General features: G+C 32.4%; 3 protein-coding genes across 4 annotated transcripts; 2 read left to right on the forward strand and 1 right to left on the reverse strand.

Annotated features, from left to right (window-relative positions):
- Positions 1-7,684: 7,684 nt before the first annotated feature.
- On the forward strand, positions 7,685-16,186 carry LOC127735707 (neuropeptides capa receptor-like). Of its 2 annotated transcripts, XM_052245967.1 has the most exons (3): positions 7,685-7,799; positions 8,983-11,067; positions 12,809-16,186. In XM_052245967.1, the coding sequence occupies exon 2, from the start codon at positions 9,056-9,058 to the stop codon at positions 11,048-11,050; it is 1,995 nt and encodes a 664-aa protein (XP_052101927.1). In that variant the 5' UTR covers positions 7,685-7,799; positions 8,983-9,055; the 3' UTR covers positions 11,051-11,067; positions 12,809-16,186. The 2 variants fall into 2 exon arrangements, with proteins under 2 accessions (XP_052101927.1, XP_052101926.1); XM_052245966.1 differs by lacking the exon at positions 7,685-7,799 and having other exon boundaries at positions 8,821-11,057.
- An 18,657-nt stretch (positions 16,187-34,843) lies between these two features.
- LOC127733709 (inactive rhomboid protein 1-like) lies at positions 34,844-49,135 on the reverse strand. The gene is made up of 7 exons (XM_052243022.1): positions 49,120-49,135; positions 48,057-48,214; positions 44,988-45,159; positions 43,514-43,678; positions 38,825-39,006; positions 38,124-38,366; positions 34,844-36,448 (listed from the first exon to the last, which is right to left on the reverse strand). The coding sequence occupies exons 1-7, from the start codon at positions 49,133-49,135 to the stop codon at positions 36,002-36,004; spliced, it is 1,383 nt and encodes a 460-aa protein (XP_052098982.1). The 3' UTR covers positions 34,844-36,001.
- A 232-nt stretch (positions 49,136-49,367) lies between these two features.
- Positions 49,368-55,746, forward strand: LOC127735712 (complement C1q-like protein 3). The gene is made up of 3 exons (XM_052245984.1): positions 49,368-49,467; positions 49,954-50,004; positions 55,315-55,746. The coding sequence occupies exons 1-3, from the start codon at positions 49,386-49,388 to the stop codon at positions 55,728-55,730; spliced, it is 549 nt and encodes a 182-aa protein (XP_052101944.1). The 5' UTR covers positions 49,368-49,385; the 3' UTR covers positions 55,731-55,746.
- Positions 55,747-72,089: the final 16,343 nt, after the last annotated feature.

Here is a 72,089-nt window from a genome sequence, read left to right on the forward strand (position 1 = left end):
TTTCTTTCCAGCAGACTAAGGGCTATATGACCTGTTTAAAAAAACAGCAACTTTATCAGTAGGTCGATTAGACTGACGCCTATTAATTCTTGCGTAGATTTTTATGAATGTTAATAATGTTTATACTAGTATTAAAACGATCGAGTAACTTTAGGTCAAAATATTTATTTTAAAAATATGATCAATCGTTATACCTTTAAATGATGGTCACCTTGTAATACATTTTGTATAATTTAAGTATATAATATACAGTTTTGTTCTTAATTGATTTAAAATTGCTTTGAAAAGGTTATATAGATAATGTGTACATGAATCTTTTTAAACAGAATTATAATTACAAGACGTCTAGGGTTAATGAGAAATTTAATAGAATTGAGACCCTAAGTCAGTAGAAAAAGGCATGATTGGGTATGACCAGGTCTGGTAAGAGATCCTTATAGTTCATGAAAGTTCCGAAAAGTCATATTATGAGTAAAACCTACTATCACATGAAAAGTCCAAAAAGTCCTATTACATGAATAAAAGGATATGCAAGGTTTACGTCTATGATTTCCAACCCACCGACATGAAAAAAACCAAGACATATAGAAGTCAACATACAGTTATCGACAATAGACATGTGTCTATCAAGTGTTTCATCTAATGGGAACTATTTCATGAATATTCAGGACGAGAACATCTGAACAATATATCTAATAGAAAGGTTCTGTAAATTAGGACGACCGGTATGCAAGGCGCGAATTTTGACTGCTACTGGAAAATTGTGGTATGTTTGATGTGTATTTCTTTGCAATAGACTACCAACGGACTTCTAGAAAGAGTTTTTGCAAGGGTTCTTAAACGTACAGAGAGCGTGGCACTCTTTATACACGGGACATCAGATCTAACATCCCCAGTTCCAAAAAGCGCTCACACGTTACAAATCATCAAGTTCATTCAAAATATTCAATAAATCAAACCGAAAGAAAGTATTTGAAAGATCCCAAAAGTGCTCACTTGTTACAATCACTGTCAAGCTGCTGACCAAATATTAAGTCATTTTATTATGCAGTTTATTTAGAAAAAAGGTGACGAAAATCATTGTTGGACGAACAACCAGACTGTAGAACGGTCGGATAAGGTGAATCCAATGCAATAGTTAGGTGGTTCTGCAAACTGGATCAATCGGGAATAAGGAAGAGAATTTCGACTGCTACTGTAAAATGAGGTGGTTGGATAAGGGGCAGAAATTTCGCTTGCAGCAAGCCACAAACAAATCCCTCGAAGTGTTTAAGGTTTCTTTAACTTGCAAAGAACGTGACACCCTCTCTCTATACACACACAGCATCGAAGTTAAATTCCCCATTTCAGATCTGACTGGATGTGGCTGCGTATTTACACATCCCGCACAAACAAACGGACGCCAACTTAAGCAAGGGTTTTCTGCCGGACGGTCGAAGTCCAAGGGATGACCATTGATTTATACAATTAGCAAATAACACGAAAAAACAATATCTATAAATAGTGTTTATCTTAAAATGAAAAACATACATTCCCTCTATTCCCACTTTTTATAAATCTGGTAAGAAAAGTTTATATTTCATGTGGGAATAGGGGGAAAACTTGTGCAAACAAAGGATTATACTGTACAAAGATTTTTTAATCAACTGTTAATTGACCAGTGTTTTTTTTTATTAGGACAGGTAATAAGTTATTTTTGCATCTGTATGAATTCTGTTTTTTTTTAAACAAAATAAATATGAAAGAAATTAAAATATATAATTTCTTTTATAACACAAATTCAACTGTAGATTCAAGCAAGCATAATATAACACAAATTATACAACAGCACTAAATCAAATCACACATTCTAGCACATACATTAGACAATCACTGTATACAAGTCTATTAAAGTTTATCAATCTATTCCACGTGAACAAGGTGGGAGGCTGCATCACCAAACTCTAACTCAGTCAATTAAAATTAATCAAATCTGATTGCTCAAGCTTTAAAGTAAAGTTAACAGTTTTCACCCATTATTTTACATCTTTGATTATTGGTCCAAGTACTTATATTTTTAGAGTATACTTTTGTTCCACATCTTAAGATTATACTTGGTTATAATATTATTTTATATCATGATTTATTTGTACAGCAGACAATTCTTTAAGGTTATAAATTCAAAAATTTAAAAATAAATCTTACTCCAATCTATTTATCATAATTATTCTTTATTTTTAAATATATCTTTGACGAAAAAAGAAATAAACTAGGTATTATACATAAACAGTGTACCATATATGTTATGTTTAAAAAAAAATACAGGTAAATCTTAGGTGAAATTCTAATTAACCTTGATTGTTATAAAAACAAATTATTAATCAAAACATCTATTGTTATTTGCATGTGGGAATAGAAGGAATAGTATTTTTAAAAAGTGGGAATAGGAGGAAGACACCAAAATTTTAATGCAAACCGTGTTTGTCCCCTTAGAATATTAAGAAGCAACGCCAACGATTTAAATCTTGTCAACAAAGCATGTAGTTTATATAAGACAGTTCTTGATTTCCTAATATGTTTTTACTTTTGTCTAATCATAAATCAAATAACATTGGTCATAAATGATTAATTTTGTATTATTGTCTATGGATTGCCGACCTGTCATTGTTACACCTTTTATCATTACTTGGGTCGTGTTACATATTTCATTTGTGCTCTGTCTTCTGACGTCATAATTAAGATCCGATAATAACTAACCAAATTCCAATGAAGAATTCAAGCTTTTGTTGCACAACAATTCACATTCAGGATAAATAGGTTACAGGTGCAAGGCCATAAAGGTATAAAAATATCGATTTCTTTGTTTGTGGATAAGCGGATTTAATTGTTCCCACAAGTTTGTACGATTTGGTACCAAAACAAGTAGAGATATTATTCTGGTAATTTGAACTTAATGGGAACATAGATAAACGGAAAAGGAAATTTGTGTTCAAGTGATATGATCTGAAAAGATATTGATATCTAATATATATATATATATATATATATATATACATATGAAAAGTATCAACTCCATGTAAATATTTACTCGTTACGCCACACCATTAAATATGCCGCCTTGTGCTGTGGTGGCGTTACAATTAGGACATTTTAATGTCTGCACAGGAAGGTTTCAAAGTATTAATAATGTTCACAAATAAGATATCTTATAACTGTTTAGTCTTCATGCAGTGTTTTGGGCAATGCTTTGGTATAAACACCTTTTAATTTACTAAATGCTGAGGTGTGTGAGTTGTATAAGTACGGAGCTGGCAGGGGTGTTATGTTAAATTGTCTATACAAGTCTAAATCCCTGGAGTCTAGACAAATTGTAAATAGATTTACACTGACTGCCAAGGTTGTAAACCATCATCCATCAACGCTAAATTTTGCAAGGGACAAAAACCAGACGAGTAACTTAAGACAACCATATATGCGATGCAGGCAGATTGACATTTTTGGGAGAACTTTTATTTATACTTTTTAGCGCTATCATGTATATCTCGATCGGGGAATACAGTAACACCGGGGACATTTTTCTGTGTCTAATTTCCGCTATTTTCTCGATTTATCACGAAATTTTCACTCTTCGTTTGAATGCATTGTAGAAGGCCATCAATCGATAATAATGAACACAGTAAGTATTATCTGCCCCAACTTAGGCTCAAACCGTGAACAAACCCCGAAGCGAAAATAGTCTTGTATACGGTATATAGACGAACAATAAAAGTGCTTTATTACATGTATAATATGATAATTACAGACGACAAACACAGGAAAATGTAATTGAAACAATGATATACATGTATAGTACATAATTTTAGGGAAAAAAACGGAAACTCGCAAATACAAAAATCAAGTCATTTGTTGATCTATAAATCACCCTGTGCTCAGCACTATACTCCCAAGAAGGTTCTATACAACAGTCTTGAACAGAATAGAAAAAACCCTCAATTTTGACAAATGCCGATTGCAAGTAATCATGTGTGCAGAATTGCAAGTGGTTTTTTTCTAGAAGTATCGTCATCAGGACCATTCAAACCCAAATATGTGAAAGCCAAGAATAAATAGATACTTAAAAACATGAGGAGCGTGATGAATAAAAAGAGACTTAAAATAATAGCCAAATCCATATAAGGTCAACACTCTGCCTTAATTTTTTAATTTATCACGGAGAATTTAAGAGACAGTTTAATTATAAATCATATCAGAACCGAAGCACAGACTTCTAAGCTGATGATACCCTCGTGGACTAATAGTCCACCAGCAGTGGTGTCGATCCAATGATACCCTCGTAGACTAATAGTCCACCAGCAGTGGTGTCGGTCTAATGATACCCTCGTGGACTAATAGTCCACCAGCAGTGGTGTCGGTCCAATGATACCAGTGTTAGAAAGGGAAAGTAACACTTTATACATTGTATGCGTCCGACGCGCTTTTCTGGATTAACCGTCATCAGGAATACTCAAAGCCAAACATTTGAAAGCCAAGGATGTATAATTACCGAAACACGTGAAAAGATATATGACCAAAAGGGACGTAAAAATAATAGCCAAATCCATCTGAGGTCTACTTTGCCTGTGGTAGTTGGAAACATAATTTGATAATAATTTCTTAGTTTAGCAATGGAGAGTTTAAGAAAGAGATGTAATCAAATCGTAATTAACATCAAAGATAAGACGCAATTGATTACATGGGAAATCAATGAAACCTTTTCCTTTTCTTTCTTTTTTGAGGGGATTAGGCGTAGAGTGGGGTGGTCATGGTAGTCCCTAATTTCAAAAGTTGAGGTTTCTAATGTGTTTACTGTATATATCTTTGTGCTATCATTTAATTTTTGAGATGTGAATTCGTAACTAATCACTTTCCTAGGTCAGATTATTTTTTTTTACCATACATTTTGTACATACATTAAACCAAAATGTTCACTATCAAATGTTAAATGCACATTGCTTATTTCCACGTTTAGGGTTTTTTCTGATGTCTTGTTATTATTTGACTCATTAGTTGTTTTAGCAGTTCACTTTAATTTTATATTTTCTAATGTTTAATTTTTTACTTTTAGTCAATCCCTCTTACTCGGTCTAGACAATGCTTATGTTAAAATGTGTACATTTATGTTTGATCAATATTTAAACCTGGCTAAAATGACATTAAATGATCAATCAATATGGTATGTAATATATTACCTTGTATTGGTCTTCGGGTAGGTCTTATGACGTGATAGCCTGCACTGATAGATCTGGGTCATTAACAATTATTATTATGCTTGTATTTCGAATTAATTTTCAACTAATTTATCAACTTTAAGAAATGCATTAAAGTCTTACTTATATTCAACTAAAAATATAACTTATACTATGATGACATTCTCGAGAGAAAAAAAAAATATGTATCAGTTTCATTTTAGCTGACTTGTTCTATACTATTTTCTTAACTTGTCGGTCTTTCGATCACTTGTCATCTTGTGTCATCTCCTTTTTTTCTATTGTGGTTTCTTATAATTAATAATTATATAAAAAAAATAGCATAAGATATAAAACTTTCGTCTAAAAACAATTACGAACGAAGCACAGAAAAAGATAATAACAATTATGAACGGGAGAAGTTAAATGTTTCTTCGAGATAAATAACTTGTATGGAAATGAGATGAGACTATTTTTTCCTTGAATTGTGTTTTGTGTTTTGTTTTGTTCAAATTTTCCAACGAACAGATCCTAGATTAATTTGGCGCTAAACAAGTGAGAGTGACATGTATCCTGCGATAGTCAGTGCTTTTGTAGTAACATGCTATAAGTCCAATAAAAACAGACAACCCTTTGATCAAAAGGAAAAACGACGACGAGACAAACGACAATGCGATACGAACCCAACCAAAAGTCGGGGTCGAACTCAAGTGCTCCGAGTTGGCAATTTTACAGACAAGTTGGTTTATAAATTCATGCAACAGTAGTTTACCGATGTTCAAATCTCATAAATCGATTAAGAAGATACAAGTTAAGGTAACAAACAGAAACTGAGGGAATCGCAAACACTTCAAAAGGAGAGAGACCGGAAGTATCGATAGACCATACATGCATGCTGCACCTGTCATGTGATTACACGCTTAGTCAAAATGTCACACTTGGGAATATGACTGAATCTATAAAACTGAATATCAGATGAGTGATATCAAAAGATGAAAGACCGTGAAAACATGAATCTATCGAGTTAAGACACAGACGCTGACACATCGTATCGGTCAACCAATTCGTGACCGTAACATTTTGTAGAGTCAATTTCGGTCGTTTTTCGTACAATTTTAATCCTGGTATCTGTGATGAGTTTATTTCCTCATATTTCAATGAAACGAAAGGCTTGCTAAACAAACTAATGTGCGGCCATGAATCAGATATTACTAGTAACAACAATGTAAATGACATTGTTTATCAACATTTTATGTACCCAATCCCTTCTATGCTAGTTCGCATCTTCGAAAAAAACATGTATCATAGGACTATCAACACCTCTCCGAAGACAAACAAAAACTATTATACTAGATTCAGGAAGTATAAACTGCGACACCTTGTACATAGTAGTTGTAATGGCAAAAATTATGGTTAAGGTGTTCTTTCTAGTCCCTGCTGGAGTTCGGTGAATGTAATGAATATTTTCAACTCTGTTCCTCGACGTAGACGCAGTCGTGGTCGCGTGAGCGCGACGTATCAGAAAACGGGAGCGATGGGAGATCGGTTTTTAATTAGTCTGGTTCTTTATACATCGACTACTCTTCGTGATGCTTCCGTAAATGACCTTCTATCATTTATACAGACGCTGAGTATGCATCACACCGCACGAGACTATATACTACCCCACTTCGAAACTTATTTTTTTGCACAAATAATGTTTGGGAACCACTGTAACAAATATATATGTTCTTACCATAACAAACTCACAATCATTTGGGATATTGCTGATCACAGACTTTTCAGACCGGTTGGCATTAGGAAAATAAAATGAAGAAACGGTCATTTATAAAACTGTCCTTTCGGATTCATGAATAACATTTCCCTTGGATGATAACTGTTTTAATTCGGGAATATTTTTATACTGAGTTAAATATTTGAAATTTCAAAACATTAAATCAAAAAGTAATTAGTCGAACACATAATCGCATATTTAGAATGAGAGAGATGTAATGTTGTTGATTGAAATTATTTTGTATTTTGTATAAATAAAAAGGAGACGTAAGTTAGGTGAACTTGTTTTATGGATATAGTTTTAAATATAAAAAGTAAGAAGTAAGAATGAACCAAATCACCGTCAATTAAAAGATATGACAATTGAAAATAAATATAAAAAAGCTACATGCAATCCCATGAGCTGAAAAGGAACATCGCACACCAAAATAAAATCAGGAGAGGTAGACAGGCTGGTTCAACAGGAAAAACACTACTGCCAAATGAAATTTGGTCCACAATTATTATAAAAGAAATTCATTGTGAACACCGTAGTCTTTTATATTTAGTTTATATTTCACTTCCTGGTATTGCATACAGTATATACATGGACTAAAAACTTTTAATTAAAGAATTCAAACGAGAATTCAAATTATAGGTGGAAAACCACACCTCAACGGTGTGAAAAAGAACAGTTACTGTACTGAATATATCATGCGAGATATTACCGCAGCTTAATTATTTGAGGGGTTTCTTCGTGAATAGAAGTTTGCATATAATTTGTCAGAACCTTCTCGTTGACCTTAAAGACGGATAATAAAGTGGTTTAAGAACGACAAAGAGGTAAGGCTAAATCCCCCTGAATTTATTTAACACCAGGGCTGGTTTCAAAAAGTTTTTCAATCTACTTAAATTCAAAGTATCACAGTCCAATGAATGTACTTAAAGGTTCTATAACAATAGTATGGCTAATTTATAAACAATGTTTCAAATTATAATAGCCCATAATTGCAATTTTGACAGATTTCGGCAAATTTTGGGAATTTACCTCAAAAATGTACAAGAAGGACATCGTTAACCAAAACCAAAATTATGTTGGAAGTATTGAGCTACCTTTCGGACACAACTTATTATATTTTAGTTTGATTAGTGATGTCTTTCGATGCAAATTTGGACAAAAACGTGTAAAATGTGCAATTTTGTGTCAAAATATCTTCAAAAGCAACAAGTATCGCTGAATAACATTTTATTTCATGGAATTATGTAAAATTATAAAAATATATGTTCAAGTATTATTATGATATAAAGACTCTTTAATATTCCATTCCCAGTAGGATTCGACACTGTAAACGGATAATAAAGGCAAAATTTCAAATCCAATGCACTAACTTTTTGTACATCGAATTGAACCCAAACTGAAACTGCTGAGGTCGGTTAAATGGATCCATACCAAAGATTCAAAGAAACTATATAATAAAGACTCAGTGGTAGTACGATTTTGCATTATTTCTTTTTTCTTAAATAATTTTATTTGGTTTCATTTACAATCCGCCAATATTTTTTATACAGTTCCCAAATTCTCAGCGTACGTTAACATCAAAAAGTTAAATTCCTTTTAAATTCGTCATGTTATTTCATTATTTTTCCATTTGTTTTCTGAACTAATTTTTATACAAAATTAATGTAAGTCAAGTTTACAAAACTATCCTAATATTTGTACATAAATTTTAAAGAAAATTTAAAGTTTCATTATTGATTACTCAAGGTGAATCCATGGTTTACATTATGCCGGATTGGAAAATAAAAACTTCCGAGTCATATATATGATTAGGTCTATCGATTGTCCGTCCAGGTGTGACAATTAACGTAGGTAAATCGCAAGATTAAACTTGCTTGCCAATATTTAAATATTTTCTCATACATAACGTTTATGGACATAATTTTGTGAAATGCTTTACAAAGTGTACGATATTTTTGTGTTTATAATGTCAATTTTTAAAATGGATAAAATGTAAACATGTTTCAGAGATTTCTTGTGGAATTTGTGATTATGGAATAAATTGCTGACGCCATGGAAGTAAAAGATCAATAGTGGAAATATGGCTGCAAATTCTTCGGACACAAGGAATTCTACATTAGTTCCTTCGACAGCCGCGAAAACAACATTTTTGGTGATTTTCCTTCTTGTCGGATTATTTGGAAACCTCCTTTTAACAATTACAATAGGAAGTAACAGGAAACACAGATCGATTGTAATAAATATAATAACAATAAATTTGGCGATCACAAATTTGTTGAATTGTTTTTTGAACTTTTCTTTTGCAATAGGATATACTGTATCGCCATCTTTAGATTTGGATATGTATTTATGCCGGGTTAATTCCTTTTTCATGAACATAGTAACAATAGAAACGCCATTGACTCTGACAGTGTTCAGTCTTGACAGATTTATTTATTCTATAGTTCCAGAGAAATATGTAAGTCTACAAAATATTCCAAGAACAATTTTTATGATAATATATACTTGGATACAGTCTGTGGCGTTTAGCTTCCCGTTCATTACTGGGCTGATTTCAGTAGAAATATATATATATTTGAGCGTCTGCCTTCAATCCGAAGACATTAACAGCGAGTTTCTTGCATTCTATGTGTTGTTGTGTTACATTTTACCACTCTGTGCAATGATTTTTTTCTTCATTTTCATTTTGAAGGCTGCATTTTCTCAGCGGGACCATATACACACTATCATGACCCAACACCAATACTCCAAAGACACAGACACTGACCGAAATCAGTATTTAACTGAAGTTTGTGGTACAAAAATGGTCGGTGTACTTTGTTTGGCATGGTTGATTTGCGAAATGCCATTTTTAAGTGCATTCATTGTACGTCTGACATTCAGAAATATATATTACAGTCCATATGCTAACGTTACTTTATTGTGGTTGAAATTTTCTTATGTGATGGCGCTGCCATTAACAGTGTTCATGTTTAATAAAGATATTTGGCAGACATTTAAAGATATGGTTTTCTGCAAAAAAAGAAATTCGGTGGATGACTCAGCTAACAAAGAATATTCACCAGACAGTTCGAAAGACAGTTTATCTGATAAATTGAAGTTGAAAGTTAAATTATCTGACGAAATAAAAGTTTTTAAAGAGGAACAAGCCAGAGAAAATGGCGTTCGAAATACCGGATTTCAAGTTCCTGTATTTTTTGCTACATCACATGGTGTTCATATGCACACGATGGATGATGATGAAAGTTTGTCAGACAGTGATGATGTATATGACAATCCGAAAGTAATGAAATGTGACGTACTTGGATCTCAGGAATTTCTTAATCAGTGTGATACTAGTGATTACGATTCAAGTAACGAATTAGACCCATTCTCAGTGTCACACCCTATAACAAGCAAGAGTTTAAAGGATGCAGACGATACATTGCAAAAACGATCAAATTCACACCCGGAAGTGAGAATGAAATCAACAGATCACGCGCAAACGTCAGTTACAATATCGTCTGCGGCTGACTCAGGGTTAGATATAAGTACAAATAAAACAGGAATAGCTTTCTTAACAACAGATACCTCCAAAACTATTTTGGGTACTCATAATGAGATAAGCGAACTCAGTCAGAGTAGTAGTGCTAGTAAAAATGGACTTAATATCCCTGGAGAAATTGCCGAGTCTTTCTCTATGGCTGTGCTCGAGAGTACACCCATTCAAAACGAAAATGAAACTATCTTATGTTCAAACAGTTATACGTCTGATTTAGAGAGCACTGTAACGTCAATTTCAGATTCGTATTCATTGAAAAATAAAAAGAAAAAGAAAAGGAAAGAAAAATTTTCCCAATCAAATACTTCTGAAGTCAGCCATACCTCAAGTTGCATGCTCAGTATTAAACCGCCAACGAGACTACAACCTCTACCAAACTCTCCAAATCATCCAAAACTTGAGGGAGGAACTTTAAGCAATAAACTATCATTAGATATATTATCTGCTCAGCAATTATGCGACACGTCCGTCGTCACACCTAGTGCCTGTCATCTTGTATCTGATGATCTTGTTAACTATGTACAGTCATCTTAAACACAATGTAAGTTCTGGTATGTATTATTAAATATATCACTCTGATGTGGTAAATGAAAGATAAAGGTTATATTTATATCAGGGAAAATTTTATTCTGCAATTGTTTAAGCATTTAAAAACCGAAATAAAAATATTTCAAAATATAATGGAAGAGCAAAACTTGTTTTCCACAACACCATATAGACACTTGATTTGCACAAATCTGTTTGCTTTATGATATAGCTATGATATTGCACTTTATAAAGGACAATAGTTTTATCGTCAATTTAATATTCACAACGAAAGTATTTATTGAGAATACTTCCTTAAAATCTTCAACCATATCTTTACTTCATTACTCTTATATTATATATCACAATGAACTTTGAAGATTATCTGTCATGTGTACAGTTGGATCGTAAACATAGCTATTCTTTCATGTACTTGACATGTTGATTTTCGAGTTTAATGCGATCAAATCGTTTTACATATAAAACTAAGTAATGATCAGTTCTGTATATTTCGGCTATATTTACATACGTTCCTTGAAAAATAATGAAATACAGTGTAATCCACAACATTGAGAATTTCAGACTCCAGATAGATGGCCCGATAGCTTACCCTAGAAAAATTTGAACAAGAGTTTTCCCTTTCGGAAACGTAAAATATCATAGTCACTTGTCCCAAAAGACGGGGAAAGATGGTCTAAAATTTTGTCTTGAACACTGAATGTAAAGCAAAAACTAGACATTTTAACTCAAACATATGCAGGGTATAAACGGTTTACCAAAAAAAACAAAAAAAACGTTTTATTAATGGAATGGGTTTGCGTGAAAAGTGAGTTTATGAAATGTCACCTTTTTAAGAGGGTCATCAATTCCTAATGTTGAAAGTTAAAGACATCATTATTGAACACTGACACAGAATTTAAAAGTAATAAATTGAATATCAAAAAGGGCCAACTTATGAATTCATTTAATGTGTCATCGAATTTTTGAAGAATAAAAAGTGTGTGATGTTTTGTGTAAATTGTTTACCAAAATTTAAATACCAATACGTATGACCCCCATTATTGTCAATTAAGTCCTATTAAAATCATTGACCTGGTCATTCTATTTGAATTGATTCAAATTCTTAAATCGATTTAGGTTACAACGCCAACAGGCCTATTATAGCTGACTATACGCATGGGTTTTGTTAAAGGCCATACGGTGATCTATTATTGCTTAAATCTATGCCATTTTTTTTACTCTGTTGGATATTTGTCTCATTGGCAATCATACCACATCTCCTTATTTTATATTAAGTTATTACTTGGGCTTTGTTTCTGGTAATTATTCACCATTCAGACATTTGATGGATGCCCAGTCCCATGGAATTACTTGCAAGTGATATATTTCCTATTCCTCAGATAATTATCACCTTTATGCACTCTAGTAGTTTGGGTTTTTTTAATGAATAAGGGGGAACGAAAACAGAAAATAAATATTTTAAAATACCAATGTATACATTAGGAACTGGAAATCTGTAAATCGAATAAAGAACACTATAAATGTACCCCGAAAAACAAAATTGGTACAAGCAGAGTTTTGAAAGTGATTTGTTTAGTCATTACTTTGTCATTTATTTATTGTTTTCGTCCTGTCACAAGTCTTGTAATTAGTGAACAAAATAAAGTTGGTATTCGGGGTCGTTATACACCACCGAGAACATCAGAATGTTGATGCAGATAAAATTGTTGTTTTACAATCTCATGTTAAACTGATTTTATCTTACAGGAACTGTGAATGTGTTTATAGCAGATATAAGAAGAGTATGGTATTGGAGTAAGCACGAGACTGTTTTTTCTTTTTTCTTTTATATTTTGTATGGGGCATTAATATATTCTTAAAATTGTACAAACATGTCGTATGGTTTAGTTTCAGTTGTAATAACAAGTTTTTATTTATTTCAAGTTTGATTGTGATGTTTATTCGTAATTTATTGTTTGGTTGTAAATCTATTACGGTGTAAGATCAATATCATTCATATTTTTTAACCACTTAATTTTCTGGTCCAAGTTGCGAAATGCCTAAAATTGTTGTTGACATAAAGGCACCTGAAATCCTTAATGGACATAATGATAGATTCATCACGAGTCGACCGTTAAATTGTAAACTATTATATTCAACTTAATTATAGAGAACATGTTCTTATAAAAGTGTAGTGCAGTGTTTGGACTATTTTGATCAGTTGTGAATTTCAAAATTTATGCAGAAATGAAGGACTATTATGAATATTTTGAAAGAATAGATTTATGCCAACCTGATATCAATATTTCCAGGCATTTTTTTCTTTCTTCAAACTTGATTATAAATATGAAGACCTTTTAAATTATCTTTAGATTGAAAAGGTCTCAATGCAACATTTTTTCTGTGAAAAAATAGAACGATTTATTACACATTAACTCCTTTATTCAGATTCTTGCACGTTCGTTGCTTTCCACAAGAGGCCTTCGTTTTTATTCAATTTCTATCTTCAAAATACTAAACAGTTTTGAGTTCCACTTCTAAGAGTGATAGCCCTTATTTACATTGCTTTCTATATGTATACGGATACCTTATGTCATTGAAGCGTATTCATAATTCTTTAAACTCTTTTTCTTTTAAACATGACTTTAATGATTTAGTAGTTTCACCTCGATTAACATTATAAAAGAACTTTACCCCTGCAATATTTTGACAAGTGCAATGCATAAAATGAATAATAATATCAAATAAATTATTTTTCAAAATACTCCTAATGTGAAATAAATTGAGCGGAAATGTCCCTTCTTGTTTGAAGACAAATTGATTATGTCCCGAAACTCGAGTATTATATAATATTTATTCTTTTTTACACTTCTTTTTATTACCAAACTTTATAAATTAACTGTTGTAACAGGATTTTCATGGTCAATTAAACTTGTATTTATAGGCATTTTGATCGACTTTAATTTAAGTAATATTTAAGATTATTTCCTGCAGTTATTTAAAATGCTAAAATTCGTAATGTTATTGGATGGTCTTGAATCGTTTTTTTTTTTTTTTAATTATTATTTTCAATATAAAGCATACTTTTGCTTTTATATTGATATTGTGTGTATTCGGTCTGTTTACATTAAGGTTGTTTTTCTTTTCAGTATCATTCACAGGTATATCGACTTTCTCATCAAAGAGGCTAATAATATACATGACATGTTTGATCATAGACTAAATGTGGACTGAAGAACTTGTCCAATGGCATGATACCACATAAAATTGTTTATGCAAAATCGCTTTAAAATCTACAGTATATAATTTGGTAGAACACATTTTTAATAAGTCAATATTTCATTAAGTTGACGTTGTTAAAAAGTGAAGACATGACTTTTGTGTATTATTATAGCAGATCTGTGGGTCATTGTTAAACTTATATCATTTAATTACTATTACCATTTGATTTTTTGTTGTTGCCAAAAACAACACTTCTACATTAACTACTTATTGCTACTGCTATGTACTTTTAAATAATAATCACGTTAATTAAAATATCTACCTCAGCTCTAGATCTTGTTTGACAGAATAAATTACATCCGATTGTTGAAGTTCAAGAAACCTTTTTTTGAAATGCTGCACTTATAAATAAAAATTATAAAATTCAACCAAGAGCAATAAATTGTTCCCAACTCGGGGATGCCAACACTTAAGCTGGCAATAAGCAATAAATTGTAACAAATAAGCGAGTTCACAAACTACAAAATTCCTCTGACATTTGGTTTGTTTTTGTTTTTGTTTTTGTTTTTGTTTTTTTTGCACTAGTTAAGAGTATGATTCCTTCGACGTCAGAATGCTTTTGGACCGACTTAGATTACTTTGTCATTCGACGGCCTGTATTCGAACTTGCGGTGTTTACATGAAATAAGCTAAGAAAATATAATGTTTGGGTCAAACTAAGTAATATCATGGTGCAATGAACTTATTTAAAATACTCTCAATTCAAAATAGGAAAACTTGTCATTAAAATTTTAATAGATGTACTTGAAGCGTTCCGTTTCTTTGAATGGTATAGTAAAATATAAAACTTTAATATTCCAACTTGGAATATATCCAGTAGTATAGTCCGTTTAAGAAATAATGCATGGTTTGTATCAATTATTTCAAACAATTTAACACGATTTCTTTCATAAACAGAACTTTCCGGTGTTTTGGGGGTAACAGAAAGGCATTTAGTATTTATTATAAATTCGTAGTGCAATTACTATGTTAACCATACACACACTATAAAACCCAACCACAATGTAATATTACAGTAAGTCATTGGTACATCAGTTCAAAGTTGGAACATTTAATGTATTAGATATGTAAATTTAAACCTAAAGACACATCTATTAGTTGTTTTAAATTTTAACATGATTATATAAAAATGCAGGTCAGATTGCAACTCCAACAATTATAGTTATATGAATAGCTCTTTCTTACGTCATCGGGTCAAATAACAGTATACTTCAAGTAGATTTTGTGACACTTTGTACTTGTTTAAATGTATTGTGTTTTTATTATGAATGTAATTTGCGAATTGCACATAAATCTGATAAAAGCTTTTATGATATGCATATTATGCATTATATGTATATTGTATTAGATAGAGTTGAACAGGTGACCTTAGTCAACTCTCAGAGAAAATCTTGGTCTCGTTTAAATTGAAACTTCCATGAAGTATTAATATTGATCACATGTTTCAACGTTCCAATCTTGATTTCATTTGTTTGATTCTTTGCAGATTTATATATCTTTGACTTGGTATGTTCAATAATTAATGCGCTTTATCAAAATGTATTGAAAATGATTGTATCTATGGCGTGAAAGTATTTAAGAAACATTTCTCTGTTGCAATGAATGCATTATTTTGTGCTCTCTGAATTACCATGTCTTGGTTTGTTAGTGGTATAAGTACACTTCAGGAAACATAAGATATTCTTAATTATTTGTTAATAATTGTTATCCATTTATTAAGTTATTTTATGTATATATTTTTTATTGTTGTTGAAGAATTTTTGACATTTTTGATATGTTGCACGTTTTGATACAAATAATTCCGTCCAGTGAAATGTTTACTTTTTGTAACTTTCAAAGTTGAATAAAAAAAAGATGAAAATATGAGATTTATTTCCTTTTGTTAGAATTATAATAATGGGACCAGATCTTGTTCGTATAATTCTGGGACGTTTTAACTGAACATTCAATTTATTTGTTCTTTTCAAGCAATGTGTAGAAAGAAATAATATATATTGTATTCTAAAAATATTACGAAATATTTATGGCTAAATGACAAGACACGAATAAAGAGAGTAATGAGACGGGAAACACAGTTTATACTCATAAAATACTGTTTTTAAAACTGACTACCAAACATATTACAAATATAAAGTAGTTAAAGAATTCCCGAGACTACTTTAACTATAACCTTACTAAAAGAGGTTTTAGTTACAATATATTTGAAGAACATATTCCAACTCGGTGGTCTCGTGGTAGCGATCTCGCCTCGACTGCAAAAGGTCGTGGGAACGATCTCTGGCAAGGTCAGATCAAATGTTTAAAAATTAGTATTTGCTGCTTCTCCACTAGACATGTGGCATTAAGGAGTGAGAGAAAGAGTGGACGTTTCGAAGTATAAAAAATGTGTTTGGGTAGGGTGACATGTCTTATAATCTATAGCACGTTAAAAATCAGACTCGGCGTTCTCGTCCTAAATATGCATTTAATTTGCCACTGGACGTTAGTCAGCCATCCATTATTATCATAATATAATTCTTTCCCTTTGTTTTTATTGGTGGATGAAGCCTGAGTGCCCAGACAGTATTCAGACCTTTTGCAGGAAAACTGGATATCCTAGTCAATTATGATCAGAATCATACGAACCTTGCTACGAGCAAGGTTTGGACTAACAACTTTGGTGTTGACAGGATAGTGATCCCTGTAAACGACGTTCTTTGACCATTGTTGCCACACGATTAAATACATATGGGAGCTGATGGTTTAAAAACAAAAATAACAACAAAAAAACGAAGGGCGTAACTTATGGAGTAGAAGCTGGTTACCCGTTTTAAACACCTTGATTTACCCCCATTTTATTTCGTGTCGCTCGTGTCGCTCAATTGTTAGTTTTCTTTTTAGTCTTTCGTGAACTGTTGTCTTTATGGCTAGCTTTCTTTTAGTCATTGTCATGTCTGTATATCTTCGATTTGTGAGTTTTCCCTTTTTATCTTGTTAATTTATGTTTAACTTGTTCCATTGCCATAGAAATAGAAATATATATAATGAAACTCACCTAATACAGATCCCAAGTATTAGTTTTTAGCTGTGTAAAGGCTCGTGTCTGACATTATCGGTGGAGTAACAACGACGTCTTTTGCCAGTGGCGGATCCAGAACTTTTTATAAGGGAGGGGGCATTGATGCCATAAGAGGGAGCCCACTACAGTCATGCTTCAGTGATTCCTTGCATAATCAAATTTTTCCCACAAAAGGGGGGTCGGGCGCCCTAGCGTCCCCCCTCCCCTGGATCCGCCTATGATTACACCCATCGTCATGACCGTGGCTGCAAAGCTACTGTTCAATTTCAACTTAATTTACTTTATTTTGAATTAGGATAACACAATCTTAATTATGTAGTAGTCCCTTTTGTTGTTTATACAACACTGTCATTCATTTATGACAATGTCATTCGAAGTGTTTGAGCATCAAAGCTCTTTAACACTTTGTACAGTGGGACCATTCATTGGATACCAATGACCGTTGACCCCGCCTTCTTAAATTGATTGACAACCGTCTACTGAACGTCATCTCGGGACAACTTAATGAAAACATTTTGAAAATAGATTTATAAAATTTAAAAATAATTTTGAGTAGAAACACACTACTTTTTCCATTTCAAACCAACCAATGCGTATTTCAAGAGACTGAGTCAAACATTATTTTTTTTATACGTCTCTCTTCCAAAAAAGGGAAACAAAATAGGTACATAAGAAAGAAAATGCCATCACAATATATTTAGTACCGATGTTTCAAATATTAGCAAAAATATGTGTAACTCGCATTTGTCAAACAGATGTTGGGATGTAGGAATTAGGTTATATTTCGCAAAAATTGTTTGATTAATTCTAAAGAAATATTGGAAGAGAGAAACACATCAACATCCAATTGCAAGACATTTTTTTTTTTACAATCCCTGGAGGGAAAGGGTTCGATTTCAAATAATTAGCTGCACATGGTCTAAGCATTTTATTTAACTGTTTGCTGTATTCAAGTTAAAAGCTTTTCAGAAAGCTTATCGAATTTTAAACAATCATTTTTTGATTTGGTACATGTACAATATAAAATAAGGAGATGTGGTATGATTGCCAATGAGACAACTTTCCACCAGGGACCAAATGACGTAGGTATTATAGCAACTATATATATACGTCGTTGTACGGCTTCACCAATAAGCAAAACCCATACGGCATAGCAAGCCATAAAAGGCCCAGAAATAACAAAATGTAACGCATTGAAAACGAGAAAACAAGCGAAGATGGATAAAGAGGTGTGTACCTTCATAGTCATGATACATTCCCAGTATAGTATTCTTAGTATCATGCTACTTAGTAGACTGAGATTCCGCCTTTCCAAAACTTTTTTTTCATGGTAAAACAATTTGCAATACAAATAAAATGTTTAAACATAATTATTACATTAGCCTAATTGTTTCATTTGTGTATTTTCTACATAAACTTATTGTTGATATCACAAAAAATATACATTAAAATTGCTCTTAAAGAAAATACAAAATCTAAAATTGTATTTCAATTCTGAGTGCACAATTTTCTATTTTTATAATAAAATTGATTTGATGTACACATGTATTTCACGGGCTTTAACAATTATCACTTTTTTTCAGGAAATATTTTAAGCTCCTTTTCTGTTCCGAAACAAGATATGCTTTCTCTCTGTGAATTAATTTTGCCGACAATAGTTGCATGGCAAGCAACTGAAATGTAAATCACTGTAAGGTTGAATTATCGGACAACAGCGAATTATGATTTTTCACAAACGATGAAATAAGTTTCACAAACACTGCCGAGATTACTCTTGAAAGTGTTGGACATGTCGATTCATAAACGTTGACTCTTTTCCAGCAGTAACTAACAGGTCAATCTCTCCAGTCCAGAGGTGGTTTTTGCAATAAAGGAAAAACGATATCTTTCTTCACCCTAAAAAATGAATTTTAATTTCTTACAAAATGTATCTCTAACACAATGAAAATGCTAAAATAATGCGAAATGTTTTGAATATGGAAAGGAACCAAATATTAAATCTATCAATTTGCTTATTTTATTAAATTTGGTGGAAGTTTTCTGCACTCGGTAGATGGATATTTCTCTTTCAGAACTCTTCCAAATCATTAAAATATGACGACCCCGGGAATAAATCGTTGATATATAGAATGTGTTGCGAGCTACTATTGCCTTGTCGGCATGAAAATTACCCCCCCCCCCCACCCCCCCCCCAAAAAAAAACCAACAGAACACTGCAAAGTATATGGTTTTTCAGGTCTTTCCCTACGCGTGGAAAGACCTTGTTGTTTTTCTAACATTTTTTTTCTGTATTTCTTCTAACATTTTTTGACATGACCTCCCTCCGTTTCTATTGAGGTTATCTTTTTTACAATAGTTTGCCACGTTTTTAAAAAAAAATATTGGTTCTAAATTTCTTGACTGAGAAGAATAATTAATTTCAGAACGGGAAGTGAAAAAAAAAAATGATAAAAAAAAAATCAAATATACATAATTGAGTTTGAATTAAGTTGAAATGACAGCAAATATTCTACAAAGAGAATATGTTTATTCAAATAGTACATACCTCGAACCCTTAAATCGTCATATCTATGTAGACCCTACATTGCTTTAAGTCGTAGGTACGACTTCATCCACCAGCAACACATGTCCACAAACAAAACTTCGGGTACATTAGGAACCCTTCTTGCTTTTTTCTTCATTATGAGCTAGAGCTAGTTTCGACTTTGGCGTCTAATTTTTAAAATACTTCATTGATGATCTAATCACTACTGCGTACATGCAAAATCTTCGTTCCCGTGAACATTAAGAGCTGTTGGTGTTTCAAATTTCATCCAAGTCTCTTCCGTGGATTTAAGCCAAGCTTCCAAATCGACAAGATAAGAGGTCAGTGTATTCAAATGAATTTAAGTTCTGTGGTACATTCTAATGCACAATGGGTAAATGTCTGGTTAAAAATTAATATTATCTTTGATGTGCCGCATAAGCATCCCTATTAAGTAAGACAGTTCGTGCGTGACCCATGACATAAGATCTTTATGCATTTCATTTGCTATTTTCTATCAAAATCCAGACCAGGTAGTAACCAATATCAATTAACGTGTCTGAAGACGAATTTACACATTTTTGTGGACTACTGGTTCAAAATAAAATTGATTTCAAGGCTAGAACATACTCCTAACGTTCATCACTGGTGAATAAATGATACAAAACACTATTAAATAGTCATTCTAAAATAAAAATTATCTGATTGATGGATTGTTGTTTGCTAAACGTCCAGTTCGCAAATATTTCCCGCATTATCAGACCGAGTACAATAAAAATTAGCTAGATTTGTAATTACCTCAATGTATAGCTAAAAAGGGTAGAAAATATGGAACCTGTCTTCTGTGGTACTGATATTACGTTATGTTGTATTATTATTACTTGATGATATTTTGTCTTTACGTAATATGGTTTTGACATTACGTAATGATTTTCTGATATTATTCAATATGGAATAGTCATTACTTAATGATATTTCGATATTACATGATATGGTTTCGTATGGACTTGATATAGTTTTGTCATTACTTAATACGGTTTTGTCATTACTCGATGTGGTTTCATCATTATCTAATGTGGTTGTGTTATTAGGCAATCTGGTTTTAACATTACTTAATGTGTATGTGGCTTAACGCAATGTAGTTGTTTCATTACATGATGTGGTTTTGTTATTTCGTAATGATGATTTGCCAATTCCTTATATGGCTTTAAAATTACATAATGATGTTTCAAAATTTGACGATTTTACACTACATGATGTGTTCGTTCCAGTATTTGATGTGGTCCTGTCATTCTTTGAGGTGGTTATCACATTACTTGATAAGGTAAAACCACGGGACTATTTGGGAAAAACTGGTTCTATTTTGAAAACCGATTTCCATGTTTTATTTGCCACGGATGAGTGTGGCAATCCATCGAGTTAGAGTTCAAATTAAAGTTCGGGTTACTGTTCGAATTAAACTTCGAGTTATTCTTCGATTTAAACTTCGAGTAATTTTCGATTTCGAGTCATACTGAGAATTAAAGTTCGAGTTAGCATTGAGTTTCGAGTTGAACTTCGAGTTTGAGTTACCTTTTGAGGTAGAGTTCGAGTAAGACTTCGAGTCTCATTTAGATTAAGATTTCGAGTTGAAATTGGAGTTATCTAACATGAGTTCGTATTTAAATTTTCTATCGCGGATCAAGGGCTTTTGCTCGGGCTTCCGAAAAAAGGGTAAAGGGGTATGCGTACAAAAGATAAACAATGTTACAGTATACAAAACACCACATAGAAATCGAAATAAAGTGAGATGTGGTGTGATTGCCAATGAGACAACTATCCACCAGAATTTAAATGCAGTGGATGTAAGCAATTATAGGCACCCGTAACGAATAACTAAACAACTTAAGAAAAACAAATATGACACACATGAAACAACGACAACCATTGAATTACAGGCTCCTGACTTTGGACAGGCACATAAGGAATGTGCATTTGGCAGAGTTAAACATGTCTGCGAGTGATAAACCCTAACCCTACCATGGGTGAATAGTGTAACAGCACAACACAAGAATAAACTGTAAAAATCAGATGCAATTGGCTTAATTCTATAGATCGGTATGACTGGGCAATATAAATCCATCAAAATCCTGGGGTGATCTCGGGTGCTCCGGAAGAGTAAGCAGATCCTGCTCAACGTGTGGCACCCGTCGTGTTATTCGTGAAAGTACAAACCCAGTGATTTGGTCTAATTCGGTAGGTCACATTCGAAGAAAAGAGGACGGGATTGTGGTTACGACAACTGGAACATATCCGTCGTTACCTTTGAAACAGATATTCCAAAAAGTTTAGTTTTTTTTTCAATTTAGTGCGAGGTATATCAGAGAAAGTGTGGAATTTATTAAAATATATATTAAAAGATTGATATTCGTATATGTTCAGATGATAATACACGCTTAAAAAAATCGGAGAATTCTTATTTTATAGAATTGATGCTTTGTCGCTTAGTCAGATCCCCCATTTCCCTGTAACTTTAGTGTTAGTTGATTTAAAGTGTCTCATTTGTTGACAATAAAGTACAAGTCATTTGGTGTGTGTCCAGCCTGCGATATTAAAGTCGCGGAAGTGAGACACAACAAACCTATATTCCGTCGTCGGCGTCTTCATCATATAGATCGTTAGGTTACTCTTTTGAATTATTTTACATTTGTCATTTCTGGACCTGTTATAGCTTACTGTGCGGTATGGGTTTTGCTCATTGTTGAAGACCATACAGTGACATATAGTTGTTAGCTGCTACGTCATTTGGTATGTGGTGGAGAGTTGTCTTATTGGCAATCATACCACATCTTCTTATTTTTATATAAGTTTTCATGATTTGCATTAAATATTACCAAATTAAACTATTTTGTCATGATAAATTTGTAAACCTCCATGAATTGTTATAAAACTAATATAGGAGTTAATCTTCTATATCGAGATAAAGCATGTACAGAAAAACATTTTTTTTTTATTTTTCTTTTACCGATAAATGGACGTTTTACAGTCAACATTACACTTTTACAATGCCAGCAGCAATCTCAGGCTAGACACAGGGTTCCGTGGAATTCTTCACTAATTTATTATAATACTGCTTCCATTTGAGAACTAAGGAAAAAAAACGTCAGGACCAAGTGGTTTGGGGACATCCCCCTTATGTCCGAAATATTGATATTTTTTTTGTACTTTTTTTTCTTATTTTTTGTCTGCCGTTCCTCTTTTTCATACCAAATAACTCTGAACAACGAACTTTAATTTGAACTTTAACTCAATGGATAGCGACACTCATCCGAAGCACATTAACAAACGACATATGGAAATCGGTCTAAAAATAGAACTAATTTTTTTCCAAAATGGTCACGTGGCTTTACCTCATCAAGTACTGTGATAACCACATCAAAGAATGGCAGGACCACATTAAATACAGGAACAAACTCATCATGTTGTGTAAAATCGTCAAATTTTGAACCATAATTATGTAATGTTAAAGCCATATGAAGAATTGGCAAATCATCATTACGAAATAACAAAACCACATCATGTAATGAAGCAAATACATAACGTTAAGTCACATACACATCAAGTAATGTTTAGTTAAAATCACATTGCATAATGACACAACCACATTAAATAATGATGAAATCAAATCGAGTTATGACAAAACCATGTTAAGTAATGAAAAAATCATATCAAGTCAATACGAAACCATATCACTAAAATCGAAATATCATTAAGAAATGACTATTCCATATTGAGTTATATCAAAACATCATTACGTAATGTCAAAACCATATCATGTAAAGACAAAATATCATCAAGTAATGATAAAACAACATAACTTAATATCAGAGTACCACATAAGACAGCTGTGGCGTTCCATAAGAAAACGTATATCTATGCAATAATCTGTGTAGAAAGTTCATCCAAAAAGGTGCTTCGGACACAAATTTGTCATGTGATTTTTACATTGTTTTAATTAACTAAAAAAAAAACATCTTTGCTGAAATTTTAGATAACTTCGCAGGTATTTTCTGTGTCCTTTGCTCTTGAGGAACAACCTTAGAAACCATTAATCAAGTATATTTTACGTTTTCTAGAGCAAATAGCTTCTTTCAATTTTTAGGTATTCCGGTAAAAAATAAAAGTGATTCTTCTGAAAACTCACTTAATGTTTTCATTCAAGTTTGATGTGGATATGGTGAGAAATTATGGTACTATCGTCACCTCATCAAAGTGATATCGACAGGTGGATGTACGCATATTTTTTATACCCTCTGCACCTTCGCTGCATAAAGTTTATATGACAGAATAGTGTCTACCATAAAGCGAATAAGTTGATCTATAGATAGACAGTTCTTATCTTTAAATCACCGTAAGAACTATAACCCCCGCTTCCCCATCCCCACTTCCAGTCGGAATATTTCTGAAAAGCATATGGAAACTATCCAGTTTATTTTTGCGTTTTGTAATTTTGGTAATTATTGCCAACAAGGTAGACGTATCAATCCACACGTTTATGATAGGTTAATATTCTTTCAGATTCTCCTGTATAAAAATAAGATATGAATGAGTCGACTATGATTGTCGGTGTTTCAAGTTGTTGGAGCAACACTTTCTCTTGTTTAATTTTTAATTTCATAGACTGATTCTAATTTACAGGTTTACTTCTAAGAAGTATGATTGTAAATCAGCTGTAGACGATTCAAACAATTTGATATGTTACTTTTCCTTTATTTTGACCTGTACGCGTTCAATTATTTTTTTTTAGTGCAGAGAAGGGTGACAATTAATACGCAAGACCTGTATGTCAGCTCTGCAAAGAAATGCCATAATTCTGGTGGTACCGTACACCAGTAGACGCGTATTACGATCTTTCAGTCAAAATTGGTCATTAACTGATACAAATAAGAATAGTAGTGATGTAACCTTGAAGAAATCGTCAACCTTTGTACGCTTATTACAAAAATAATTATTGACCTTTTATCTAACTCTATCAAAAAACTTGAAAGATGTCCATGATTGGAATCCTGTACATTACAAAAAAGAATAACATTAAAGAAGAGGTATCGATCATTATCTGCATTATTAGTGTATAATTTTATAATAATCTTAATCGCTTCGCCTGATTTCCTGATTATAAAAGGCTCCACTTTATCATGGAAAATCTCTTAAACATAATGCAAAAGGTTAATTAAGGTAAAATTGCATACATTATCGTCAGCAAAGGTATTACTTTGATTCAGTGTCGCAATCTCAAAGTTCAATTGAACGAATCATTGAACCAGATTATTACGTAGTTTTGTAATAATACGTGCTGTCATGCTTGCTTTTATATAGGTACACAATGATACCCAGTTTGAAAATTTCAATCAATTCATTTACATTTCAGCATTAAAATATTTCACTTGTATGACTGTCAATTTTGTTCCAATGAATCTATAATGTAAGGTTCCAAGTTGCACATGGCAGTTATTCACCCAAGCACACTGAATATGACACCCTAAGCAGGTTGTGTTTTAATTGCTCGTGTTCGTACAGAAATGACCTGGCATACATCTCCACAGAAAAAAAGACCGATGATAAAATATCAGAAGTCGAAGAAACACCGACAATTCATTGGGGAAAACGAAAACAACGAAAAGGCAAACAGTCCATAAAAAACTGAACACGCCAAAATCCGGGTGATTCCAGATGCAACGGAGGGTAACCATATCCTTTTTTACATGTTACACCCTTGGAGTTGCTCAAGGCAAGTTAAAATTCTATAAAGTCGCATTTGGTGATGTTACAATCGAGGAAAGAGAGACTGGATTGTGGATACAATTAGAACATGTCCCAGGTCATCTGTGATACATATATTCCTTAACGGTCAACCGCATTAGTGACTACTTCAACTTTACCACTACGCACCCTTGATTCAATGGCTTCCTTGTAAATAATATCAAGGAAATCCTTATACGAAACTCAAGCCATGGAATATCGTATCAACTGTCATGAAATACATGTATATGAATATTTCGTATGCAGGCGCTGCTGGAATGATGCTACTAATTAGTTAAATGGAAAGTTCACAATAGGAAAGATGAACTTTCGCCTAAACATTTGGTTTTATTCAATCCTCATTGTCAGTTCCTAGATGTAAGTCAATGTATGAGGCAGACTTACTTGCATCTTTGGTGTTTTTACTTCAAGTTTGGTGGAATATGCGTTCAACATAGACACTTATGAAACTATGAATTATTTAGTGAGAACATCATCTATATAGCGGAACATAAGGTTACAGGATAATGCTAGCTTCTTTTCATTTATCCTACGAAGCTCCTGTATGAAGTCTGTCTCACATGAATAAAGGAACAAGTCAGCAAGAAGAGGAGCACGGTCGGTTCTCATATGAATGTCGGCCGTCTGTCGAAAAACAAGCCCTCCAAACGTAATAAATTCGTTGTTAAAAAAAAAAATCAAGCATCTTGATGTCACTTTCAGATAATATTTTGTTTGAATCAGTGATTTTTTTTTACAAAAGATAGTTTATGCTTACTAAAACAGGATGTGTGTATATATATTTATGAAAGTTGGGACTAATTCTTTCGATCTGTCTTTTTAAGTTTAGAATGAGGTATACTAGTGTAAAGGAAAGAGCAGTCACATGTTTTACACTATTGTATGAGGAAAGACTTAGATTGTATGTACTCTAACAGGTCTTTGGATTTTTTTTAGTATTCACATACCATCTTTAGATTAGGTAGTTTCTCATTAACTCTGAAGCCCGTTTTCATTGCTGATAAAATAGATATTAAGTAATTAGGAAAGATGTTTCGTCGAGCAATTGGCAGACATAGCAAGCCAACATAACGTTGTAAGGACACTTGTGTTATTTTGGTTATCCAGTACATTGAAGAAAGATCGAGTTCTTTATTTAAGAAGAAGACCGTAAGATTGATTGCAGGACATATACATTAACATGACATTGCAGGATTATACGATATTGTGCAATGCTTAAAATCAGAACAATAAATGGATTTAGTCTTTATCCAACTACAAGAGAGTGAATTGATATTAATGTTCAAAATTAAGGATGTATTACCCAAAAATAGTATAAATTATAATTCAATGATATTCAGCAAAAAACAACAAACAAAAAGAATAAAAACAAAAACATACATGTGCATACAAAAACACTCGAGTGCACACTCTGAAATGTCTTGATAAAGGACTAAAAAACTATCATTTAAACTTAACATTATCAATACTCCATCATTAAATGAGGTCAATGTAAGATAAACCCTGCAAGAGGACATGTACACCTTAGATCACCTTACAATAGTTTTATACACCAAATAATTTATAGTTGACCTATAGCTTATATAGCATCTAAGAACCAGACAAAACCACAAAACGTAACAATGACCAAAATAACTATGAAAATGAGGTCAAGATATTAAGATGATTTCTGTCAGACAGACATGTACACCATACAATCATTACATACACAAAATATAGCGGACATATTACTTATTGTATACGAGAAACAGAATGATCCACAACATTTTAATTTTGACCAAATAACCATGAAATTGAGGTTAGGACAGATGAACGCTGCCAGACAGACATGTACAAGTGACCTATTGTTTATAGTATCTGATATACCAGTACTGTCTTGATCACAATAACTTAACCATGATAACTGATTCATGAATGAGGTCAGAGTCAAGTGAACACTATCTGACGGTCATGTAGACCTTGCAAGCATCCCATATACCAAATATAGTTATCCTATTCTTCATAATAAGTGAGCAATTCATTTTAAAAACAGTTTTTTTAAGCAGCTTTAAGCAGTTGCTGAACCATACGCTCCAGGCCAATGAACACATGACAGAAAGAATATTCGTAACATATGGCATATACAAGGTATGAAGTATCCAGGTCTTCTATCTTCTGAAATATAAAGCTTTATACAAATATTTAATGCCGCTCTGGATTAGCATCAAAATCGCTCACTCCCGAGACGAAAGGCATCAATAAAACGATAATTTAAAAAAAAACTTTAACTCGCGTTGCTTTATCAATAATAATACTGTTCAAACCTGGGTGAAAAATATAATCTACCATTTATAATTTACTCCTGCAAGAAGTGTCATACTTTAATAATATATCTTCACATGCATATTTGTGATATTGACAGCAAAAGTTTTGATCAGTTCATGCTATCTGTATCCCTGCTGTGAAAGTTCAATGGACAACAAAATTAATATAACGCCAAAATACGAGACAATACGGCAAAAACATGCAAATTAGTACCATAACAAGATTGATTGTACGACCCAAGACTTGCCTGCCTATAATTACAAAACTGATTGTAAGATTAGAGACTTGCCTGCCCATAATTACAAGAATTGTTGCAAAACTCAAGACTTGCCTACACATAATTACAAGAATGGTTGTAAGACTCAAGACTTGCCTGTCTATAATTACAAGATTGATTGTTAGACCCAAGACTTACCTGACCATAATTACAAGATTGATTGAAATATTCGAGACTTGCCTGCCTACAATTACAAGATTAATAGTAAGACTCAAAGACTTGCCTGCCTATAATTATAAGATTGATTGTAAGACTCAAGACTTGGCCTATAACTACAAGATTGAGTGTAGGACCTAAGACTTGCCTGCCTATAACTACAAGGTTGAAGGTAAGACCCAAGACTTGCCTGTCTATAATTACAAGATTGCTTGTAAAACTCCAGACTTACCTGCCTATTAATACAAGATAGGTTGTAAGACTCAAGACTTGCCTGTCTATAATTACAAGATTGATTGTAAAACTCCAGACTTGCCTGCCTATAATTACAAGATTGATTGTAAGACTCAAGACTTGTCTGCCTATAATTACTGAATTGATTGTAAGACCCAAGACCTGTTCTTCCTATAATTACAAAATTCATTATAAGACCCAAGACTTGCCTGTCTATAATTACAAGATTGATTGTAAAACTCCAGACTTGCCTGTCTATAATTACAAGATTGATTGCAAGACTAAAGACTTGTTGGCCTATAATTACAAAATTGAGTGTAGGACTTAAGACTTGCCTGCCTATAACTACAAGATTGAAGGTAAGACCCAAGACCTGTTCTGCCTATAATTACAAAATTCATTATAAGACCAAAGACTTGCCTGTCTATAATTACAAGATTGATTGTAAGACTCAAGCCTTGCCGGCCTATAATTACAAAATTGAGTGTAGGACCCGACTTGCCTGCCTATTATGAATTACAAGATTGAGTGTAGGACCCAAGACCTGTTCTGCCTATAATTACAAAATTCATTATAAGACCCAAGACTTGCCTGTCTATAATTACAAGATTGATTGTAAAACTCCAGACTTACCTGCCTATTAATACAAGATAGATTATAAGACTCCAGACTTGCCTGCCTATAATTACAAGATTGATTGTAAGACTCAAGACTTGCCTGCCTATAATTACTGAATTGATTGTAAGACCCAAGACCTGTTCTACCTATAATTACAAAATTCATTATAAGACCCAAGACTTGCCTGTCTATAATTACAAGATTGATTGTTAGACCCAAGACTTACCTGCCCATAATTACAAGATGGATTGAAATACTCGAGACTTGCCTGCCTACAATTACAAGATTAATTGTAAGACTCAAAGACTTGCCTGCCTATAATTACAAGATTGATTGTAAGACTCAAGACTTGTTGGCCTATAACTACAAGATTGAGTGTAGGACCTAAGACTTGCCTGCCTATAATTACAAGATTAAAGGTAAGACCCAAGACTTGCCTGTCTATAATTACAAGATTGCTTGTAAAACTCCAGACTTACCTGCCTATTAATACAAGATAGGTTGTAAGACTCAAGACTTGCCTGTTTATAATTACAAGATTGATTGTAAAACTCCAGACTTGCCTGCCTATAATTACAAGATTGATTGTAAGACTCAAGACTTGCCTGCCTATAATTACTGAATTGATTGTAAGACCAAAGACCTGTTCTTCCTATAATTACAAAATTCATTATAAGACCCAAGACTTGCCTGTCTATAATTACAAGATTGATTGTAAAACTCCAGACTTGCCTGTCTATAATTACAAGATTGATTGTAAGACTAAAGACTTGTTGGCCTATAATTACAAAATTGAGTGTAGGACCTAAGACTTGCCTGCCTATAACTACAAGATTGAAGGTAAGACCCAAGACCTGTTCTGCCTATAATTACAAAATTCATTATAAGACCCAAGACTTGCCTGTTTATAATTACAAGATTGATTGTAAGACTCAAGCCTTGCCGGCCTATAATTACAAGATTGAGTGTAGGACCCGACTTGCCTGCCTATTATGAATTAAAAGATTGAGTGTAGGACCCAAGACCTGTTCTGCCTATAATTACAAAATTCATTATAAGACCCAAGACTTGCCTGTCTATAATTACAAGATTGATTGTAAAACTCCAGACTTACCTGCCTATTAATACAAGATAGATTGTAAGACCCAAGACTTACCTGCCCATAATTACAAGATTGATTGTAAAATTCCAGACTTGCCTGCCTATAATTACAAGATTGATTGTAAGACTCAAGACTTGCCTGCCTATAATTACTGAATTGATTGTAAGACCCAAGACCTGTTCTACCTATTATTACAAAATTCATTATAAGACCCAAGACTTGCCTGTCTATAATTACAAGATTGATTGTAAGACTCAAGCCTTGCCGGCCTATAATTACAAGATTGAGTGTAGGACCCAAGACTTGCCTGCCTATAATTACAAGGTTGAGTGTAAGACCCAAGACCTGTTCTGCCTATAATTACAAAATTCATTATAAGACCGAAGACTTACCTGTCTATAATTACAAGATTGATTGTAAAACTCCAGCCTTGCCTGCCTATAATTACAAGATTGATTGTAAGACCCAAGACTTGTCTGCCTATAATTACAAGTTTGATTGTAAAACTCCAGACTTGCATGCCTAAAATTACTGAATTGATTGTAAAACTCCAGACTTGCCTGCCTATAATTACAAAATTGATTTTAAGACCCAAAACCTGTTCTGCCCATAATTACAAGATTGATTCTAAGACTTAAGACTTGCCTGTCTATAATTGAAATAGTCATTGTAAGACTCAAGACTTGTCTGCCTAATTATAAGATCAATTTTAAGACAAGACTTGCCTGCCTATAATTTAAAGATTGATTGTAAGACCAAAGACCAGTTCTGCCTGTAATTACAAGGATTGATAAAAATTTTAAACTATTTTGCATATATAAGAATGCTACTTTGTACATATCAATACTGGAAACCTTAAGTGTATTCCAAGAACATTTTAGATGAAAGAGGAAAGATTATATATATATATAAGATATAAGATATATATATATACTTTAAAATTCTATTTTTCAAAACTAAAAAAAATACAATAAATTACTTCTTAACATTTCTAAATAGCTGTTTTAACAGATTACTGCAAACATCGTTATTATTACATAACTGTTCTGCATAAAAGTTTTAGGTTTTAAAAATATACATGATGGCCATTTTATTTTCCATATTCAATTTATGTTTCACTTGACAGATTTCTGATTTTTATTTTTTTTATCAATTTTTTTCCTTTCTTGACCTTTTAAAAACAAAACCAAAATAGCCACTCCCTGAAATAAAAATTAATTCATACAAAATGCACTTTATGGTTTTCATATTTTCCCCCATAAAGGCATAAACATATAAATCATTTTATTATACTAGAACCACCAAGGGACTTTTTCAATTATGTTTTTATATACTTAATTATAAAAAGTTAATAGAGACTACAATTTCAATGTTCCATTGATTTTTGTCAAGAATTCAGGAAAGAATTTCATCCATTATTCCAATGTACAATGTACCACTTAAGATGCTGAACATTTTCATATAAAAAACATGTACCACACCATTTTTTTATTATATTTTTTATTTATTTTAACAGCAAACAACATCATTTATTTACAGAAACATATATCACCTGACTTATAAAGGATAACCATGATAACACTTCAAACAAATTTTATTTGGTCCAATAATCTACAGATATTTCACAAAAAGATCAATAACGGTATTTTACCTCTAATGCCCATTTACAGACCTTGCAAAAATGAAGGAAAGTGTTGCAAATGATGAAATAAAAGCTACCGACAATTTCAAATATTCAATTTCAATACATAGCTTGGGGACAAGTAGTAAGTGTTGGTTAGTGAATATTTTAATTCATTATTAAAAATTTTCACAAGACCATTTCAGTCAAGTTTGAATAAAATGCTCCGCTGGGGCGCAGCTTGATACGACCGCAGAGGTCGAACCCTGAACAGTTGGGGCAAGTATGGACACAACATTCAAGCTTGATACAGCACTGAATTTGGATTGCAATTACATATTTGACACAGCATAGGTTTCTGACACAGAATGAATGTGGTCTAAGAACTTAAAATTTTTTTAATTTACCTATTCAAACCATATCATTATTATTTGCTTTTATATATAAATCAGAAATAACCAATTAATGAATTTAAAATGGAAATTTTAAAGAAAAAAAAGGAAAAAAAAATCCCCCCCCCCAAATTTTTGAACCCCCTTATGATTCATCACCCCCAAACTTAATCCCAGCCTTCCCTTGGTGGTATGGTACCTTGCAGTACAATTTCAGAGAGATCCATACACTTGAACACAAGTTATTGTCTGGAAACTAGAAAAATGCTTGTTTTTTGGCCCCTTTTTGGCCCCAAATTCCTAAACGTTTAGGGCAATTACCCCTAAACTCAAACCCAGCTTTCCCTTTGTGATATGGAACCTTGCAGTACAATTTCATAAAGATCCATGCACTGACACACAAGTTTTGTCCTGAAACTAGAAAAATGCTTGTTTTTTTGCCCCTTTATGGCCCCTAATTCCTAAAATTTTGAGGGAATTACCCCCAAAATCAATCCCAGCCTTCCCTTTGTGGTATGGTACCTTGCAGTACAATTTCAGAAAGATCCATACACTTGAACACAAGTTATTGTCTGGAAACTAGAAAAATGCTTATTTTTGGCCCCTGTTTGGCCCCTTATTCCTAAACGTTTTGGGCAATTACCCCCAAACTCAATTCCAGCTTTCCCTTTGTGATATGAAACCTTGTAGTACAATTTCATAAAGATCCATACACTTGCACACAAGTTATTGTCATGAAACTAGAAAAATGCTTGTTTTTTGCCCCTTTTTGGCCCCTATTTCCTATAATTTGGAGGCAATTACCCCCACAATCAATCCTAGCATTCCCTTTGTGATATGTAACCTTGTGGTACAATGTCAGAGAGATCCATACACTTACACACAAGTTATTGTCATGAAACTAGAAAAATGCTTGTTTTTTTCCCCTTTTTTGCCCCTAATTCCTAAAACTTGGAGGCAATTACCCCCAAAATCAATCCCAGCATTCCCTTTGTGATATGGAACCTTGTGGTACAATGTCAGAGAGATCCATACACTAACACACAAGTTATGTCTGGAAGTTACAAAAATGCTTATTTTTGGCCCCTAATTCCTTAACTGTTAGTACCATAACCCCCAAAATCAATCCCCACCTTCCTTTTGTGGTATTGAAGCTTATTATAAAATTTCATAGAGATCCATTCACTTAAACTAAAGTTAGAGTGCGAAAACCAATGTGTCTTCGGACGACGACGTCAACGTCATACCAATGTACGACCGCAAAATTTTTTTGCAGTCGTATAAAAATAAATTGTCTTTCATTTGAAATTAATGAGCATAAAATCACCCAAAATCAATAACCCACAAATATACCTTTCCCAGTGATTAACTTAAAGAAACCAAAATTAGATGTGAACATTATTTAAAAACACTGTTATCTCCTGCTCAACGTAGAGCGTATTCACAATTCAGGTGTGGGGTTGCACCTATATGAATCGAAACCGGGCGCTACGAATGTTTACCAATGCATGAATGGACTTGCTTTATGTGTGATAGTAAGATGGAAACATGTACTACTTTAATGTCCACTTTATGACGATTTAAGGAACGAACTTTATGAATACATAAACAGTGAAGATGAGAATTTTAACATGTTCACGAATCGTAAGAAACTGTCTTTTGTGTTGGGGTGCCAAAACATTTATGTTATATACAAATATGCCAAAACCTGCAAATCTATTTTAGACGGAAGGAGACGTTTTTTATATCGATAATTTTTAGACTGTAAAGTTTTCGTAATTTACACAGTACACAGTTTTATAAAGAACTTTAATGTTTAGTGAATTTTTACTTTTTGTCTCTCATAATTCTTTTAAGAATGGCATTTATATCTTTTTATGTTTTTTTTTTATATATGTATATATTTTATTGTGTATATTAATGGTGAGATGTTAATAATAAACTATCGTAGATGATCACAGATGTCCCTGCTCATGCTTTTACAAAAATGGTACATACAGTGTAAAAAGGGAGGCACAGGAATGTATGCAGTTCATGTTTCTTTGAGTTTTTTGGGGTCCTTTTCATTTGTTTAAATTTAAGGTCATTAGTTTAAAAAGTATTTTTGTTATTATCTATTTACCTGGAATTTCATTATTTTCTTATTAAATTAAAGCATTGATTTGAGAGAGTAAAAGTTTGAATCAATGAATTCTAAATTGATTTGTATTAGTATTAAAATTTAATATCATCTAATGAAGTGGTGGATTTATTCTTTACTTTCAGTTACAGCAATTCTATTCAATCAAGTAAGCTCTACTAAGTCAATCTCTAAATCACCAAAAATAGAACATAATTAGCATATCAAAATTTATGTATCAAGTTAATTGTAATTTTAACTATCATCTTAAATCCAGAACCAATATTGTAAATTCAGAAATTATTTCGAGGTTTTTCTTAATGTGAATAATGCAACTGCATGGGTGAGTATCCCAATAAGAACTTGCATTCTATTATCGTATACATATATTTGTATGAAGATTTTCCTGAAATTGCAATAATTAATCTTACATTTTTTTATCATTCTAAAAAAATCACAATAATAAATGCACACAATCATTTCTGAATTTACAGTATAGGAAAATGCACTAAAAAATTGAGAAAATGGTGTGATATCATGACAAACATTTAAGGAATAACTGTACTGTAGTGGAAGAGTTACTACGGTCAATTGGAGGACAGTCAAGGTCACTAAATGAAATCCATAAAATCAATTTATTCAAATCTTTTAAATCATTGCCTCTATTTCTGTTGACTGCAAACATGACCATCTTTAATAGTTAGTTGTTAAGTATCAGTAGATAAAAAATCCAAAAATAGGATCATTTTGTGGTTATATTATCATAGGTTTCAAAACATCGATGCTTTTTCAAAATAAAATAAATGTTATCCCATGTTCTATTAAACTTTAATGGCATTGAGCAAGGTCATCGTCCGACTTTAAAAAGAGCATTAAGTTATAGTGTAGGACATTAAACACTAACTAATGAGTCACTGAACTTTATCGGATCATTACTGCCCTGTATCAATAACTGTTAACTCACACTGTGTGAAACAAACTGGTAAACTTTTTTTAAATAATTGATTTATAAATGAAGCCAGATATCAAGTGAAGACAATAGCCAATATGTAAAATTGTGATTAATTGTGAATACAAGTAAATACTTTCAGTAGCAATATAACATGCAGGTGTGAATACGAACAACGAATTTTATTTGTAGCCAATATGTAAAGTTATGAATACAAGCAAATACTTTCAGTGGCATTTAAAACATGGATGTGTGAATATGAACAATGAAATTTATTCTTGTGAATACAAGCAGATATTTTCAGTGGCAATTGAAACATGCATGTGTGAATATGAACAATGAATTTTACTCGTAGCCCTTATGTAAAGTTATGAATACAAGCAAATACTTTCAGTAGCAATTAAAACATGCAGGTGTGAATATGAACAATGAATTTTATTCGTAGCCAATATGTAAAGTTATGAATACAAGCAAATACTTTCAGTAGCAATTAAAACATGCAGGTGTGAATATGAACAATGAATTTTATTCTTCATAGTCATCCCTACACATATTTTCCGTGTAAGGAATACAGTTAATTACCTTACAAGCATAACAATCTGTAATTGACTGAACTTTGAAGAATGCATAAAGTAATACAAAATATATCACCACTAAAAGGGGGACACAAAAGCCAATCAGAATAACCCTTGACCTGTGTGATATCTTACTGAAAGATACAAATGGCAAGACTATCACACCTGAACACAAGCCAATGATAATTCCAGTGATAATGGTGTAATTACTGATGTATTGGAGTGTTCCTGCTGTAAGAAACAAGACAATGACAAACAGAACCTTGGAAATTTCAAGTAATGGTCTATTTATAAATCTCCATAGTAACAGTATTTCTACCACAGTTACACCGAGTAATCCACAAACTGATCCTGTGGCACCTACATGGGGAGAGTGTGGTTCAAATATGGAGGCTGCCTGAAAATATACAAAATATTTTGCTGTTAAATATTTCATGCCATCTACAACATTATTGTCTGAAAAAATTGTCACAATAATCTTAAGAAAGATAATTTATGTCCCCTTTTGGTCATATAGCTCCTAACAGTATTCAGGTATTTACACATCCTTGACTGTCAGTTTGTTTTGGTTTTAGTGTTTCTGATGACGTTATATCCAGAAAAGAACTTTGGACAAATTTATGAAGTATTATTTTCATTTTCAAATCACTTCTTAACGGAAGCTGATCCTGGTTTCCTATCATGACTCATGCCAGGTCAGATAAATAAATAAATGCATGTTGATCACCTGATATTCAACTAACTAAAAGAGAGGCAAAAGATACCAAAGGGACATTCAAACTCATAAGTTCTGTATAGGATTTATCATAAATTGGTCTGTATTACTTCTTTATAGGTTGCACTTTGTAAATACAGCTGTTTCATAAACCATGCCTCTTTTGGGGAGATATATAATATTCATCGATATTTTGTTTTGTTTACGTACTGGTTCCCAGATATGATCTCTATGTTTCATCTCATAAAGACATAACTTCAGAATGTTACCAGTATAAATGCACATGGAAGGCGGTGGAATTGAATTCTGAGTAAAACATAAAGTGAAGGGAGGGTAAGTGCAGAATTTTAGTATAAGTTTAAACTCTTAGAAGTTTGGGCCAATAAATGTTGAAAATATGCCGCACAGCCCTATGTTTTGACCTTTGAATAAAAAAGTAGTGCATATCAACTTTCCATTCTAGAATATAAATTTTACGAAACTTCATTATAAAAGTAGCCCAGTTTTAGCCGTAAAGGGAGTTCCTATGGGAAATTGCATTGTCTATATTTACAGAAATGCAACCTATAGATACAATATATAAACAATTGGCCTAGAGATACATCTTGACTGTGGCATCCTTTAAATGATGATGTTATACATAGAAAAGATTTTTCATTGTTTTTTGTATTAAAAAAAAGCCAAACTTCAGGAACATTTTGGCTACATTAACATAGTAAAATTATATAGCCAAAAGTAATTTTTTGCAAAACAGATAAACAGAAATAAACTTTTCCTGTGTGAATACCATTGATGTAAAAGTTTTTCTCTTAATAATTTCTTACCATTTATGAGTAAAAGAGACAGAACATTGTTAGATATTTGCAATTCTACTGAGTGTATAATCAAAAAACAGCTATGTAACCAATGGAAAGGAAATATTTCAAACCAAACGTTTAGCATTTATTACAGTAGGGTGCATAGACTGAAGGTTTGATTACATAAATGTAAATTGGTGAAATTTAGAAGAATAAAACATATGATGGTAGGTCAAATTTACCATCTTATTATAACTTCCACTTCAAAAACTTAACCAGTTGAGATTATGAATCTGTATAACTGTTCAATTAACAATGGTATTAAACCTGTGGTAGTATATTACTGTAAAACCAACCCCTTTTGTTCCACTTCATGCTTTGTTTTCATTAACCTTCATAAGCAACATTAAAATAAGATTAGGTTCTGTGATTTACCATTCTAGTATATTACTTTCATGAAAATTTAAGTCAGTAATTAGTGGGTGCATCTCAATGCATTTTTCATATGACTAGAAACATTCCATTATTACATAAATTTAAAATATTTACAAATTTCTTACCAGTATTCCTCCTATTCCACTCAGCACATAAACTACCATTATCCTCAGCCAACCAATAGACCTCTCCATAGTTCTCATGATGAGGAAATGAATGGCCCCAACGATGACAACATGAATGATGCCATGGTGATAGATAATAGAAAGAGGCAGTCTCCACCACTGTGCTGGATTGTCTGGTAACCATGGCTTATCTGATTTTGATGAAATTCCACCCATACCACAAATAGAATTTAAACAATTTACCTACAAAAAAGATCTGTGTTATATGCTATCAGATTTTTGTCTTTCTTTAACTTATTGATAGAGCATTTAGTCATGTTGGTATCTTCCAACTTAAAAAAAAAGTAAAATACAATAATAAAAGATGACATCTATTTTTTTAAGAAATAGATTTAAAATGCGTTTAAAATATGCAGATGAATTTGAATCTTTTTAGGTAGCCAATTAAACACATTTAAATCTATATTTTTCAAACTATTTTACCAAAAAAGTTTGAGTTATCTACCCTTGATCAACATATCAATTCATCACAAATAACTTTCATTGCAAAGTTTCAATTATTAAAGTTTTTAGTTTACTTTAATTATCAAATAAAGTATTTGAATAAATTGCAAGATATCCATTTAAATTTTCATCATCCGTATGATAATTTTCAATTCTTATTTATTACCGGTATTTACATATCTATGATATGGTCATACCTGACTACAGTGATCTGCAGAATGCTTTGAGAAGTACCCTCCTAAGAATACACAGTGTGTATGTGTGGTTAGTTTACACTGACCCTGAAGGTTGTAACAACATGGCTTCAGGTTGTGAGACACACTGTTTTGTCCTGAAGGTCTTTCACTACATTTTATACCTGCTTTCCAAAGACCGACGTCTGAAAATAAAATTTGGGGAATAAGATAATGTATGTGTGCAGTGAACAAATGGATCCTATATACTGAAATTCTCTTTTATAATTGGTTGTCTTTTTACTGAGATTTATTTCATTAATCTTTTTACTTTTTGTATAATGCAGGTCTGCATTTTTATGCACCTGCCCTAAGTCAGGAGCCTGTTGTTCAGTGGTTGTAGTTTGTTGGTGTACCTAAGTCAGGAGCCTGTTGTTCAGTGGTTGTAGTTTGTTGGTGTACCTAAGTCAGGAGCCTGTTGTTCAGTGGTTGTAGTTTGTTGGTGTACCTAAGTCAGGAGCCTGTTGTTCAGTGGTTGTAGTTTGTTGGTGTACCTAAGTCAGGAGCCTGTTGTTCAGTGGTTGTAGTTTGTTGGTGTGGTTCATAGACGTTTCTCGATTTTTAAATGTTTTCCTGTATGAATTGTTTTACACTAGTCATTTTGGGGACCTTTATAGCTTGCTGTTTGGTGTGAGCCAAGGCTCCGTGTTGAAGGCCCTGTTAACTTTTTATACATTATGACTTGGATGGAGAGTTGTCTCATTGGCACTCATACCACATCTTATTTATACTAATTGATTGATTTTTGTTTGCCTAATGTCACATAGCAAATTACAAAACAAAATATGCTTACACTATTTAGGCATATGATGTTAACTCCTTTAGGAGTTAACATAGATTATACCTGTTAGCAATGTTTTTATCCCAGAATTATAAAAAAAGAATGTACATGCTGTTGTGCCAACCAACTCGTAATTCAAAGTATCAATAAACAGAAAGTGGGTTTCAGACAGATCTGAGAAGTACTGAAACTTTACAACTCATTACTTCCAAGCACTGGAGGTCATTCTGTTTTGTAATACTTAAGAAAAGTATGATGAAAATTTTTAAGTTCATTGAACATATTAAAAATCAAAGTATTGGCAAATAGGAAGTAGTTGTCTATCAGATCTGTAAAGAGCTTACACGATACAACTCATCACTGTCAATCTTGAAGTAGTTGTCTGTCAGATCTGTAAAGAGCTTACACGATACAACTCATCACTGTCAATCTAGAAGTAGTTGTCTATCAGATCTGTAAAGAGCTTACACAATACAACTCATCACTGTCAATATAGAAGTAGTTGTCTATCAGATCTGCAAAGAGCTTACACGATACAACTCATCACTGTCAATAAAGAAGTAGTTGTCTATCAGATCTGTAAAGAGCTTACACAATACAACTCATCACTGTCAATATAGAAGTAGTTGTCTATCAGATCTGCAAAGAGCTTACACGATACAACTCATCACTGTCAATCTAAAAGTAGTTGTCTGTCAGATCTACAAAGAGCTTACACGATACAACTCATCACTGTCAATCTAGAAGTAGTTGTCTATCAGATCTGTAAAGAGCTTACACGATACAACTCATCACTGTCAATCTAGAAGTAGTTGTCTGTCAGATCTGTAAAGAGCTTACACAATACAACTCATCACTGTCAATCTAGAAGTAGTTGTCTATCAGATCTGCAAAGAGCTTACACGTTACAACTCATCACTGTCAATCTAGAAGTAGTTGTCTGTCAGATCTGCAAAGAGCTTACACGATACAACTCATCACTGTCAATCTAGAAGTAGTTGTCTGTCAGATCTGTAAAGAGCTTACACAATACAACTCATCACTGTCAATCTAGAAGTAGTTGTCTCGTCAGATCTGTAAAGAGCTTACACGATACAACTCATCACTGTCAATCTAGAAGTAGTTGTCTGTCAGATCTGCAAAGAGCTTACACGATACAACTCATCACTGTCAATCTAGAAGTAGTTGTCTGTCAGATCTGCAAAGAGCTTACACAATACAACTCATCACTGTCAATCTAGAAGTAGTTGTCTGTCGGATCTGCAAAGAGCTTACACGATACAACTCATCATTGTCAATCTAGAAGTAGTTGTCTGTCGGATCTGCAAAGAGCTTACACGATACAACTCATCACTGTCAATCTAGAAGTAGTTGTCTATCAGATCTGTAAAGAGCTTACACAATACAACTCATCACTGTCAATCTAGAAGTAGTTGTCTATCAGATCTGTAAAGAGCTTACACAATACAACTCATCACTGTCAATATAGAAGTAGTTGTCTATCAGATCTGCAAAGAGCTTACACGATACAACTCATCACTGTCAATCTAGAAGTAGTTGAGAAAAAATCTGACGGAAATATTTGTTGGACAAACGAAGGGACAGAGTGAATGAAATAATTAGCTGCCACTCCACTTACTTTATGAAGAGACATTTTTTCTGTATAGCGCAAACCTGTCTACTGAAGATTTTGATCAAATTAAGACAGGTGTTTGGTTTACGCAGTTGGATTTATTCAAAATGCTCGATTTTTATCCTGATATAATTTAATTTACACCGGTTTCCTGATTATACAAAATCAGATTGACATGTTTCATATACTTATTGATTTCCCACATTTGCCATTTCTGGCAAAATTTAGAAAACAAATATGACTCCTCTTCTTTCAAATCGGGCTCTGAACATTTTACATAGCTAGTTTAAGGGACATTTTCAAGAAATTTGATATTTCAGATATTTCAAAATATAACCCGTTTTAGCAATAGACTGTGAATCATTTCGAAAAAGTATAGAAACAGTAATAGTGCAATTAAGGAACTTAGGAACGACATCAAAAGTTCAATGTAGGATAAAAAACTTAATTCACATAGACTCCCCCCATCTTAACTTAATTTGGAAAAAATTGATTGACCAATATGGGAATATGCTTTTAGAGTATACTTTTTGTATCATGGGTCCTGTTTTTCCTCAACAATGTATGTTTGTTCTGTATATTTACTTGGACATCACTTTTAAAAAATATTGGAAAAAAGTTATGTGTATTTTTAGTATGCATAAAAAAACACACCGTTAAATTATAATTTTATAAATATTACAGTCAGAATGGATTCTGCATTTTTCATCTGCCCACTATTAGCATGTATAAATAGTGGGTTTATAGTTTTGATTGTTTTTGTTTCTTTTCTCAAATGAATATAAAACAGTTCATTGTTTCATATAACGTATATAGCTTTAAACTAAATAGTGGTCCATGAAATGTATGGTGATGACAGGGCAGTGCATTTGCGCCAACTGTGGAGAGAGGGAAAAGCACAATCCCAAATGAATGTAGTGAACGTGATATGATATATGTAATTTCTATTCAATGTCTGTTGACCACTGTCATATTTTTCTACTATCTCAAAAAATTCTATATAACTTTCAAATTTGTATTTGAATTTTTATTTCAGTTTTCATTTTAATAATTAAATAATTAACACAATTCAAAGAAAATTTTATAGTTTGTTTTTAGAATGCCACCATGCCATGTGGACCCAAACAATCTGTTTTCATCTGTATATGGTTTCATATCATTCAAAATTGACGATCAATAAAGCATTTGACATAGATACTAGGATTAATTTTGCCCCAATACTTTCGGCCAAAAAATTGCTTTCCCGTACAATTTGATGGCATTCATTTGGTTAAAAGTCCGAACTTGAATCCGTATTTTTCAATCCAAAAATCGATGTTGGATGACAAAACTTGCAGCGATTTTTACCCCCCCCCCCCCTCCCAAACTATTTGAATTAAATTTTTATCCCTCATCGATCTTTTGATGTCGTCCCTTACTCCTTTGCTACAAACAATTTAGTCATCATATGAAGGTAGAAATAAGATGTGACATAGAAAAAAATGTGTGTGTTATGAATGACTTACTGTAAACCAACTAATAGTCGCTAGCAATTTATTTTCGCTTCTTTTGCCAGTAAAAAAAATAATGCAAATATAAATCGTCCCAAGAGTGTAACACTCAGGTCTTTCCTAATATAAATACATCAAGAAAATGAGAAAACTACAATAAAAAATCACCACCAAGTCAAATAGAAAGGGCTAAACATGAAATAAAATATCAATGAAAATAAGTTGGTTTACAATATCTTAGTGCAGACACTTCCCTTGTTTGCACGATCCCAAAATTATTTCAGTATTGGCCAAATTTTTATTTTTCAACAAACTGACCTCAAACTCCAATTAAATTATATAATTCAACAGTCTTTTTTCTCTAATTCTTAGAAGATTCCTACTTTAGCTTATCTGTAAACTATTTTTTTGTAATCATGTGGTTCATTTGATCTCAGTTGGTCAATTAGTCAAAATTGCTGTTATGCTGTTAAATTTTCTTGCTTTCCTCTTTATTTGCTACTGTGATGTCATTAATAAAAGGCGTCATGCCTGATGACATCACACAACTAGAACACATCTTTTTGTAGATCATTGGGAAAAAAATATAAAGTGTGTCTTAAACTGTGAAATCAATGGAAAACTATATAACTATCAATAACTTTCCTTACAGTAACATATAGCCAGAAATCTGCCTATTGTATATAGTTAGAGTTTGCACAATGATCAATTAGAGAACAAAACGAATCATTTAGAAATATTTAAAGTACCATCAGTCATATGTTGACATTCTGCCTGTGTAGTTGTAGCTGCTGTATTTCTGCTGGCCATTTCACAACATCCTAAAGGCTCTGTAGTACTGTAATTCTGTTCCAGTGTCTTAATTTGCAGTTCTATATCATCTCGTAAGCATGGGGCAAAGAATGCTCCAACACCTTTGAACAAAACATTGAAATAGTAAATACATAAATACATTTAACTCATAATGCAGCATTCACACATAGCCAAATATGGCTACTGTTTTAGATCAGTCAGTGCTTTGACTTGAAAAGTTAAAAAATCTGATACTTTCCTCAATTATCTGGAATATCCTATCATTGTCTGAATGATTGCGATTTTGTCGTGACAGATTCTGCTGTATTGAATCAAAATCGTAACAATATTCTGTGTTGTCTGGACGGTGTCTTCACAATATCCTGTGGGAGGGGCATGATCTGGAGAAATTTTTCATTGCCATTTCTTTGTCTGACCGAAATTCTTTAAAATTGAACGTTTACTATATTCAACCTGTTCAAATATCCCATACAAGTTCCACTAAATTTTATCAAATCATTTTTTAACAAGTAATTATTTGAATCTAGAATAATTTTGACTTCTGGAAAATTGATAAGAAATGAATTATGAGTACTAACCCAACTTTAGTGGGTAAGACATGAGCACATGGCTAAGGTTCAAGTTACTTTCACTGATATTTCAGTATGAACTCAACCACTCCTCTTAGCCTAGCTTGCATGACTAACCCTCCTTTATTGGGTTAATTTTCATCATACATTTTTTATAAATTTTCCAGAATCTAAAATTATGCCAGCTGTTAGATGTGTAGACAGACAATGGTATACCATAACATGTCTCCCAACAAAACTGAACCATGGTCAAATTTTTTCCATTGTATTTTGAACCCCCTAATGGAAAATTTATCTCTTGTATTCACCAGGTAAGTCATGCGCACATGGCTAAGGTTCAAGTTACTTTCACTGATATTTCAATATGAACTAACCAACCCCTCTTAGCCTAGCTTGCATGGCTCCATAATAATAGTGTAGAACGTCACACACAGGGTGTTGGCTATGTTTGACACAGGGTGGTGGTTTCGAAGCAAAGAAAAATTATCAAGTTGAGAAAAGTATCAAATTTTCCTTTTCTAAAAACTGTTAAACATTCTAAACAATGGTATTTGATACTAAGTATTGTAGAATGCAAAATGTACAATGGTTGGAGAGGAGTTTAATTTTCATGGTTGGTTGTCAAAATACCAAGACTAAAAATAATGAACCAACTTGAAATTCTGACATTTTGAATGAGGTAGGGGGCAATTTCCCACACATTGTACAAAAGTGATTATGGAAAAATGTTCAAAAACACATAAACTATGTACCATACTCCTGTTAATTCATCACATATAAAATTGATAACAATATCTTCAGTATCCATAATCAATAAAACATGTACCGGTACAGTTCTTACTAGTTATATATTTGTCTGATGGTCCTATCCACAGATTTGGTATAACCCACTTGTGGACTGTTTCTGTTCCTAGAAAGGTCTGTATGCCATCTCTTGATTCTACAGTGGGTTCTATTCCAAGAGAAGCCAGGCCTCCAAGATAGCAAAAAACACCACAGGTTACAAACTGGGCCTGTTGTATAAAATAGGAGCAAATTTATATATTAATGTGCATATTTTTCATCAAGATTGTCTTTGATTCTTTTGAGAAGTTTGTTAATTAGCAATTCAAATTATGTTATATATGAAAGATGGTTAGATAGATCTGGTTCCAAAATTCCATGATTTGCATATTGATATAGTATCCTTATATCTAGTGAGTTAAGTATAAATTATCCATAAGTTTAACAAAATCACACATGTACTAAGTCTAAAATGAGATTTTGATATTGCATTCTATTAAAACAATCTTGAACCCTATTATTAAAAATATCAAAATATGTTTTATAGAAATGTGTTGTGGTAAGTTTGAAATAATGATTTGCTGATAAGTTATTGTACCTTCTGATCATATGACAAATGTAAATGTTACAGTAAACCCAATGAGCTAATCTTCATAATCAAAAATGTTTCGTTTCTGGTCTGAAAATGGTAAATGGGTAAATGGATCAGGGGTTCATATTTGCATTAAATAATGAAAGGTCCAGGACCCATTAAATTTTAAAGTGAAAGGTCCTCTCTAAGAGAGTCAAATGTCCTATTTAAAGCATCAGTGAAAATATTTGTAAGTTCTTGACTTCACAATTCAATAAATGGGGAATGTGTCCATGGGACACAGATGCCATGGACACAGATGATGCCCCGCTTGCATATCATATAAAGTTATAAAGGGACATAACTGAAGAACATTAAAAGTGATGCTACCCAAATTTGAACCTGATCTAAGTTTTGTGGTAACAAGTACTGTATATAAGTTTCATAACATTTGGTTGAGGCAAACTTAAGTTAGAGAACAGAAACGAAAAATTCAATTTTTCCATTTGTTAAGGGGCATAACTCTAGAACAGTAAAAGTGATACATTTGTACCTCCAAAATTCCATCTTGGTGTAATAAGCATTGTGTACAAGTTTCATAACATTTGGTTGAGGCAAACTAAAGTTAGAGAACGGAAACGAAAAATTCAACATATTTTCCATTTGTAAAGGGCATAACTCTAGACAGTTCAAGTGACGCCACCAAAATTCAAACTTGATCTGTGTTTTGTGGTAATAAGCATTGTGTATAAGTTTCATAACATTTGGTTGAGGCAAACTAAAGTAAGAGAATGGAAACAAAAAATTCAGCAATTTTTCCATTTGTAAAGGGGCATAACTCTAGAACGATTAAAGTGACACCACCAAAATTTGAAAGTGATCTGTGTTTTGTGGTAATAAGCATTATGTTTAAGTTTCATAACATTTGATCGAGGCAAACTAAAGTTAGAGAACGGAAACAAAAAATTCAGCAATTTTTCCATTTGTAAAGGGGCATAAGCCACATAACTCTAGAACGGTTAAAGTGACGCCACCAAAATTCCAACTTGATCTGTGTTTTGTGATAATAAGCATTGTGTATAAGTTTCATAACATTTGGTTGAGGCAAACTAAAGTTAGAGAACAGAAACAAAAAATTCAGCAATTTTTCCATTTGTAAAGGGGCATAACTCTAGAACGGTTAAAGTGACACCACCATATTCAAACTTGATCTGTGTTTTGTAGTAATAAGCATTTTGTATAATTTTCATAACATTTGGTTGAGGCAAACTAAAGTTAGAGAACGGAAACCAACTTTGGGACGTACATACAGATGGACAAGGGTAAAACTTAATGCCCCCTCTGCAAAGGCGAGGGCATGAAAATGAAAAGACCCCTTCTGGAAAATGACAGGTCCTGGACCACTGACCCACAGTTATTTGAACCCATGTCATAACATTGAAGTGTGGGATGATTGGGATCTGTCCCTTATTCCTGATTGGTGAGGGGCCTGATGGGTTATTTTCGGTCTTCGTGATCGGCGCATTTTCGCTATCGTGATCCGTTTTTCTACAGATTTTTTTTTTTTTTATATTTTTGTGATCCGTGATCATGGAAATTTATTTCTGTGAATCGTGATTGACAAAAAAATCAACTTCTGAATCTTGATGAGACCCCACCCCCCCCATCAGGCCCTTCATTGGTATATGATAGTGTCTATGTTTCATAAGGTTTATGCAACTATTCTTTAATAATGTCTCTTCTGCTATATATTTTTATTGAGTCATAAATTTTAGAACACAAAGCATCCTTTTTCAGTCCTTTTTTTTATTTTTTTTGCAAAGGAACTGCATGTGTCCATTCAAGCCAATGAATAAACCCACCATGGGACGAGGGCAAGAAATTTTGTCACAACACATGATAATGATCAACTCTTCCTTTGATCAGGGTTCAGTTCAATTAACTTACAGTCTGGAATGTTAGCAGACTCTTGTTTGGGTTATTCTCTTCATTAATGCAAGAACACGTTAGAAAGTTACTATTGTTTAAAAAAAACATGCATTTTCTATAATGGATGTTGACTTTAAATCAATGAAATTCAAAACAAAACTGGTATATGTGAAATCCATGCCTATTCTTGTCAAGCTTCCTAAAGTTTTAGTCATTCTTCATCATGTACTTTTGTATATAACTTTCAAACATGAGCATTGGACCTCTAATATTTCTTGAATAAATCTGGAGTTATTCTTTTTTTTTAATTTTAAATCTACTGTGTAAAGGGAAGCAACTCCAACTACTCTACTGATATTTAATGCATGAGACCTGGCTTTTTCACCTTGCTATCTAAAGCCACAAAATTTTGTACTAAATAATCATCTGGTAATTTTTTGGGGTTAGAAGCCAAGAATATAAGATCAAATGCTAATTTTCAGTTAATGTGGCAGGGTATACATCGGCTAAAGTTTTTTAATATCACAGTATCTATCTTCTATAATCATACATCACCTCTTGTGTATTAATGCAGTTAAATGGTATTTAGGTAAACAAATATTTCAATTCTTCATTTTGTTTAATTACCAAGGTAATAAATAATGTGAAGAATGGTATGAATTCTGGCAGTTTAGACATCTTGAGTTTGATATGTGTAAGACTTTTTGCTTGTTTTTCAATTTTCATGCCACGCTTCAGATCATTCCATTCTTCAACAACTCTCCTTGTAGGATTCACATAATAAGCTGAAATAAAACAAGAGTGTGTCCATAGCACACTGATGCCCCACTCGCACTATCATTTTCTATGTTCAGTGGACCATGAAATTGGAGTCAAAACTCTAATTTGGCATTAAAATTAGAAAGATCATATCATTGGGAACATGACTTTTGTGTACTAAGTTTCAAGTTGATTGGACTTCAACTTCATCAAAAAATACCTTGACCAAAAACTTTAACCTGAAGTGGGACAGACAGACGAACGAATGAACGGACGGACTGACAAATGAACATACAGACGAACGAACGGACGAACGAAAGAAAGAACGAACGAACAGAAACACAGACCAAAAAACATAATCCCCCTAAATGGGGCATAAAAAATAATAGGGACAAGTAACAATGATCGTCAGACAGTCACAAATGTAAATTATTTAAACATTTGCACATGTACTATAAAGGTGATTTTCAACACTAGACTTTCTCTTTCAGTGACCAGAATCTCAGGTGGAAGGTTAAATCAAGCATTGTTACTTCAGTATTGTCATTTGCTATATACTTGCTGTCAGAAATTAAGGATAAGGTCATTTACAATTGACGGTCAATAACTGTGACTTTTTCACTTACTTCATTGCAAGACATCAAATCAATTTGATCCAAATGGAATTGTTTCATCAATTCAAACTACTGAATAAGTAAAAATTTACACCATACTGATCAAGGACGGCCACAGTCAAGTCAATAATGTCAGTAGTTCAAGAATAAGGCATACTTATAAGATCCTATTAAAGGAAAAAGTATGATTAAGAGGTAAATTTGCCACAAAATCAAATGTGATTCAAACTATCACTCTTTTGCAGAATCAAGGGTTTAATCAGTCTACTTTAATGAAATATTGTGTTTTGGTTATAAAAACTATTCATGGGTGATACAACCCTGAATGTCCATAACATCTTTAAAATGAAGATATTGTGCAAAATCTGGTCTTCTTTAATCACAAACCCACAACCACATCATTCAGGAAATATTCCAAGAATTGAATTGATTTTAATTCCTTCTTATTACATGACAAAAACTCATTAAATGTTTCATATTACCTGACAATTCCTATTTCCTCTAACCTTATTTTTTCATATAATACAAAACTATAAAAGTCTATTGAATATTGAAACGTTGCAAGTATCCCTTTAGAGATATCATGAGTATAATGTACAGCATCTGTGTTTTAACATTGGTTTTATATGGAGATATGATAATGGGATCATGTGATGTAAAGCTAGGTAAATAATTTTATGACTTTAGACATATTTTTAAGATAAGGAAAGATGTTTTTGATTCAGAAATGTTATCCTTTAACAATATATGCCCCCATCTTTAATAATTAAGCCAAAACAAAACAAAAAATAAATTATCTAACAATATAAAAAAAAACACATCATACACTAAGTGTAAACAAATGAATACTTCTCTAGTTTGCCCGTGTTGACAGGTGAATTTAATCATGAAAATGTCCATGCCATTTGGTCTCTTGTGGAGAGTTGTCTCATTGGCAATCACAACCAAATCTTCTTATTTTTATAACCTACTTGTTGGTGCATGTCAACATCAGTTGCATAGAATCAATTTTTTTTTATCATTTTATTCCAACTGCTACTGATATTTTTGTAGTTTAAACAAACTGAAATATAATGCAAGCTTTTCATTTTTAAACATAACATACACCATTTTTATACTATCAGATATGTTTATTTCATATTTCTCTTCAGAAAGTTCACTTCTCAAGGATCTAGTTGAAATGTTGTTAAAGAAAGATTCAGGTAAGATTGAAATATTGAGCTGTTACCAAAAATATTAAAATAATGAATTGTAGCTAAAAAACTTAAGGTTACAAGAGCGCAATTATTCATAATGCATTTTCCATAGGGTACCAGTGGTGTTCCATATTTTATTTCTCGAAGACTACACAAACTAGGAAAAAATGGGTAGCAGTTCCTGTTACTAGAAATGCCAGTGTTGCATAACAAACAAAAAAATATATATGGTCATGCGGCAAAAATTGACTTAAAATGCAGTTGAAAAACATCGTCTATTTTTTAATGAAAAAGGCATATTTCTAATGGCTCCGACGTGCAGAAATGGAAGATATTTTCTATACTTTGTAAAATGTGAATTTGATTTTCTGGATTTTTTAAACCTAATTGGATAAGCTTTTGATTAAAAGTAATTCCATTCCTGTATCATCCAATCAGAAGCCGTACAAGATTCTATTCTGAGTACCATCTTGGGGTAAAAAAACTTGCAGGTAAAATGTAAACAAATAAGTGGGCTCTTGTAACCTTAAAGATAATCATTCTCAAGTAAAGAAAGAGTTTCAAGCTGCTCATATGCCTGTTCAAATGTCCTTAAATAATATATTTTAAGTAAATTCTGACAATTCGATATATTTCTTACATTGCAAAAATTATAACTAACTTACTCTCACTTAGTTATCTATTTAATTATTTATTTACAGCAACTTTATACACTTTTGTAGAATTTAACAAATAATTGATATTCAATATCACCAGTGATGCATTAAAAGTTAAAACATATTTTAATCATTATGAAAGTTTTGCCATAAAACACCAGGGTTTATTGGAAGAGTTCTGGTCAACGTGCATTATTCTTTACAAAATATTAATTGCACTTGCAATCATGAGCAAACTAATATCTTCCTAATAATGTTCATCAATATCAGTCAGGGGAATTACCAAAATAAGTGATTTTTAAATCACTCATTTAAGCAACATATTAGAAATTCTGTGATTTTGCAGTTTTACCCAAATTTTAAAATTTTTAACATACAGGTTCATATCATATCTAATTATTAGTAAAATTGAAAGAAAAAAATGGATCTTTTGCTTCTTTTAGGTAGCAAGGTTTATGCCTTTGATTTAATCATTCATCTGTAAATTCTAAATTTGTTGAAAAAATAAGCACTATTATGAAGGCTTTACATAATGATCTACAACAGATTTTTCCCAGTAGTGGGAGTATTTTTCCTGTAAATTTCAAGGTTTCAGCTTTCAGATTATGTAATAAAATTTTACTGTTTGCAACCAAAATTTAACTGTATGTGGGTGTTGAAAAAAATGGGGGATAATAAATAAAAAAATATTTAAAGAAGTGATCTTTTAAAAGAAAATAGAGGTAGGATACTTGAAAGGGCATTAGCTGTCAAATTCATGTTCACTGATTTGACTAAATTTCTCATATTTGATTTATAACATACAAAAAGTATATCCAAATAACAAAAAGTCTATAATAAACAATTAACAATGCTTGGACTGGATAATATGTATCAGCATTTCGTGTATATTTTTGTCTAGACATCATCTAATTAACCATTGAGATGACCACAGAAGACTGCTGACGGTCATATAACCTGATATAAACATAAACATAAATAGATAGCGACCAAGTGCAATTGGATTTTTCTAGGTCTGTTTGAGTTTATGTTGTAGGTTAAAAAGTATGTTTATCATCATTTTATCCTGTATAAGAATGATTTTTTTGTGGATCAATTCAGTTAACCAAATGGTTCATCCTTGTTTCAATTTCAATGTTGACATTCTTTCCCTTTCAAAAGATGAATACATGTGCAACCCAGCTCCAACTAAGGGGTTAAATTGAAGGTCACATGAATATGGATTCAATGAGGTCATTTATTCACTTGCAAGTGAATAATTCATCATCGATATTTCTTAGCTTATATTGACAAAATTTAACCAAACTGGCTGCTTTAAGCCAATTATTATTTCACTTTTTCACTTTCATTAATGATTGAGCAAAAAAAATAAATCGTATTTTATTCTTTTTATATCTCGTAGCTAATGCCCCTTAAACAAGTGATTTTCATGCCATCCCAGATTCAGTACAGGGTCATCACTTGAAATGATTGGTCATCCTATTAACACAGATACTGGTTTTGATAATTTTAGCATCATAATTAGTCCCAGGACCAATAACATTATATTTTCAAAGCTACAATAAAATATCAAAGTACTGAAGTACTGAACATCGGATGACCACAAGTTCTTGAGGATGGTCAAAAGCACTTGAAAAAAAAACAACATATCTCTTTACCTGAAACTGAGGTTAATGTACAGAGATATATTTTTTTCTAGACAAGTGCGTGCGAGTATGATGAATAAATGACAGGAAATTCAACTTCACCGTAATAACTATTATATTGTAGTGATACAAATCAGTATACACTGATTTGTTGTTATATATTATATTAAAATAACAGTTACATATATATATGATTTGCATCCGTTTGTATATCATTCTATTCTACTGTTCTAATAATAGTGCAATGCAAGTGCATGGTGGACACTTTTCTGTAAAAATTCGATTTTTCTAAGATTGGATACGAGTAGGCATTCATATTTTCCCGCAAAAACAATTACAGAGTTACCGGTCCTGTCGCAAAACGTTCTTTGAGATATTCTTCCGCATGCTTTAACACAATTTTTCGGTACGTGTGCATTGATATTATCAATGATTTTTTACTTACATATATATATCTAACTACAAAACATTTTCACATTATTAATTTATGTTGTAAACAAAAATATTTTTATCAGTATTCATTGAAGAGATGTATTTATATCAAATGACAAGGAATGTTATTTTGCACTCGTTTATGTGCGCATATTTATCATGTTTATAGATCGGTTACAAACCCAAAACTAATTTACATAATGGAAATCTAGGCGATAGCAATACATCGAATGACCTCAAGGTCATCGCGATGTAAAAATCACTTAGTTTGGTGATTTATTTGTACTACTTAAATAGATGATTATTAAAGAAAGACTACTCTTACTTGCAACTTTCTGTAAAAAATGTTACTTTTTTTAGAAATCACTCATTTAAGTAATTCCCCTGACTGAATATAGATGTAGCAACACTGTAATATTACTGAAAGTTCAAGGCTTGATAATTCATTTTTTTTCAAACATTGAAAAATGTAACTCAGTTCTTGAAGAGTTCTCATATTCTTGCAATTAAGATACATGTATTCAGATTTGAGGTAAAATGGGAATATTACATCCTGGATTACAAATCACTGCTAAAGATTGGTGGCAATCATAACTTAAATCAGCAAGATTTGATACAGAAATGAAACTTATTAATGGTAGAAACATTTTTTACAAAGACAGAAAATTGTTTAATTGATAAATTATACACTTTAGCTTTATAAGGGTAGATTAATCAGATAATTTAGTTTATTAAAAGAATGTACTATAAAACATTTTAAATCTCTCTATTTTGATATGTAGTAAAAAAATGAATACGGTGACCACATTTTAAAATTTTTCTTTTTATTCTATTCACTGTTAATTCAGAAATGTTTACAATGGTTTTATTATTGCAAACATTTTGACAGGATAGGTGTTGCAAAATAGCTTGCATAATAAATTTTGATTGCATTGAGTGTTCACACAGAGTATTTTTGCATTTTGTTATTGCTCAACAAACGCAATAAATGCATACCAAAATTTCTGAATTTACAGTACAAATGTATATGAAAGCCTTCTTTAAGAGCTATTTTTTTATATTTAAAAAAAATTCAAACTTGTGTCATTCATGTCATTAGCTAACCTTCTAGTCTGTGTTTTTTTCTGTTTGTTTATAATTAATACAAAGTATAGGTATCTTCCTTTATCCATAGCTTGAAAACAAGCTCTATGTCTATACTTTTTATTAATTTTATATATTTTAACACCATACTAAAAACTAAATTTTGGCAATGAATAAAAACAAATTCTATCATTTCTTGTTTATACTCCCTTATTAACTTCAATAATTGAATTCTACATATAAATGGTCTCTTGCAAGTACATCAAAGAAGCTAAAGGTTCTAAAGAGCCTGTGTCGCTCACCTGCATCTTCAACAATAGCCATATTTTTGGTCAAAATCATCATGAAAGGGCAACAAATAGATATAAGAAGATGTGGTATGAGTGCCAATGAGACAACTCCCCATCCAAGTCACAATTTGTAAAAGTAAACCATTATAGGTCAAAGTACGGCCTTCAACACGGAGCCTTGGCTCACACCGAACTCTATAAAGAGTTAACTGACAATTTCAGTCGTGTTGACATGTTTGTAGATCTTGTCCTGCTGATCATTTTTTCTTTATAAAGTTTCTAACTACATCTATTACACTTTTCAATATAATAAACAAAAACTCTAAAAATGGTAAAAAACATCTTTAAAAGGAAATAACTCCATTAACAAGTCAACTAAAGATTTCAGCCGTGATGGCTTATTTGTAGATCTTGACTTGCTCATCATTTATCCTAATTAAAATTTCCCTTTATCTATTATAGTTTTCAAAATAATAGACAAAAAAATTTAAAAAATGATAAATTTAACATTTATAAAGGGCTACAACTCAAGAAGTCGTCTGACAGTTTTGACGTAAATAGACAGCAAGTAGATCTCAACATTCTGAACATTTCTGGCCCTGTAAGATTGAAATATGGCCCAGTAGTTTCAGAGGAGAAATTTTTTGTAAAAGTTAACAGGCGCCAAGTGATGAGAAAAGCTCACTTGGCCTTTCAGAAAAATGCAAATATCAAAGGTCTTCATTTTGGTTCCCAAATTTTTTTACTTCCTGACAAACATGTAAACAATTACAGCAATCAAAACCACACATGGAATTATTTCAAATTCATTATTTGATTAATTTTGATTCAGGATTTAATTAAAGGACCTTTGTGAGCACACTCACATACCTCACGCCCCAACATTGTCACTGGACAAACAAAATCTCACCAGATTCCCGAGTTCAAAGACTCATAACTCTACAAAAGTCAACTGATAAAAATTTTCTTGTGGATATGTACATTTAAATATTATATCCTCATTAACTACAAACTTTCATGAAATTCTGTTGCGTGGTTTCAAACAAGAACAGGACTGACGGACGGACGGACAGATAGAAAGACAGACGGACGGGTAAAAAACATTATACCTTCCCCAACTTCATTGCGTGGGGTATAATTATGAAATTTCTGGCCTCAATATTTTACTATTACATGTACCAGTATTACAATCTTCATGATCTATTGTAGATAAAGGATGTGCGTTGTTCAATGAGAAGAAAATTCCTGCTTTTTCAGCTGCTTTGACACAGTCAAAATCACTTTCAGCAAAGGAGATAATAAAGTTCAACAAAGTGATGACAAACATAAGAAATGGCTACAACCCCAGCACTGGCATTTTCACTGCACCTATTTCAGGTGTATATCAGTTTTCTTCAGTAGTTATGAGTCAAAATGGGAAAAAACTTGTTGCCACTCTTTTTCTCAATGATACCAGAGTATCCAGTGTGTACATAAAGTCTATAGCTTACCAGACAGGGGCCCTCAGTATGGTATTGGATATACAGAAAGGGGATCAAATAACAATGAAATCTGATTCCAGTTACAGTATTTATAGCGACACCATGAATTACAGCACATTTTCCGGACATATGATTTCTCAATAAACAACTTTGATATACATTTATTTATTTATTCATCTATGTCATATTATAATCTGAGGAGGGTTTGTTCCCATAGTATCCTAATGTTCTTGTTGATCATTGGTAACTTTTGGAGGCTATTTATTACAAACAATTTCATAAATAATTGTTAAGGTTGATGGTTTCTTACAAAATTCTGATGTTTGGCATGCTGATAGATATATTGGATAGTGTTGGTTATTAGCGTCATTGGATTGTTGTCTCATTGATGTATTTCCTACATCTCCTGTTATTCATATTTATTATCATAAAATAAAGGACCCCACACCTGATTTTCAAAATCCCCAAAATCTAACCTTTTCGGGGAAAATTGACTAATTTTCAATGGAAGTTATACACTTTCCAATTTATTTTTTGCAATGTCATAAAACTTTTCAATGTCTTTTGACAAAACCAAGACTTCCCACATAAAATAACATTTCAGCAAAAGTTAGTAAATTATTTCTATTATTAACCATAATATATTCTTTGTTGGATCATTTTTGTAAAATCAGGAAGCAATCATTTGATTTTGATGATAGTCAAGGAACAAACATTTTTTGTTGTGATTTGCAAAAGCTAAAAATTACAGATAAACAATAAATTTTGCTTGTATTAATTCTTTCTGATCAAACTATAGTCAAGGAACAAACATTTTTTGTTGTGATTTGCAAAAGCTAAAAATTACAGATAAACAATAAATTTTGCTTGTATTAATTCTTTCTGATCAAACTATCTTATACATATGCATCATATTGATACCTAGATAGTGTTAGATCCCACTGGTGTTGCAAAAGGATGGCAAGAAAAACAACTTTTTCTTAAAACCTGTGTCCAGTACGTCTCAGCCCCTGTCCGATTCAAATTTACAATATAAAAATTTGAAGCCATCTGTGTTTTTTTTAAAATAATATAATGTAAACACACAACCAGATTTAGATTTTTACAAATTAAACAAGTGAAACTGCGAGCTACTGCTCACTGATGATACCCCCACCCAAATATTTCGGTAAACAGGAAGTTGTTGAGTGATGAATCTGAAAACGCATCACACGGTATAGATGACTTATATAAACCCTGAAACCAAACTTCAGAAATCCTTGTATTGTAGTTCCTGAGAAAAATGTGACAAAAATTTTCAAGTTGGCTATCATGTGTAAAATGATACAAGTGTTCGGTAAACAGGAAGTTGTTGAGTGATGAATCTGAAAACGTATCACACAGTATAGCTGACTTATATAAACCCTGAAACCAAATTTCAGAAATCTTTGAAATGTAGTTCCTGAGAAAGATGCGACGAAAATATTCATGGGAGGGAGGGACGGACGGACTGATGGATGGACGGACAAACAGAGGTAAAACAGTATAAAGCAGGGGTATAATTAAAAAAGAGTGCTCATGAGTCAGATCTTCATCGTCTTATTGTTCACCTAAGGTAAAATATCACTGCCTAAAATTCAAAGAGGTTTTTATTTAGATATGTAATTTACAATATGCTTGTCAGTAGTTTCATCCTTCCTCAGTTTACTAAATTAATGAAATGCAACAACTTGTCTAATTACCAGTCTTGATTCCAAAATTATGAGTAAGAAATCTAATTATTTCAGTCAAGATACCTGGTATGAAATTTTTGATAATAAACTAGTAGTTTTGGTCATTGTTATATAATTATAATAACATCAAAAGTTTGATGCTGGTATGACATTCAACTGTTCAAGGAGAGGGATATCTTATTCAAAATTTTATTAAAGCTTTTTAGAGACTGTTTCATTGAAACATACACAGGACTCATGAAAGACTCTTTGAAAATGTGACAACCATCAAAAGAAACAATTTTAGAAACTAAAAAACTTATCACCGTGGAATTTTAACGCAGTAGCTTCTTGTTCCTTTTTTCTATTTTCAGAAAATACAGAAAATTATATCTCCATTCAAAGATTAGATGGAGAAACATGAAGTCTTATTCATGTTAATATTTCATTTCTAGAATTAAATTCTCTCTGTTAATTTTTTTTTAACTATTGTGGGTGGCTAGAGGAAAATTCTAACATCTGTGAAAAATCAAATTTCATTGGGAAAACAAAAATTGTGCTTGCTTGCTTCTCTTTTTTGACAGTAGAAGCCTGAAAAAACTAGAAATTAATTTGGTGTGGCCTGAAGTAAAAATTATAACATGTTTAAAACCAACCTCTGGCAATGTCTACAATATTTCTGATCTTGTCAATTTTCCATCTATGCAGTTGTCTTAATCTTTCCATTTTATCCTTAATTTCTCCAATCTCTACTTTCTTTTCAATCTGAAACACAAATATCATACAAATAAAATATACATCATACAATAGAATTCAAGGCAAGCAAACAACTGACTGGCTGTTTGATTATTTTTTTAACAAAATTCTGTGTCAAATACAACATGCTTAATCAAAATGAAATATTGAAAGTTTAATCCTAAGAACCCAGGGAATTAATTCAGAGTTTGATTCCAATTTTCCAAGTGGTTTCAATGATAAAGATTTGCCATTAGGGTCTATATAAAAATAGGTCAGTAGTGGTCATGCTCTGGGAACTTCTGAATTAAACATCTGCTATTGGATGCTATGTAAACTAGAAAACTTACATGTCAGCTATGGCTTTGCTGGTATATTCGTGACAGGCACAGAAGCAAATAATTTATGCTGATGCAAACAATTCAATGCTTGATTGTGGGTTAAATTGGATAAAATTTGTGATTTTTAAAGAAAAACTAAGTTGTTTTTTCCGAATAAATGAGCCATTTCACCAAAATATAATTTGCCCATCTATATTTAATGCAAAACTGTGCAAAATTTCATTGGCCTCCTACTTATACTTTTTGGAGTTTTTGCCTTTACAAAAATTGATGACAGACAAACAAACAAATGAAAACTATAGGGCTTCAGCATCCTCTAAAAGTGAAAACTATACGAATTTGGGGCCCTAATAATTTCAGATTACAACATGGTATAGATATCCTCTTCTTTATGGAGAATTCATGCTAAATTTGATGAACTGTACCAACAAGTCTAGTCTATATATGGTGCTGATAAAGTGTGATTGCAATGTTTTGATCAGAATCATGTCTCTTAGTGAGATCTTTCATCTCTGACCTTGCTAAACTAGGCATCAATATAAGACTGACCTACCCATCTTGTCTGTATTATATTGGAAGATGCTGGTTAAAATAGACATAGACCATAACCTCTCAAAAATCTTTAAACAACTTCTACAAAAGGTGTGCAAAAATTTCTGTAAAGATTAAAGGATTTGGGTTGAAAATGTTTAGGGGGCTGAATACACAAAATTGTATGAGATTTTTGCAAATTTTGGAAAAATGGGGGAAAATTCTTTAAGCAGTTTAATAAGTCCAATAAAACTTTCTTTCTGTGAGGTTTCAGGTATAGCAACTGAAAACTGTCAGAGTTGCTGAAAATGACTAAGTTCCCCAAGTCTTTAAAAAAAAACCAGCATTTATGACATCATCATACTATAAACCTGTTTTGCACTTTGTGAACTATTGAAAATTATTTCAAACAAGTCCTCTAAGAATTTTGGTCTAAACAGATAGCAGGTACACAATGTACTTGGTAGATCTTGACAATTTCAGCATTTTTACCAGGCCACATTTTCTCTTTATATGATGAATACTTGCATTTTACCTTCATGTTCTTATTTTAGCCATTATGGCTATATTGGTTTGGATTATCAGATATATTTAGCCAATTGGCCTATTATGTTTAGAGGAGAAATTTTCTTAAAAGTAAAAGTATGATGCCAATGAATGACTACAAGTGATGGCAATAGCCTTTGGGTAAGGTGAGCTAGAAAGGCAGATAAACTTTATACTCCCTGACATGCAACAATAAGTGATGTAAATAAATGAATCTATGATTATTGTATTCCTAAATGTTTCCATGTAATATTATTGTGAAATAACCAACATTACAGCTATAAACAACTGATACTGTGCAAACCCTTCATTCCCATATGCCAAATCTTTCTCTGTTAGTATTTCTTCACTGGATGACTGAAAAAATAAACTGTTTGAAGTTATCTCCACTTGATTGAGAAATGTGTTTTGGATCATATTGCCTCTAACACATTGTTTATATAAATATTACAATATTACATATATTAATATTATAAGAATTCAAAATATTTGAAATTTTTTTTTTTAATAAGGTTTGAAGATATTAATCTCTCAATTTAAGTATTACAATTAAACTGTTCATTAAAATCTATATCTAAAATACTGTTGTTATATTTATCATAGTTGTACAGAAAAACAACTATTTTCAAGATTGATCTCTTTTAGTCCCTTTATTCCATATCATCCTAGAAGATGAGTGACATTATACATGTATCTAATTAAAAGATGCTAGAAAATAGTAATCAGACCTAAAATACCGAGAATTTGAAAAAAACTTATGTCGCCATTGTCTTGTCTTGTCTTGTGTGAAGATCCTGCCTTTCAAAGGCACACCTCTAGTTACAGAGTAGGATATGGTGTATTTAACACCCACTAAATGTTTATTACACTATTAAAATCTAAAACAAAAGATAATTTAGATTTTAAATATTCATGCCTTTGACTGAGTGGTTGCAAGCAATCCTTTCTTTTTATTCACCGGCAATGTTAATAATATTGTACTACGTCTAATGTGCAAAGCAAAGCAAAGTTTTCTACTTATGTATTCTACAAGATGAAGAAAATCTGTACATCCACATTGTTTATTTGCGATATGGACGAACAACAAAAGCCCTTCAGTTTAGGTAAGTTTGTAAGTAGGTTTTAAGATTTTGTTACTTCTTTCTCTCAAATTCACTTTGGGGAAATGTCCAGCAGAAAGTGGTCACTTTCTGGACCTTAACTGTCGTCTAAAGAGCCGAGTGCTAAGCGAAAACGATACCAGTGTACGTACCAAAAAAGTTGGGGAGTCCGTGTTAAAATAAAAAGAAAGTGATCGATGGCCGAACAATGCATTGTGCACCCTATGCTACTCTCATATTTATATTGGGTCATCTGCAAACATTATCAATCTTTTACAATCCTAACAACATGTGTGAGAGGATGTACTATTTGATAAAGCATTCAATGGTATTCAAATCAAAGTTTTTTTTTCTTTTTCAGTTTCAAATCTAGCCAACAGATTTCCACAGGCCATATGGGAAGGGAATATCACAAAACTGTTGGATCAGTTCTCTGAGTACCAGCTGTCTTCTGATGAACTACCCAGTTTTGACCAGACAATAGCAACATATATAATTTGTGGGGAGCAATGGCAGACATAGATGACATTTCTAATGGCAAAAAAACCCATTATATATATGAAATTCTTTCAAAGCTTGCTATTTAAACGTTAAAGCTATTTTAGTTTTGCCAAATAACAATTCTGACTGTGAGAGAGCATTTTCAATTATAAAGAAGTGTACACTGAATTCAGATCAGAACTCAGTGATATATTGTGTGCCTTGTTATCATGTAAATCTAACAAAATTGGCAGTTATTTTGTATATTTGCCTAGTAGTGTTGTTTTGAAAGCAGCAAAAACAGGCCACTGTTGAATGCAATAAAAGTTTACAGTAGAATATTGTTGTTTTATATCAACAAATGTATAATGTTCATACTAAAAAGTCCGAAACTACATCACACGTTTTCACACGCTTTTTGATATGTCATGTCATGTCATGACATGATTTTTCATTGTCAGAGGTTGGCAAGTATGGATGTACATAATAATGACTGTTACAATATACCTCCCACAAAAAACCAGATGTATCATAACCCATGTGCAAACGCTATGCCGATTTCACTGTATTAAAAATTGCAATTGAAAAAAAATACAGAACCTTTATTCTTATTTTCATGCATAACAAAAAGAATTGATGCATTAGACCTCGGAAAAATGTACCAAATAAAAATAAAATAAAATTCTGCGAAATTCCATTAATGCTTTTGGCGCATTAAAGTCATTTCAAAACATGACCTCACACAAATGAAACTGCTAAAGCTGAAGCTTCTTCCGTTACGTTAACCCTCCAAATTCAGAAATTATTGCATTAAAATGGAGTTTTGAGGTAGGTGTTGTTTCATTTTCTATTCTATTACATTATTCCCACATTTACTGATTTCAGCAAGTCAACATGGCGGCTCCTTAGTTACGAAATGTCAACTGTGGATTTGACGATTTGACTTACAAGAAAAAAATTGTAAAAAAAAATGGCAAATGTTAGGGTTGAGATTTAAAAGAATTAAATACATTTTTTCCAGCGATTATTTAAGAAATAATTCATGCGAGCTACATATTTATTGAAAATGATTTGCTATATCTAACAGGGGGTAAATTAGAACAGCCACACACATGGCATACCCACCCTGGCTTCGGTTTTTTAATTACCGCATTTGTCCTATTAGAATCAAAAAAGTTCATGGAAGACATAGATATGTTGAGAATTTACACATGGCATGGGCCATGATATTTGTTAATTTGTTTAATTGTAAAATTCGAATATCATGGCCCAGGCCATATTTAAATTTCCAACAAATCTATGGCTTCCATGAATTATTTCTTAAATGAAACCCAATAAAAATAAAAAATAAAATGCTTCGCTGGGGCGCAGCTTGATACGACCGCAGAGGTCGAACCCTGAACAGTTGGGGCAAGTATGGACACAACATTCAAGCTTGATACAGCTCTGAATTTGGATTGTTATTAAAAATTTGACACAGCATAGGTTTCTGACACAGAAAGAATGTGGTCTAAGAACTTGAATTTTTTTAATTTACCTATTATGGTCCAATGTCCAAAATCAAAATACATGGTTAGATTCAGCATATCAAAGAACCCCATATATTCAATTTTTGTTAAAATCAAACAAAGTTTAATTTTGGACCCCAACTTGGACAAACTTGAAAACTGGGCCCATAATCAAAAATCTAAACACATGTTTAGATTCAGCATATCAAAGAACCCCAAGAATTCAATTTTTGCTAAAATCAAACTATGTTTAATTTTGGACCCTTTGGACCTTAATGTAGACCAATTTAAAAAACGAGACTTAAAATTAAAAATCTAAATACACGGTTAGATTTGGAATATCAAAGAACCCCAATAATTCAATTTTTGATGAAATCAAACAAAGTTTAATTTTGGACCCTTTTGACCTCAATATGAACCAATTTGATAGCGGGGCCCACAAATAAAAAATCTAAATTCATGGTTAGATTCAGCATATCAAAGAACCCCATATATTCAATTTTTGTTGAAATAAAAAAAAGTTTAATTTTGGACCTCAACTTGGACCAACTTGAAAACTGGGCCCATAATCAAAAATCTAAACACATTTTTAGATTCAGCATATCAAAGAACCCCAAGAATTCAATTTTTGTTAAAATCAAACTAAGTTTAATTTTGGACCCTTTGGACCTCAATGAAGACCAATTTAAAAAAAACGGGACCCAAATTAAAAATCTAAAAACACGGTTAGATTTGGCATATCAAAGAACCCCAATAATTCAATTTTTGATGAAATCAAACAAAGTTTAATTTTGGACCCCAATTTGGACCAACTTGAAAACTGGGCCCATAATCAAAAATCTAAATACATGTTTAGATTCAGCATATCAAAGAACCCCAAGAATTCAATTTTTGTTAAAATCAAACTAAGTTTAATCTTGGACCCTTTGGACCTTAATGTAGACCAATTTAAAAAACAGGACCCAAAATTAAAAATCTAAATACACGGTTAGATTTGGAATATCAAAGAACCCTAATAATTCAATTTTAGATGAAATCAAACAAAGTTTAATTTTGGACCCTTTTGACCTCAATATGAACCAATTTGATAACGGGGTCCACAAATAAAAAATCTAAATACATGGTAAGATTCAGCTTATCAAAGAACCCCATATATTCAATTTTTGTTGAAATCAAACAAAATTTAATTTTGGACCCCAATTTGGACCAACTTGAAAACTGGGCCAAAAATCAAAAATCTAAATACATTTTTAGATTCAGCATATCAAAGAACCTCATATATTCAATTTTTGCTAAAATCAAACAAAGTTTAATTTTGGACCCCTTAATGTAGACCAATTTGAAAACTGGACCCAAAATTAAAAATCTAAATACACTGTTAGATTCGGCATAACAAATAAATAAATGTGATCAAAGATTTTACAAATCTAATGTGCCATACTGTGCAATTAAAGATTACTTCTTGAAATTTTTCAATATTTGAAATTTGAAAAAAAAATAATATTTGAAGAATAATTCTTTTTAATTTCTGAAATCCGAAATGAGAAAAAATTGACCCCCCACAATTTCTTTTTATCCCCCCCCCCCTTTTTTTCCCCAAAAAATTCTTTCCCTCAAGATATGGTCATTATCTCAATTCAAATTTCCAATGGAGTTGGCAACCATAATTACCCATTTAAATTTACCATAGTGCTAACTTAATCTATTTTATAATAGAATTAAAAATATAGTGTCAAATCTTTCATATGGATTTTTTTGTAAAAAAAAAAGATGCAACATTTGCAGATATTTTTACTGGTCTTCCTTTATAAATATGCATTTCTTTAAACATAATTTAAAAGCAGTGTAAGGGAAGTAACCAAAACGTTGTATTTGGATTACCTCCCTTACACTGTTTTAAATTATCTTTATTGTTCATTAACCATTACTTTATACATAATTTAAAAGCAGTGTAAGGGAGATAATTTCAATGATGTATTTGATTTATCTCCCTTACACTGCTTTAAATTATGTTTTGTACTAAAGTATTTGTCCATTAACCAGGACAACCTTGTTTTTCCCCCTTTTTTGCCCCTAATTCCTAAACGGTTTGAGCCATAACCCCCCAAAGCAAATCCTAACCATCCCTTTGTGGTATGGAAACTTGTAGTATAATTTCAGAGAGATCGATACACCGTTCCACAGTTATTGTCTGGAAACTAGAAAATGCTTATTTTTGGCCCCTTTTTGGCCCCTAATTCCTTAACTGTTGGTACCATAACCCCCAAAATCAATCCCAACCTTCCTTTTGTGGTATTTAACCTTATGGTCAAATTTCAAAAAGATCCATTCACTTAAACTAAAGTTAGAGTGCAAAAACCAATGTGTCTTCGGACGACGACGACGCCAACGTCATACCAATATACGACCACAAAATTTTTTTGCGGTCGTATAATTACCATAAACTAAAAACAAACTTACTTCTCCATATGGATTATCATGATTATAGGTTGATGTTGATGGATAATTTTGCATACTAGCCTCAGAATCGATGGTCTCTACAGCATATTTTGCTTCATTCTCACATTTTAATCTTTGACCCCATGTGACAGATTTTGTCTTTGATTTCATTTTATGGACTAAATGTCCAGAATATGTTTCATTCTTGTTATCTTCATTTTTACATGTCAACTCTACATCATTAAGTGAGGTTTCTAAATCATTAATTTCTTTACTGTTGTGAACTAAATCTGACTTTGAATTCATTTTCCCTGTTTTCATTCTTGCCGTACAGTCTGAAAAAAAATCCATTATTGGAATTGTAAGCTTTTAATTAACTAATATCGGTACATCTGAATAAAGAGCTGCACCATGAGCACATGATATGCCCGTTGTTCTTTAAGCCGGGCTTAGTGCATTAAAGGAATTTATAAGATCAACTAGAATACTGTGAGCACAAAGAGAACTTATTTCGATAGACTTAAACAAGTAACCAAAGTTTCATGAAAACTACGGTACTCAATGACAAAACATTTTTGAGTTATTGTCCTAAAACTGGAAAATCCCCCCCTTTTTTAATGAACAAAGTCCCAATATTCCCAAAACAAAAATTCAGAAATTTTTAAAAAATCAAAAGGGAACTTATGTCAATATATATAAACAATTCACAAAATTTTCATGAAAATTGATCAAAACATTTTTGAATTATCGTCAGAAAACTCAGAAAAGCAAAATCTAAAATAAAAATAAAACAAGAATGTGTCCATAGTACACGGATGCCCCACTCGCACTATCATTTTCTATGTTCAGTAAACCATGAAATTGAGGTCAAAACTCTAATTTGGCATTAAAATTAGAAAGATCATATCCTAGCTTATATATAGGGAACATGTGTACTAAGTTTCAAGTTGATTGGACTTCCAACTTCATCAAAAACTACCTTGACCAAAAACTTTAACCTGAAGCGGGACAGACGGACGGACGGACGGACGGATGAACGGACGCAGAGACTGAAAAAAAATAATGCCCCTAAAAGGGAGCTTATGTAAATAGATATCAACAATGAAAGTTTCTTGAAAATTGGTGAAAGCAGTTTTGAGTTATTGTCCGACATGTTGATGACAGACCGACAGACAGACGGACGGACAGACAGACAACAACATACCATATTATGTCCAGTAAACAGGCATATAATAGTAAGAAAAATCAAATATGATATCAGTCATACAAGAGAATAAATAAATTGTCTTGCTCTAAAAATGCTATAGACTAGAATAAGAATGATTTTTGTTTCAAAACATGTTCAAAGATACATGTTTAATAATGTGTTCTAATTCTGTGCCAAGTTCAAATTCAATGGTTAAGGAGTTTCAGTTGCTTAAAATAGTAACAAGCAGATAAGGATATTACAAAGTCTTCCCTAAAGGTTCATTTCTGGGAAGGGATTACTTGCATGACTGTACCATATTTCAGGAATGAGAATAGCATTGGGGTTTTATAATGACTGTATATCTTAGATACATGTATGTGTACAATAAGATGTTTAACAAGTCAACATATTAATTTTCTGTTTAAAATAAACAATATTCTCCTTTATTCATTCAGTAGAGGATTTTATAGTGTATTAAAGTCACTGATGAACAACCCAGGGCTTAACAGTTGTCTCCCCTTTTTTGGAAACTGATAAGAAATTCAAATTATCACAGGATTGATACACACCTTCTTTCCTGTAGAATTCAATGATTATTCTAGGATTTTCATACCTATGTTAAGTCTTGTAAAAGTACAATTTGTTTTTTCCTAAAAACGTTGCAAAAAAATCAATGACTTTTTACATCCTTTCTTTGCTAAAAATGAACCTAATTATCATGACAAGTATGAAGCATATTAATGAAAAGATAAAACATTACCACCAGAATTTTTGTGTAAAAAATGGTAGTAATTTATAAAAATCTAGAACCAAAGAAATAAATATGGTTTAAGTCAGGTTTTTGTAACAAATTTGATCTTATTTCAATTTTATTTGAAATAAGAATATATTTTATTTGAAATAAGAATATGTGGCCATAGGACACTATTCGCCACTACACACTACGACAGTTCCATGTTTAGTGAACATTTGTATTAAGTGACAAGTTGATGTGACCACTAGCTACCTTAAACCTACATGTACCTTAAACAAAAACTTTAACCTGATACTGGACAGGACACACAAAAATATAATGTCCCTCTGTTATCACAGATGGGGCGTAAAATGACCAATGTACAACACTTACCTTTTTTATCCTTCTTGCCGTCAACCTTTACTACTTTCTTTATTTCACTAACTGTAGTATTCTCTGACAGACTTCCTTCACTCTTCAGTATTGATACTGGATTATTCATTATTGAACTTCCTGTTGCTTTACTGACATCCTTTGCAGAGGAATTTTCATTAAATGAGAAATTAAAAACCTTATTTTCCCCCTGTTTTTGGATCTGATTGAGTGATTTGGTATTTATCTCATCAGCGGTATCAGAATCTTCATGTACACCTAAATTATCTAAATCACCTTCAGAAACATCCTTTATCCATTCAGTAGTAGCTTGTTCAGGAATTAAAAGACATGATTTTTTAAAATTCTTACGGTGCTCTGTATCAATATTTTGACATGATTTTGGCATTACATCAGCATCGATCAGTTCTGACATTGCGCCATTTGAAATTTGCTTATTTTCAATTTTGTCAATCTCATTTGAATCTGTATGAACAAAGCAGTTATCTCCCCTATCGAGTTCTGCTAATGTGATGTCCTGACTTAATGTATCCATTTCAATTTCAGAAACAGACAAAGTATTTGCCACTGATGTACTTGTATGTTGCCTATCTGTTCCAAATAGCAAATTATCTCCCTTATCAAGTTTTGAAAGTTGATATTCCATTCTGTCTGGGTTTTGGATTAGATTATCTCCCTTGTCAGTTTCTGGTACAGTTGATAGCTGTAAGATTGTGTCCAATAAAAGTTCCATTTCATCACATACTGATGATGGATCAGAGGTCAGTAATGATGCATGAATGCCAATTTGTCCATTCTGAAATTTGACATTGTAATACATTTAATTTTTTTTCTAAAAATCAATAAATTTCACATGTTTTTATATCAGAAATATAACATGCTAATAGCAGACAAAATATACTACAAAGGTACATACTATGCATATTGAAAAAACTCCAATGAAAAAAGAAATAAATGTGAATAATTTCAGTGCAGCTATATTTATGTAAGCTGAATTTTAACCAAAAAACTGATAAAATGACATTGAAATGTATCAAATCTGTCAACACATGTACACCCGTCCTCAGAAGGAAACTTCCTCTTTTTCCTTCAAAAAATTAAAATCTCTCCCTTTGGTCATGTCACCTACAAGAGAGGCCAAAATCTCCCTTGATAACAAAAATACCATCTGATTTTACCCACTTTCATCATTTGAGTTTTGATATTATTTTCTAGGAAAGATTTTCACTGTTTTGCATAAATTATTTACAGTTTCATTTTATTAAAGTTTTAAAGATAAAAGCCAAAATTTCAAAAAATTGGTAAGGGAGTCTTTTAAGTGCAATCACTTCTATAAGATTCATTTGATAGTTTTGGATAGTAGATAGGTAGGTAGATCTTGACATTCAAAACATTTCTGCAACTGTCAGATTTGAACTAAAATGGTTTTATACAAGATACTAGACAATACTTGCATTCTACCACTATGTTCCATTTTAAGCCATGGCAGCCATCTGTGTTGGCAGGCATATCATTAAACAATTGTTTTTAAACTAAATACCCAAAGGATGATTGTGGCCAAGCTTTGTTCCATTTGGCCGAGTAGTTTCAGAGGAGACGATTTTTGTAAAAATTATCGGACAATAATGTAGGATGCCAAGTAATGGCAAAAGCTCACAATGACCTTTTGTAACAGTTGAACAAAAAATGACTTAGGACATTTTTTACCAAAACAAAATCAAATTGGAAGTAGCTATGTATTGTGTGTCCGACCTAAATCAATAGACCACTTTCGAGTTTGTCCGTCACCGGAAATAACTTGTCAATTATGCATGCCTTTATGACGTCATTTACCAGATAGAGGGGATCGCCTGTATCCCTGCACTATAAACGTTCATCAAGCGTCTTAGTGATCGTCATTGTGCAGGATAAACTAGAAATAATGTTTGTTCTGTAGGTACTTAACCGCAATTCCCTAACGACATCAGTGCTGAAAGGCAGTGATGAGAATTCAATTTGCCGAATAATTCGTGCAATATAGCTTTATAGTTTTCCAACCACTCGCTCAACATTGGAACGGAAGTGACGACGCCCCTAAACGCACGAATGATGTTCACTAAAACCAAAGTTTTTGACGGAAATGCATCAAACTTGAAAGTTGTCTATTCATATTGGTTATGAATGTGACCATGTACATGTACAACTATGCAAAATTTTACAAAACATCTACAATTCACTATAGGTCTCATATCAAAAGTAACAGTAGGATACATGTACCGAAAATGTATAAAACATATAATGATGCTAAAAACAATTGAACAAAAATACTAAGACTTTTCAAGATTCAACTTTTGCTTGATTTCCTCAACCTTCTGATTTTCACCTCATGAAATAAAAGAGAAACCAGTGCAATTAGTCCTCCCTCTTTATATATAAAAAGAACGAATACAGGTGCAAATAGATATAAGAAGATGTGGTATGAGTGCCAATGAGACAACTCTCCATCCAAGTCACAATTTGTAACAGTAAACCATTATAGGTCAAAGTACCACCTTCAACACGGAGCCTATAAAGGGCCCCAAAAATGACTAGTGTAAAACCATTCAAACAGGAAAACCAACGGTCTAATCTATATGAAAAACGAGAAACACTTATGAACCACATCAACAAACGACAACCACCGAACATCAGGTTCCTGACTTAGGACAGGTGCAAACAAATGCAGGGGGTTTTAATAGGAGCCAACCTTCACCCCAACCTGAAACAATAGTGTAACATCACAACATAGAAAGACACACTATAAAATATCAATTGAAATGGCTTATCTCAATCAAAAGACATAACAAAAACAAGTGAACATACACTGAACGAATAAATTTGATCTATGACACAATGTAAATACAAAATTAATAAAAAAATAAGGGGTTAGATGTAAAACAATATCAGAAAGACAACCATAACCTTGGACAAAACGCAGCCAAATAAAATAACGTACACAGGTAAATAAAAATAATTTTGTTGTAAGGTATACATGGAGTACGGAAATATTATTTTGTTCATAGTACGAGAACAGAAGTGAAAATTTATCGTCATACCAAACACTTATCAAAGGTGGTATATATTAAGAATAGTGAGACAAGATATAACACTAAATAAGTAAACATTAAATAACAATAAAATGCTCCGCTGGGGCGCAGCTTCATACGACCGCAGAGGTCGAACCCTGAACAGTTGGGGCAAGTATGGACACAACATTCAAGCTTGATACAGCACTGAATTTGGATTGTAATTAAATATTTGACACAGCAAAAGGTTTCTGACACAGAATGAAAGTGGTCTAAGAACATAAAATTTTTTAATTTACCTCTTCAAAGCATATCATTTTTATTTGCTTTTATATATAAATCAGAAATAACCAATTTAAAATGGAAAATTTTAAAAGAAAAAAAAGGAAAAAAAAATCCCCCCCCAAATTTTTTTAACCCCCTTATGATTCATCACCCCCAAACTCAATCCCAGCCTTCCCTTTGTGGTATGGTACCTTGCAGTACAATTTCAGAGAGATCCATACACTTGAACACAAGTTATTGTCTGGAAACTAGAAAAATACTTGTTTTTTGGCCCCTTTTTGGCCCCAAATTCCTTAACGTTTAGGGCAATTACCCCCAAACTCAAACCCAGCTTTCCCTTTGTGATATGGAACCTTGCAGTACAATTTCATAAAGATCCATACACTTACACACAAGTTATTGTCCTGAAACTAGAAAAATGCTTGTTTTTTGGCCCTTTTATGGCCCCTAATTCCTAAAATTTTGAGGGAATTACCCCCAAAATCAATCCCAGCCTTCCCTTTGTGGTATGGTACCTTGCAGTACAATTTCAGAGAGATCCATACACTTGAACACAAGTTATTGTCTGGAAACTAGAAAAATGCTTATTTTTGGCCCCTTTTTGGCCCCTTATTCCTAAACTTTTTGGGCAATTACCCCCAAAATCAATTCCAGCTTTCCCTTTGTGAAATGGAACCTTGTAGTATAATTTCATAAAGATCCATACACTTACACACAAGTAATTGTCATGAAACTAGAAAAATGCTTGTTTTTTGCCCCTTTTTGGCCCCTAATTCCTAAAATTTGGAGGCAATTACACCCAAAATCAATCCCAGCATTCCCTTTGTGATATGGAACCTTGTGATACAATGTCAGAGAGATGTATACACTTACACACAAGTTATTGTCATGAAACTAGAAAAATGCTTGTTTTTTGCCCCTTTTTGGTCCCTAATTCCTAAAATTTGGAGGCAATTACCCCCAAAATCAATCCCAGCATTCCCTTCGTGATATGGAACCTTGTGGTACAATGTCAGAGAGATCCATACACTTACACACAAGTTATGTCTGGAAGTTACAAAAATGCTTATGTTTGGCCCCTAATTCCTTAACTGTTGGTACCATAACCCCCAAAATCAATCCCCACCTTCCTTATGTGGTATTAAACCTTATGGTAAAATTTCATAGATATCCATTCACTTAAACTAAAGTTAGAGTGCGAAAACTAATGTGTCTTCGGACAACGACAACGACGACGACGACGACGCCAACGTCATACCAATATACGACCACAAAAATTTATTTGCGGTCGTATAAAAATGCATTACAAATTGTATCAACAGGTCAAATTAACACGAAAGTACGATTTGAGGGTACTAGCAGTTACTGAAAGCTAGTTAAAAGCCAAAAACAATTAATAATAAAAATCATGCATCAGAGACAAAAATCAACTAAAACACCCCCCAGGGATTTAGTCTTTTACCATCATGGACAGTCAAAGAAGACATG

The sequence above is a fragment of the Mytilus californianus genome, unplaced genomic scaffold, assembly GCF_021869535.1.
Source record: "Mytilus californianus isolate M0D057914Y unplaced genomic scaffold, xbMytCali1.0.p SCAF_3, whole genome shotgun sequence".
Classification (NCBI taxonomy): Eukaryota; Metazoa; Mollusca; class Bivalvia; order Mytilida; family Mytilidae; genus Mytilus; species Mytilus californianus.

What these genes read in the sequence shown, in the direction of transcription:
- LOC127735707 (XM_052245967.1), top strand. Translation starts at nt 9,056, where the DNA reads ATGGCTGCAAATTCTTCGGACACAAGGAATTCTACATTAGTTCCTTCG.
- LOC127733709 (XM_052243022.1), bottom strand. An exon ending in TCACATTATTTATTACCTTG is followed by an intron (nt 45,160 to 48,056) that starts GTAATTAAACAA and finishes TTTATACAACAG; the next exon opens with GCCCAGTTTGTAACCTGTGG. An exon ending in ATCAGACAAATATATAACTA is followed by an intron (nt 43,679 to 44,987) that starts GTAAGAACTGTA and finishes TTTTGTTCAAAG; the next exon opens with GTGTTGGAGCATTCTTTGCC.
- LOC127735712 (XM_052245984.1), top strand. Translation starts at nt 49,386, where the DNA reads ATGAGTATAATGTACAGCATCTGTGTTTTAACATTGGTTTTATATGGA. An exon ending in ATCATGTGATGTAAAGCTAG is followed by an intron (nt 49,468 to 49,953) that starts GTAAATAATTTT and finishes ATTTCTCTTCAG; the next exon opens with AAAGTTCACTTCTCAAGGAT. An exon ending in GTTGTTAAAGAAAGATTCAG is followed by an intron (nt 50,005 to 55,314) that starts GTAAGATTGAAA and finishes GATCTATTGTAG; the next exon opens with ATAAAGGATGTGCGTTGTTC.